At 53.9% G+C, this 71,049-nt stretch overlaps 1 protein-coding gene across 1 annotated transcript; it reads left to right on the plus strand.

Annotated features, from left to right (window-relative positions):
• Window positions 1-6,358: 6,358 nt before the first annotated feature.
• Window positions 6,359-58,060, plus strand: LOC309550675 (WD repeat-containing protein 43-like; the record flags this gene model as incomplete). Its single annotated transcript, XM_082251008.1, has 7 exons — window positions 6,359-6,415; window positions 15,094-15,228; window positions 47,483-47,604; window positions 51,587-51,710; window positions 52,091-52,266; window positions 54,196-54,298; window positions 57,992-58,060. The coding sequence occupies 7 exons, from the start codon at window positions 6,359-6,361 to the stop codon at window positions 58,058-58,060; spliced, it is 786 nt and encodes a 261-aa protein (XP_082107134.1).
• Window positions 58,061-71,049: the final 12,989 nt, after the last annotated feature.

The following is a 71,049-nucleotide window of genomic DNA, read 5'->3' on the forward strand; positions in this document are numbered from 1 at the left end:
CCCCCGCCTAGTGATGGGGGCAGCTGTGTCTCCGGCTGTCATCCCCCCCGCCCGCCCAACGATGGGGGCAGCTGTTCCTCTGGCTGTCACCCCCCCGCCCAACGATGGGGGCAGCTGTTCCTCTGGCTGTCATCCCCCCGCCCAACGATGGGGGCAGCTGTTCCTCCGGCTGCCCGCCCAATGATGGGGGCAGCTGTTCCTCCTCCAGCTGTCATACCCCCACCCCCCCCCCGCCCAACGTTGAGGGCAGCTGTTCCTCCGGCTGTCATCCAAACCCCCCCCCCGCCCAACAAACGATGGGGGCAGCTGTTCCTCCGGCTGTCATCCCCCCCCCGCCCAACGATGGGGGCAGCTGTTCCTCCGGCTGTCATCCCCCCGCCCAAGGATGGGGCAGCTGTTCTCCCTCCGGCTGTCATCCCCCCGCCTAGTGATGGGGGCAGCTGTGTCTCCGGCTGTCATCCCCCCCGCCCGCCCAACGATGGGGGCAGCTGTTCCTCTGGCTTTCACCCCCCCGCCCAACGATGGGGGCAGCTGTTCCTCTGGCTGTCATTCCCCCGCCCAACGATGGGGGCAGCTGTTCCTCCGGCTGCCCGCCCAATGATGGGGGCAGCTGTTCCTCCTCCAGCTGTCATACCCCCACCCCCCCCGCCCAACGTTGAGGGCAGCTGTTCCTCCGGCTGTCATCCAAACCCCCCCCCGCCCAACAAACGATGGGGGCAGCTGTTCCTCCGGCTGTCATCCCCCCCCCACCCTATGATGGGGGCAGTTGTTCTTCCTCCGGCTGTCACCCCCCGCCCAACGATGGGGGCAGCTGTTCTTCCTCCGGCTGTCATCCCCCCGCCTAGTGATGGGGGCAGCTGTGTCTCCGGCTGTCAAAAAAACGATGGGGGCAGCTGTTCCTCTGGCTGTCACCCCCCCGCCCAACGATGGGGGCAGCTGTTCCTCTGGCTGTCATCCCCCCGCCCAACGATGGGGGCAGCTGTTCCTCCGGCTGCCCGCCCAATGATGGGGGCAGCTGTTCCTCCTCCGGCTGTCCCCCACCCAACGATGGGGGCAGCTGTTTCTCCGGCTGTCATCCCCCCCACCCAACGATGGGGGCAGCTGTTCCTCTGGCTGTCATTCACCCCACCCTATGATGGGGGCAGCTTTTCCTCCAGCTGTCATACCCCCCCCTGCCCTATGATGGGGGCAGCTGTTCCTCCGGCTGTCATCCCCCGCCCAACGATGGGGGCAGCTGTTCCTCCTCCGGCTGTCATCCCCCCCGCTCTATGATGGGGGCAGCCATTCCTCCTCTGGCTGTCGTCCTCCCCCCTGCCCAACGATGGGGGCAGCTGTTCCACCTCCGGCTGTCATCCCCCCCGCCCAAAGATGGGGGCAGCTGTGCCTCCTCCGGCTGTCACCCCCCCGCCAAGTGATGGGGGCAGCGGTTTCTCTGGCTGTCATCCCCCCCGCCCAACGATGGGGGCAGCTGTTCCTCTGGCTGTCATTCACCCCACCCTATGATGGGGGCAGCTGTTCCTCCAGCTGTCATCCCCCCCCGCCCAACGATGGGGGCAGCTGTTCCTCCGGCTGTTACCCCCCCCTGCCCTATGATGGGGGCAGCTGTTCCTCTGGCTGTCATCCCCCCCCCCACCCTATGGTGGGGGCAGCTGTTCTTCCTCCGGCTGTCACCCCCCACCCAACGATGGGGGCAGCTGTTCTTCCTCCGGCTGTCATCCCCCCGCCTAGTGATGGGGGCAGCTGTTTCTCCGGCTGTCATCCCCCCCGCCCGCCCAACGATGGGGGCAGCTGTTCCTCTGGCTGTCACCCCCCCCGCCCAACGATGGGGGCAGCTGTTCCTTTGGCTGTCATCCCCCCGCCCAACGATGGGGGCAGCTGTTCCTCCTCCGGCTGTCATCCCCCCGCTCTATGATGGGGGCAGCTATTCCTCCTCCGGCTGTCGTCCTCCCCCCCTGCCCAACGATGGGGGCAGCTGTTCCTCCTCCGGCTGTCATCCCCCCCGCCCAAAGATGGAGGCAGCTGTTTCTCCGGCTGTCATCCCCCCCACCCAACGATGGGGGCAGCTGTTCCTCTGGCTGTCATTCACCCCACCCTATGATGGGGGCAGCTGTTCCTCTGGCTGTCATTCACCCCACCCTATGATGGGGGCAGCTTTTCCTCCAGCTGTCATACCCCCCCTGCCCTATGATGGGGGCAGCTGTTCCTCCGGCTGTCATCCCCCGCCCTATGATGGAGGCAGCTGTTTCTCCGGCTGTCATCCCCCCCCACCCAACGATGGGGGCAGCTGTTCCTCTGGCTGTCATTCACCCCACCCTATGATGGGGGCAGTTTTTCCTCCAGCTGTCATACCCCCCCCTGCCCTATGATGGGGGCAGCTGTTCCTCCGGCTGTCATCCCCCGCCCAACGATGGGGGCAGCTGTTCCTCCTCCGGCTGTCATCCCCCCGCTCTATGATGGGGGCAGCTATTCCTCCTCCGGCTGTCGTCCTCCCCCCTGCCCAACGATGGGGGCAGCTGTTCCTCCTCCGGCTGTCATCCCCCCCCGCCCAAAGATGGGGGCAGCTGTTCCTCCTCCGGCTGTCACCCCCCGCCTAGTGATGGGGGCAGCTATTTCTCTGGCTGTCATCCCCCCCCCGCCCAACGATGGGGGCAGCTGTCCCTCCTCCGGCTTTCACCCCCCGCCCAACGATGGGGGCAGCTGTTCCTCCTCCGGCTGTCACCCGCCCCTCCCCCCCCCGCCTAGTGATGGGGGCAGCTGTTTCTCCGGCTGTCATCCCCCCGCCCAACAATGGGGGCAGTTTTTCCTCCGGCTGTCATCCCCCCCGCCCGCCCAACGATGGGGGCAGCTGTTCTTCTGGCGGTCTCCCCCCCCCCCCAACGATGGGGGCAGCTGTTCCTCCTCCGGCTGTCATCCCCCCCGCCCAAAGATGGGGGCAGCTGTGCCTCCTCCGGCTGTCACCCCCCCGCCAAGTGATGGGGGCAGCGGTTTCTCTGGCTGTCATCCCCCCCGCCCAACGATGGGGGCAGCTGTTCCTCTGGCTTTCATTCACCCCACCCTATGATGGGGGCAGCTGTTCCTCCAGCTGTCATCCCCCCCCCACCCAACGATGGGGGCAGCTGTTCCTCCGGCTGTTACCCCCCCCTGCCCTATGATGGGGGCAGCTGTTCCTCCGGCTGTCATCCCCCCCCACCCTATGGTGGGGGCAGCTGTTCTTCCTCCGGCTGTCACCCCCCACCCAACGATGGGGGCAGCTGTTCTTCCTCCGGCTTTCATCCCCCCGCCTAGTGATGGGGGCAGCTGTTTCTCCGGCTGTCATCCCCCCCGCCCGCCCAACGATGGGGGCAGCTGTTCCTCTGGCTGTCACCCCCCCGCCCAACGATGGGGGCAGCTGTTCCTTTGGCTGTCATCCCCCCGCCCAACGATGGGGGCAGCTGTTCCTCCTCCGGCTGTCATCCCCCCGCTCTATGATGGGGGCAGCTATTCCTCCTCCGGCTGTCGTCCTCCCCCCTGCCCAACGATGGGGGCAGCTGTTCCTCCTCCGGCTGTCATCCCCCCCCCCGCCCAAAGATGGGGGCAGCTGTTCCTCCTCCGGCTGTCACCCCCCGCCTAGTGATGGGGGCAGCTATTTCTCTGGCTGTCATCCCCCCCCCGCCCAACGATGGGGGCAGCTGTCCCTCCTCCGGCTTTCACCCCCCGCCCAACGATGGGGGCAGCTGTTCCTCCTCCGGCTGTCACCCCCCCCCCCCGCCTAGTGATGGGGGCAGCTGTTTCTCCGGCTGTCATCCCCCCACCCAACAATGGGGGCAGTTTTTCCTCCGGCTGTCATCCCCCCCGCCCGCCCAACGATGGGGGCAGCTGTTCTTCTGGCGGTCTCCCCCCCGCCCAACGATGGGGGCAGCTGTGTAGGCCTGCACGATATTGGGGAAAAAAATATATTGCGATATTATTTTTTCAACGATATATATTGCGATATTGAGAGACCCGTCAATCCAGGCTAAAGTAAACAATTACCTTACAAGGGACACCTGGGACAGCCAGGTTTAATGTTACTGTAGGGATGGGATGAGTTTTGCAGCAGCCCTTCTTTTGATTGTATATATTATATACTGCACTGGGAGATGCAGGGGCTGCAGACATGGTACAGGAGATGGAGGGCTGTGGGCATAGTACAGGAGATGGAGGGCTGTGGGCATAGTGCAGGAAATGGAGGGCTGTGGGCATAGTACAGGAGATGGAGGGCTGTGGGCATAGTACAGGAGATGGAGGGCTGTGGGCATAGTACAGGAGATGGAGGGCTGTGGGCATAGTACAGGAGATGGAGGGCTGTGGGCATAGTACAGGAGATGCGGGCATAGTACAGGAGATGGAGGGCTGTGGGCATAGTACAGGAGATGGAGGGCTGTGGGCATAGTACAGTAGATGGGAGGGCTGTGGGCATAGTACAGGAGATGGATGGCTGCAGACATAGTACAGGAGATGGAGGGCTGTGGGCATAGTACAGGAGATGCAGGCATAGTATAGGAGATGGAGGGCTGTGGGCATAGTACAGGAGATGGAGGGCTGTGGGCATAGTACAGGAGATGCGGGCATAGTACAGGAGATGGAGGGCTGTGGGCATAGTACAGGAGATGGAGGGCTGCAGACATAGTACAGGAGATGGAGGGCTGTGGGCATAGTACAGGAGATGGAGGGCTGTGGGCATAGTGCAGGAGATGGAGGGCTGTGGGCATAGTGCAGGAGATGGAGGGCTGTGGGCATAGTGCAGGAGATGCAGGCATTGTACAAGAGATGCAGGGCTGTGGACATAGTGCAGGAGATGGAGGGCTGTGGGCATAGTGCAGGAGATGGAGGGCTGTGGGCATAGTGCAGGAGATGGAGGGCTGTGGGCATAGTGCAGGAGATGCAGTGCTGCAGGCATGGTACAGAAAAATCTCCTGTACCATGGCCCACAGCACTGTAGGAGCTCATAGTGTAGACTTGGCCTCTCCCCTCCCGATTTTCTGCTACCCACACTCTGCCCAGCTGTACCCCGGCTCTCTCCCTCTCTGCCCTCCTCCCTTGGACACAGCCCCATCCCGTCTTGGACCTGGGAAGACTTCAGGGAAAATCTTTCTGGCACGTACATGCCCAGCATGTTTTTGGCCGTGCTGTGTAATAGCTAGGAGCGGGGCCGGCTACTTTATTTCATGGTGTGGGGGTCAGCACAGCAGGCATCACTCGGACACTCCGCGCTTCCCGGCTCTTCTCTCCGGTGTCCGCACTCCTCTTCAGGGCGGAGAGCTCGCCTCCTATTGGCTGCAAGTAATGCTCATCCCAGAGAGCTCGGACTGCCACTGGAGGATACATTCATACGGGCGGGGGCGGCCGCGATTTCAAAGGGGAAGAAAAACTTTGCGGCCACATCTCTCGGTATCCCAGTCCGGCCCTGCGCCGTAAGTAGCGGCACAGGGAACCAATCAGGTGTGCAGGCAGGCGTGATTGGTTAGCTGTGCAGCTGCTCACGGCGCGCTGCTCACCGCTGAAGTGTGGGACGGCTGTGAGACCTCCTCGGAGTCCCGACTTCTCCCTGCCTATGGAAAATATTGTGACCTCGGCGATATGAATATCACCCACATCTGCAGAAAGATAGTCGATATATCGACTATCGTTCAGCCCTACAGCTGTGCCTCCTCCGGCTGTCATTCCCCCCCCCCCGCCCAATGATGGGGGCAGCTGTTCCTCCTCCGGCTGTCACCCCCCCCCGCCCAACGATGGGGGCAGCTGTTCCTCCGGCTGTCACCCCCCCCCCCCGCCTAGCGATTGGGGGCAGCTGTTCCTCCGGCTGTCATCCCCCCCCCCGCCCTATGATGGGGCAGCTGTTCCTCCGGCTGTCACCCCCCCGCCCAACGATGGGGGCAGCTGTTCCTCCTCCGGCTGTCATCCCCCCCCCCCCGCCTAGCGATGGGGCAGCTTTTTCTCCGGCTGTCATCCCCCCCACCCAACAATGGTGGGCAGCTGTTCCTCCGGCTGTCATCCCCCCCCGCCCAACAAACAATGGGGGCAGCTGTTCCTCCGGCGTTCATCCCCCCCCCCCCGCCCAACGATGGGGGCAGCTGTTCCTCCTCCGGCTTTCATCCCCCCGCCCTATGATGGGGGCAGCTGTTTTTCCGGCTGTCACCCCCGCCCAACGATGGGGGCAGCTGTCCCTCCTCCGGCTTTCACCCCCCGCCCAACGATGGGGGCAGCTGTTCCTCCTCCGGCTGTCACCCCCCCCCCCCCCGCCTAGTGATGGGGGCAGCTGTTTCTCCGGCTGTCATCCCCCCGCCCAACAATGGGGGCAGTTTTTCCTCCGGCTGTCATCCCCCCCGCCCGCCCAACGATGGGGGCAGCTGTTCTTCTGGCGGTCTCCCCCCCGCCCAACGATGGGGGCAGCTGTGTAGGCCGGCACGATATTGGGGAAAAAAATATATTGCGATATTATTTTTTCAACTATATATATTGCGATATTGAGAGACCCGTCAATCCAGGCTAAAGTAAACAATTACCTTACAAGGGACACCTGGGACAGCCAGGGTTAATGTTACTGTAGGGATGGGATGAGTTTTGCAGCAGCCCTTCTTCTGATTGTATATATTATATACTGCACTGGGAGATGCAGGGGCTGCAGACATGGTACAGGAGATGGAGGGCTGTGGGCATAGTGCAGGAAATGGAGGGCTGTGGGCATAGTACAGGAGATGGAGGGCTGTGGGCATAGTACAGGAGATGGAGGGCTGTGGGCATAGTACAGGAGATGGAGGGCTGTGGGCATAGTACAGGAGATGGAGGGCTGTGGGCATAGTACAGGAGATGCGGGCATAGTACAGGAGATGGAGGGCTGTGGGCATAGTACAGGAGATGGAGGGCTGTGGGCATAGTACAGGAGATGGAGGGCTGTGGGCATAGTACAGGAGATGGAGGGCTGTGGGCATAGTACAGGAGATGGAGGGCTGTGGGCATAGTACAGTAGATGGGAGGGCTGTGGGCATAGTACAGGAGATGGATGGCTGCAGACATAGTACAGGAGATGGAGGGCTGTGGGCATAGTACAGGAGATGCAGGCATAGTATAGGAGATGGAGGGCTGTGGGCATAGTACAGGAGATGGAGGGCTGTGGGCATAGTACAGGAGATGCGGGCATAGTACAGGAGATGGAGGGCTGTGGGCATAGTAGAGGAGATGGAGGGCTGCAGACATAGTACAGGAGATGGAGGGCTGTGGGCATAGTACAGGAGATGGAGGGCTGTGGGCATAGTGCAGGAGATGGAGGGCTGTGGGCATAGTGCAGGAGATGGAGGGCTGTGGGCATAGTGCAGGAGATGCAGGCATTGTACAAGAGATGCAGGGCTGTGGACATAGTGCAGGAGATGGAGGGCTGTGGGCATAGTGCAGGAGATGGAGGGCTGTGGGCATAGTGCAGGAGATGCAGTGCTGCAGGCATGGTACAGAAAAATCTCCTGTACCATGGCCCACAGCACTGTAGGAGCTCATAGTGTAGACTTGGCCTCTCCCCTCCCGATTTTCTGCTGCCCACACTCTGCCCAGCTGTACCCCGGCTCTCTCCCTCTCTGCCCTCCTCCCTTGGACACAGCCCCATCCCGTCTTGGACCTGGGAAGACTTCAGGGAAAATCTTTCTGGCACGTACATGCCCAGCATGTTTTTGGCCGTGCTGTGTAATAGCTAGGAGCGGGGCCGGCTACTTTATTTCATGGTGTGGGGGTCAGCACAGCAGGCATCACTCGGACACTCCGCGCTTCCCGGCTCTTCTCTCCGGTGTCCGCACTCCTCTTAAGGGCGGAGAGCTCGCCTCCTATTGGCTGCAAGTAATGCTCATCCCAGAGAGCTCGGACTGCCACTGGAGGATACATTCATACGGGCAGGGGCGGCCGCGATTTCAAAGGGGAAGAAAAACTTTGCGGCCACATCTCTCGGTATCCCAGTCCGGCCCTGCGCCGTAAGTAGCGGCACAGGGAACCAATCAGGTGTGCAGGCAGGCGTGATTGGTTAGCTGTGCAGCTGCTCACGGCGCGCTGCTCACCGCTGAAGTGTGGGACGGCTGTGAGTCCTCCTCGGAGTCCCGACTTCTCCCTGCCTATGGAAAATATTGTGACCTCGGCGATATGAATATCACCCACATCTGCAGAAAGATAGTCGATATATCGACTATCGTTCAGCCCTACAGCTGTGCCTCCTCCGGCTGTCATTCCCCCCCCCCCCCCCGCCCAATGATGGGGGCAGCTGTTCCTCCTCCGGCTGTCACCCCCCCCGCCCAACGATGGGGGCAGCTGTTCCTCCGGCTGTCACCCCCCCCCGCCTAGCGATTGGGGGCAGCTGTTCCTCCGGCTGTCATCCCCCCCCCCGCCCTATGATGGGGCAGCTGTTCCTCCGGCTGTCACCCCCCCGCCCAACGATGGGGGCAGCTGTTCCTCCTCCGGCTGTCATCCCCCCCCCCCCGCCTAGCGATGGGGCAGCTTTTTCTCCGGCTGTCATCCCCCCCACCCAACAATGGTGGGCAGCTGTTCCTCCGGCTGTCATCCCCCCCCGCCCAACAAACAATGGGGGCAGCTGTTCCTCCGGCGTTCATCCCCCCCCCCCGCCCAACGATGGGGGCAGCTGTTCCTCCTCCGGCTTTCATCCCCCCCGCCCTATGATGGGGGCAGCTGTTTTTCCGGCTGTCACCCCCGCCCAACGATGGGGGCAGCTGTCCCTCCTCCGGCTTTCACCCCCCGCCCAACGATGGGGGCAGCTGTTCCTCCTCCGGCTGTCACCCCCCCCGCCTAGTGATGGGGGCAGCTGTTTCTCCGGCTGTCATCCCCCCGCCCAACAATGGGGGCAGTTTTTACTCCGGCTGTCATCCCCCCCGCCCGCCCAACGATGGGGGCAGCTGTTCTTCTGGCGGTCTCCCCCCCGCCCAACGATGGGGGCAGCTGTGTAGGCCTGAACGATATTGGGGAAAAAAATATATTGCGATATTATTTTTTCAACGATATATATTGCGATATTGAGAGACCCGTCAATCCAGGCTAAAGTAAACAATTACCTTACAAGGGACACCTGGGACAGCCAGGTTTAATGTTACTGTAGGGATGGGATGAGTTTTGCAGCAGCCCTTCTTCTGATTGTATATATTATATACTGCACTGGGAGATGCAGGGGCTGCAGACATGGTACAGGAGATGGAGGGCTGTGGGCATAGTGCAGGAAATGGAGGGCTGTGGGCATAGTACAGGAGATGGAGGGCTGTGGGCATAGTACAGGAGATGGAGGGCTGTGGGCATAGTACAGCAGATGGAGGGCTGTGGGCATAGTACAGGAGATGGAGGGCTGTGGGCATAGTACAGGAGATGGAGGGCTGTGGGCGTAGTACAGGAGATGCGGGCATAGTACAGGAGATGGAGGGCTGTGGGCATAGTACAGGAGATGGAGGGCTGTGGGCATAGTACAGGAGATGGAGGGCTGTGGGCATAGTACAGGAGATGGAGGGCTGTGGGCGTAGTACAGGAGATGCGGGCATAGTACAGGAGATGGAGGGCTGTGGGCATAGTACAGGAGATGGAGGGCTGTGGGCATAGTACAGGAGATGGAGGGCTGTGGGCATAGTACAGGAGATGGAGGGCTGTGGGCATAGTACAGGAGATGGAGGGCTGTGGGCATAGTACAGTAGATGGGAGGGCTGTGGGCATAGTACAGGAGATGGAGGGCTGTGGGCATAGTACAGTAGATGGGAGGGCTGTGGGCATAGTACAGGAGATGGATGGCTGCAGACATAGTACAGGAGATGGAGGGCTGTGGGCATAGTACAGGAGATGCAGGCATAGTATAGGAGATGGAGGGCTGTGGGCATAGTACAGGAGATGCGGGCATAGTACAGGAGATGGAGGGCTGTGGGCATAGTACAGGAGATGGAGGGCTGCAGACATAGTACAGGAGATGGAGGGCTGTGGGCATAGTGCAGGAGATGGAGGGCTGTGGGCATAGTGCAGGAGATGGAGGGCTGTGGGCATAGTGCAGGAGATGGAGGGCTGTGGGCATAGTGCAGGAGATGCAGGCATTGTACAAGAGATGCAGGGCTGTGGACATAGTGCAGGAGATGGAGGGCTGTGGGCATAGTGCAGGAGATGGAGGGCTGTGGGCATAGTGCAGGAGATGCAGGCATTGTACAAGAGATGCAGGGCTGTGGACATAGTGCAGGAGATGGAGGGCTGTGGGCATAGTGCAGGAGATGGAGGGCTGTGGGCATAGTGCAGGAGATGCAGTGCTGCAGGCATGGTACAGAAAAATCTCCTGTACCATGGCCCACAGCACTGTAGGAGCTCATAGTGTAGACTTGGCCTCTCCCCTCCCGATTCTCTGCTGCCCACACTCTGCCCAGCTGTACCCCGGCTCTCTCCCTCTCTGCCCTCCTCCCTTGGACACAGCCCCATCCCGTCTTGGACCTGGGAAGACTTCAGGGAAAATCTTTCTGGCACGTACGTGCCCAGCATGTTTTTGGCCGTGCTGTGTAATAGCTAGGAGCGGGGCCGGCTACTTTATTTCATGGTGTGGGGGTCAGCACAGCAGGCATCACTCGGACACTCCGCACTTCCCGGCTCTTCTCTCCGGTGTCCGCACTCCTCTTCAGGGCGGAGAGCTCGCCTCCTATTGGCTGCAAGTAATGCTCATCCCAGAGAGCTCGGACTGCCACTGGAGGATACATTCATACGGGCGGGGGCGGCCGCGATTTCAAAGGGGAAGAAAAACTTTGCGGCCACATCTCTCGGTATCCCAGTCCGGCCCTGCGCCGTAAGTAGCGGCACAGGGAACCAATCAGGTGTGCAGGCAGGCGTGATTGGTTAGCTGTGCAGCTGCTCACGGCGCGCTGCTCACCGCTGAAGTGTGGGACGGCTGTGAGTCCTCCTCGGAGTCCCGACTTCTCCCTGCCTATGGAAAATATTGTGACCTCGGCGATATGAATATCACCCACATCTGCAGAAAGATAGTCGATATATCGACTATCGTTCAGCCCTACAGCTGTGCCTCCTCCGGCTGTCAATTCCCCCCCCCCCCCGCCCAATGATGGGGGCAGCTGTTCCTCCTCCGGCTGTCACCCCCCCCCGCCCAACGATGGGGGCAGCTGTTCCTCCGGCTGTCACCCCCCCCCGCCTAGCGATTGGGGGCAGCTGTTTCTCCGGCTGTCATCCCCCCCCCCCGCCCTATGATGGGGCAGCTGTTCCTCCGGCTGTCACCCCCCCACCCAACGATGGGGGCAGCTGTTCCTCCTCCGGCTGTCATCCCCCCCCCCGCCTAGCGATGGGGCAGCTTTTTCTCCGGCTGTCATCCCCCCCACCCAACAATGGTGGGCAGCTGTTCCTCCGGCTGTCATCCCCCCCCGCCCAACAAACAATGGGGGCAGCTGTTCCTCCGGCGTTCATCCCCCCCCCCCCCCGCCCAACGATGGGGGCAGCTGTTCCTCCTCCGGCTTTCATCCCCCCCGCCCTATGATGGGGGCAGCTGTTTTTCCGGCTGTCACCCCCGCCCAACGATGGGGGCAGCTGTTCCTCCTCCGGCTGTCACCCCCCCCCCCATAGATGGGGGCAGCTGTTTCTCCGGCTGTCATCCCCCCGCCCAACAATGGGGGCAGCTGTTCCTCTGGCTGTCACCCCCCCGCCCAACGATGGGGGCAGCTCTTTCTCCGGCTGTCATCCCCCCGCCCAACAATGGGGGGCAGCTGTTCCTCCGGCTGTCATCCACCCCCCCGCCCAACGATGGGGGCAGCTGTTCTTCCGGCTGTCACCCTCCCCCCCCCGCCCAACAAACGATGGGGGCAGCTGTTCCTCTGGCTGTCATCCCCCCGCCCTATGATGGGGGCAGCTGTTCCTCTGGCTGTCATCCCCCCCTCCCAACGATGGGGGCAGCTGTTCCTCTGGCTGTCACCCCCCCCTCCCAACGATGGGGGCAGCTGTTCTTCTTGCTGTCACCCCCCCGCCCAACGATGGGGGCAGCTGTTTCTCCGGCATTCATCCCCCCCCCGCCCAACAATGGGTGGCAGCTGTTCCTCCGGCTGTCACCCCCCCCGCCCAACGATAGGGGCAGCTGTTTATCCGGCTGTCATCCCCCCCGCCCAACAATGGGGGTCAGCTGTTCCTCCGGCTGTCATTCCCCCCCCCGCCCAACAAACAATGGGGGCAGCTGTTTCTCCGGCTGTCATTTCCCCCCCCCCGCCCTATGATGGGGGCAGCTGTTCCTCCGGCGGTCACCCCCCCCCGCCCAACGATGGGGGCAGCTGTTCCTCCTCCGGCTGTCATCCCCCCTCCCCCGCCCAACAAACAATGGGGGCAGCTGTTCCTCCGGATGTCATCCCCCCCCCCCCCCGCCCTATGATGGGGGCAGCTGTTCCTCCGGCTGTCACCTCCGCCCAACGATGGGGGCAGCTGTTCCTCCTCCGGCTGTCATCCCCCCTCCCATAGATGGGGGCAGCTGTTTCTCCGGCTGTCATCCCCCCCGCCCAACAATGGGGGCAGCTGTTCCTCTGGCTGTCACCCCCCCGCCCAACGATGGGGGCAGCTGTTTCTCCGGCTGTCATCCCCCCGCCAAACAATGGGGGGCAGCTGTTCCTCCGGCTGTCATCCACCCCCCCGCCCAACGATGGGGGCAGCTGTTCCTCCGGCTGTCATTCCCCCCCCCGCCCAACAAACAATGGGGGCAGCTGTTTCTCCGGCTGTCATTTCCCCCCCCCCGCCCTATGATGGGGGCAGCTGTTCCTCCGGCGGTCACCCCCCCCGCCCAACGATGGGGGCAGCTGTTCCTCCTCCGGCTGTCATCCCCCCTCCCCTGCCCAACAAACAATGGGGGCAGCTGTTCCTCCGGATGTCATCCCCCCCCCCCACCCTATGATGGGGGCAGCTGTTCCTCCGGCTGTCACCTCCGCCCAACGATGGGGGCAGCTGTTCCTCCTCCGGCTGTCATCCCCCCTCCCATAGATGGGGGCAGCTGTTTCTCCGGCTGTCATCCCCCCGCCCAACAATGGGGGCAGCTGTTCCTCTGGCTGTCACCCCCCCGCCCAACGATGGGGGCAGCTGTTTCTCCGGCTGTCATCCCCCCGCCAAACAATGGGGGGCAGCTGTTCCTCCGGCTGTCATCCACCCCCCCGCCCAACGATGGGGGCAGCTGTTCGTCCGGCTGTCACCCCCCGCCCAACAAACGATGGGGGCAGCTGTTCCTCTGGCTGTCATCCCCCCGCTCCGCCCTATGATGGGGGCAGCTGTTCCTCTGGCTGTCATCCACCCCACCCTATGATGGGGCAGCTGTTCCTCCTCCGACTGTCGCCCCCTCCCCCCTGCCCAACGTTGAGGGCAGCTGTTCCCCCGGCGGTCATCACCCCCCCCGCCCTATGATGGGGGCAGCTGTTCCTCCAGGTGTCACCCCCCGCCCAAAGATGGGGGCAGCTGTTCCTCCTCCGGCTGTTCCCCCCCCCCCCCCCGCCTATAGATGGGGGCAGCTGTTTCTCTGGCTGTCATCCCCGCCCGCCCAACAATGAGGGCAGCTGTTCCTCTGGCTGTCACCCCCCTGCAAACGATGGGGGCAGCTGTTCCTCTGGCTGTCACCCCTCCTGCCAAACGATGGGGGCAGCTGTTCCTCTGGCTGTCACCCCCCCTCCCAACGATTGGGGCAGCTGTTCCTCTGGCTGTCACCCCCCCCGCCCAACGATGGGGGCAGCTGTTCCTCTGGCTGTCACCCCCCCGCCCAACGATGGGGGCAGCGGTTCCTCTGGCTGTCACCCCCCCCCCGCCCAACGCTGGGGGCAGCTGTTTCTCCGGCTGTCATCCCCCGCCAAACGATGGGGGCAGCTGTTTGTCCGGCTTTCACCCCCCCCCGCCCAACGATGGGGGCAGCTGTTATTCCGGCTGTCACCCCCCCGCCCAACAATAGGGGGCAGCTGTTCCTCCGGCTGTCATCCACCCCGCCCAATGATGGGGGCAGCTGTTCCTCCGGCTGTCACCCCCCCGCCCAACGATGGGGGCAGCTGTTCCTCCGGCTGACACCGCCCAACGATGGGGGCAGCTGTTCCTTCGGCTGTCACCCCCCCCCGCCCAACGATGGGGGTAGCTGTTCCTCCGGCTGTCACCCCCCCCGCGCCCAACGATGGGGGCAGCTGTTCCTCTGGCTGTCACCCCCCCCCCGCCCAATGATGGGGGGCATCTGTTCCTCCGGTTGTCCCCCCCCCCGCTCAACGATGAGGGCAGCTGTTCCTCTGGCTGCCCACCCAATGATGGGGCAGCTGTCCCTCCTCCTGCTGTCATCCCCCTCCGCCCGCCCAACGATGGGGGCAGCTGTTTCTCCGGCAGTCTTCCCCCCCCCCGCCCAACGATAGGGGCAGCTGTTCCTCCGGCTGTCATTACCCCCCCTCCGCCCAACGATGGGGGCAGCTTTTCCTCCGGCTGCTCACCCCCCCTGCCCAATGACGGGGGCACTGTTCTTTCTGACTGCCCTTAATGCTGGGCCGCTGTTTCCCTTGGCTGGCCTCCCTCCCCCCGCTGCCCAATGACAGGAGGGGCCACTGTTCCTTCGAGCTGCCCCCCCTGCCCTATGATGGGGTGCTGTTCTTCCCTCCAGCTGCCCATCCCCCTGCCCAATGATGGGGGGGGGGGGGCGCTCTTCCATCCAGCTGACCCCCCTTCCCCCCTTTTGCTGGCCATGGTCTGGCCCCCTCTAAAGTCTGAAGGACAGTAAACTGGCCCCTTTTTTTTTTAGTAAGTTTGGAGCCCCCTGGTTTAAACCAACACATATTACAATCGACCGGTGCGCTGATGTTGCTGGAAGCTGTACAGACCTCCTTCTGATGTATACATAGTAATGAAAGAATGGGTTGCCCATTCTGGGGGGGAGGGGTGTAATGCTGCATTCATATAAGTAAAAGCCTAGGCATTGGGTCATGTGATCTCTGCAGAAAAGGGGAGGGTCTTTCACACTGGCTGAGATCACATAACAGGTAGAGGACGAAGAGTCTCCTCTTCTCTTTATACATTGAATATGGGGTGATTGTCTGTCTGTATACACATCTCGGGGGATGACACTAATTAGTCCATTTTTTTCAGGAAAGTCATCAGAAAAAGAAGCGGAAATCTGAAGCAGCGAATAAAGACGGACAATACGACCTCCTCGCCATCGGCGCGGCAATCGGCACCATATTATTGTACAGCGTTGTCAAAGGGGAACTACAAAGAAAACTGGTGAGTTTTCTGTCCTTGCCTTTTCTTAAAGTGTTACTCTGCCCAGAACTGAGATCTTCAGCGAATGAAAAGACAGCCGCTGGGCCCTCGCCACTATCGGCGCCGCGCTCAACGCCCACCCAGGAGTTAATATTGAATGCATTGCAGCTTACTGGGTGGTTTCATTTAGTTTGTTTTTAGCCTGAAAAAAATTTCAGTAACTACAGAAAATACCTGTTGATCCTGCCAGAAATGGCGTCCTTCCTGAAAACGGGAGCAATGGAATCCTCAAATCTCCTTCCATATAATGGAGGGGAAGGCTGGGCTGAGTTACAACTGCTGCCCCCTCCATACAGCCCCCCCCCCCCCGGGGCAGGATGTGTTACTGGCAGGACTACCTGGTGGCAGTAAATGTGGGTGGGGTCAGCCTGGACCCCCGCTATCTACCTGCTCAGGGCCGCTGCACCGTGTGGTCTCTGCCTGTTCCTGAGATAGTGAGATCATGGTGGACAATACTGAGTCGACCGGTCTGTGTGTGCAATGCCGATTTCGTAGGAAGGAGAGGCCATCATTTATTTGCTAATCTACTTAACCACTTAAGCCCCGGAAGATTTTACCCCCATTCCGACCAGGGGGTATTTTGCGATTCGGCACTGCGTGACTTTAACGGACAATTGCGCGGTCGTGCGACGCTGTATCTAAACGAATTTGGCGTCCTTTTTTTCCCACAAACAGAGCTTTCTTTTGGTGGTATTTGATCACCTGTGCGATTTTTTGATCACGCGCTATAAACAAAAAAAGAGCGTCAATTTTGCAAAAATAGCAATATTTTTCACATTTTTTTATATGAAATTCCCCCCAAAAAAAATGTAAAAATCTAAATTTTTTAACATTTTCGGCCAATTTGTTTTATGCTACCTATGTTTGGTAAAAAAAATCGCAAAAAGCGTATTTTGATTGGTTTGCGCAAAAGTTATCGCGTTTACTAACAAAGGGAAAGATTTTTGTCATTTTTTTTGTTTTTTTTTTAACGCGTAATGGCGGCGATCTGCGATTTTTTTTTTGGCGGTACTGCGACATTGCGGCGGACAGATCGGACCCTTGACTGACATTTTTGACACTTTTGGGGTAACCAGTGACATTTCTACAGTAATCAGTGCTATATATATGCACTGTTCCTGTAAAAATACACTGGTAGTGAAGGGGTTAACTTTATTTGGGAGGGAGGGGCTGTGTGTGTCCCTAGGGGCGTGCTTTCTACTGTGATTGGCTGTGGCTTGAGCTGTAAGGACACTGATCAACGGATCTACAAAGTAGATCCATGTGATCAGTGTCTTTACAGCGAGGAGAATGACAGGTGGCTTGTTTACACAAGCTGCCTGACATTCTCCCTCTCCCCCGCCGATCGCCGAGTGGCCGGCGGACATCGGGTCCGCTGGTCACACGCGCGGGGGGGTCCGTGACCACGCGGGAGCGGGAGCGCGCCTCTGGCGGCGCGCGCTCGCTCCCTAGACCCTCACAAGCAAGCAACGTAGCCCTACGTTAGTTTGCCTGTGAGGGGCTGACCGCCGACGTAGATAGTCGTGCGGCGGTCGGCAAGTGGTTAAAGGACTCTTAAAAAACTTTTTTTTCTCTTACGTCCTCCGACAGTCGCCGCCTCCTCTAAGTCATCACTATTGGGTATTGTCCTCTGCTCCGCAGGAGTAGCTAGGCATATAGACTTAGTTAAAAACAAAAGGAATTTGCATATACACACCCATGGGGGCTGTCCCATCTGGTCAATACCCCCCTGCAGTGATCACTCCCAACTCAGTTTTAATCTGCCTAGCGTCAGGAGTAGTTAGGATTCCCTGTGCTGGGGCTTCAGTCTCAGCCTATCTAATCTTTTATTTGATTTTCTTTGAAAATGTCAGTTTCTCTTACGTCCTCCGACAGTCGCCGCCTCTTCATATTCGTCACTAATGGGGTATTGACCTTTGCTCCGTAGGAGTAGCTAGGCAACAGAATATATTAATATCAAAGCTTTTAGCATATCCCACCCCCAGGGGGTGGTCCCCTCAGTCAATACCTCCCTGCTTCCTGCATTTCCAACTCAGTTTCTAATGCCTAGCTTAGGAGTAGGCTGGCTGTTCCTGTGCTGGGGCTCTCGGTCTCAGCTTCTTTTCTCTTTTTGATTTTATTTGGAGTTTTTTTCTCTTTCTTTTACTTAGCTGTTTATTTTCAGCATTAGTTAGCTTCTTCTGATGAAGATGATCGTGCGGCGCTGGGTCTCAGTCTGGCCACCCTGGATCCCAGGGCTCAGGGCCAGGGGTTTCCCAGCCTGCCATCGAGCGTTCAGCTTAGGTTTTACCCTGGCACATTGAACGACCCATCCCTGTTCGCTGCAGAGATGCTATCGGTGAGGTGGCTACCTCACTGGACGCCATTGCGGTTTCGCACCGCAGTTCCACTGCGTCATGCTTGCAACACTCCCTGTCCTCAGTGCAGCGGTTTGGTCGCTGGAGCAGGCTCCCCACGCCATCCGGACTGGTAAGTGTAACTCTATGTGGGGACCTGTCTATTTGGGTGTCAGTCTGGGACTGTGTGACCCTGCATGTCTGTGTGGCTGCTGTGCTCCCTGTCAGTTCCTGTGTGGACTTGCTGCCTGTGTGTGGGCTGTGAGGGGGGGGCTCTCCCGCTCTGCTGGGTGTCAGCATGAAGCGGTCCTAGAGCTGCACGATTCTGGCAAAAATGAGAATCACGATTTTTTTGTTTGGAATAAAGATCACGATTCACTCACGATTCTCAGCACCACGTATATTTATACATTTTTTTTTTTTTTTTAGGGATTACATTTTCTGCACATAACACTACCTTTTCAGCATTTTTACTTGTGAATTATCAATATAATAATAATTTATGAAATTATTATTTTCATTATATTATTTATTGTAATATATATATATATATATATATATATAAAAAAATACAATAAATAATATAATGAAAATAATAATTTCATAAATTATTATTATATTGATAATTCACAAGTAAAAATGCTGAAAAGGTAGTGTTATGTGCAGAAAATGTAATCCCTAAAAAAATAAATAAATGTATATTATAATGAAATGAAATATATATATATATATATATATATATATATATATATATATATATATATATATATATATAAATTCATTCATTACAATATACATTTAATTATTTATTTTTTAGGGTTTTCCCCTCTCTCCCCCCCTCCTCTGTCCTTGATTACCTCATGGAAAGCTCATCATGCCATAATTTTCTCAGACCCGTGAACAAATAGGACCTTGTCACTTCTGGGGACAGAGCAGGCGGGGCTGAGGTGGGACAGAAGACACCGTCGCGTCATCTGCAGACTTGAATTGAGGAGGCGTGACGGAGGTGCGGCCTGCCGCGTCATCTGCAGAGTGCTCAATGGAGAAGGCGTGACGGAGGTGCGGCCTGCCTCATCATCTGCAGAGCGCTGAATGGAGGAGGCGTGACGGAGGTGCGGCCTGCCTCGTCATCTGCAGAGCGCTGAATAGAGGAAGCGTGACAGAGGTGCGGCCCGCCGCGTCATAGAGGAGGCGTGACGGAGGTGCGGGCGTGAAATAACCCCACCCCCAGAATCGCCGATATTCGTGATGGAGATCGCATAGGGGGGTGGATCGAGATCGCGATCCCAGAACGATTAATCGTGCAGCTCTAGCCGGTCCTGTGTGGTTATGCACGGCGTTTTGGCGCCAAGCGCCTCCATTTTGGCGGCGATCGATCAGGCCACGTGTCGGCGCCATTTTCTGTTTGCCCAAGGAATCCTCAGCCGAGCGGCCATGTTTGTGTAGCCTTGCATAGGCTTCATAGGGGCGGTCAGTCTTGCATCACTTCCTTTTGCTCTGGGACAGCGATCGGTGGCAGCAGCCTGTGTGATCTCTCCAGGTTTTTATCTTCCCTTTTTTCCTGTATTCCTTGCCCAGTTTCTGGTCCCTGTGGGGGTCGGTGTGTTCAGTGGGTGTGGTGGGCTACGCTCGCCGCAATCTTAAAGGGGCAGTACCCTTTTCTTACTAAATTGCTGGGGCATGGATTCTCAGGATTGCAAGTTTCCTCCCTCCTTGGTGGGGGGCCAAGGGGCTGCTGCTTCCCCCGAGGGGGCTGATCTGGCCACTATTGTGGCAAACTTAGCTGCTCAGGTGCAGATGCTGGTGGCTGATCGATCCACAAAACGGCCCAGAGTGTCTATTTCCTCTGATTCAGAGGGCGATGGGGCTGCTATGGCTGGAGTACCCTTCTCAGGGTCCCACTCATCCCTAGACCTTGTGGGGTCTGACGGGGAGGCTGAGGTGGAGGGGGTTGATAATTCTCCCCCTGGCTCATCTGAAGAGCTTGCACTCATGGATGAGTTGGTTGCTTCTATCAAGCAAACGCTGCATTTACAGGATGAACCATGTCCTCTTGTTTTGCTGTCCTCTTATGGGACGCAAAGAAAGCGCAAAACATCGCAGGTTTTTCCTTGCTCTACGGAATTTCAGCGCGCTGTTGATGAGCACTGGCGCAATTTAAAGAAGCCTTTCGCTGTGCCGAGTAGGTGCAAGCTGCATTATCCATTTACACCCGCCACTGATGAGCGATGGTGTGTGCCGCCTCAAGTGGATCACGCGGTGGCGATTTTGAATAAGTCCACTGCGATTCCTGCTGAGGATACCCCGGTGTTCCGGGACCCGACAGACAGGAGATTGGAGTCTCTGGCCCGTCATGCTTATACGGTTGCTGGTTCTATGCTGAAGCCTATTTTTCTTCCATTATGGCAGCCCAAGCTATTGCGGATTGGACACAGGTGCTCAGGCGCACCCTGGTGGCTGACTCTGCCCCGCCGACAACTTTGGCTATGGTGGATCAAATTCATCAGGGTGTCATGTATTTGTGTGATGCGGACTTAGATATGGTCCCTTTGGCTGCGCGCCTTTCTAGTGTGGCGGTATTGAACTGTCGCCTGATATGGCTGAAATGTTGGTCTGTTGACCAATCTTCTCGCAAGACTTTGGCTAATTTGCCCTACGCGGGATCTCGCCTTTTTGGCGACTCCTTGGATACTCTGATAAAGGGAATTTCTGGGGGTAAGAGCACTCTCTTACCCCACATGCACAAGAATAAGTTTGTTCGTGGTAAGAAGAATACATAGTTTAGGCCCTCTCAGGGGTCCTTTCGTGCCTTTCGATTGCACTATAAGGGCAAGCCCTTCAAGGGACAAGGCTCCCAGAAGAAGCCGTGGGCGGGTAAGCAGAAGTCCGGCCAGTCCGGGTCTGCTGCCCATAACAACACGACCTGAAGGGGCACCCTCACCCGATTCTGGGGTGGGGGGACGTTTGCTCGGTTTTCTTCAACCCTGGCTGGACCGCATTCGGGACAGGTGGGTTCAGGAAATCGTTCGATCTGGATACAAGATCGAGTTTCTCTCGGCCGGTGGGCAGATTTTTCCCCTCAAACCTTCAGCTGACTCCGGAGCGGTTGCAGGATCTGCACCTGGCGGTGCGGGACCTGCGGGCCCAGGGAGTGGTGGTCCCGGTGCCTCATCGGGACAGATTTCGGGGGTTCTACTCCAATCTGTTCACTGTGCACAGAAAGGAGGGCAAGGTACGTCCGATTCTGGACTTGAAAGCTCTGAACCGCTTTGTGCGGGTTCGCAAGTTCCGCATGGAATCCGTGCGCTCGGTGGTGGCTGCCCTGGTTCCGGGGGAATTAATGGCCTCCATCGACTTGAAGGATGCGTACCTTCACATCCCCATTTTCGAGGGTCACCAGAGGTACCTTCGATTCGCCATTGCGGAGAATCATTACCAATTCGTAGCGTTGACCTTTGGTCTCGCTTCGGCTCCGCGGGTTTTCACCAAGGTGCTTGCGCCGGTTCTGGCTTTATTGAGAGCCCAGGGCATTTCTGTCCTGGGGTATCTGGATGATATCCTGATTCGGTCCGCGACCAGTCAGGGCCTGGTGAACGACCTGTCCATCACGATGCAGACTCTGCAGGAATTCGGTTGGACGATAAATTTTCCAAAATCAACGTTGTGTCCGTCGGTTCGTCTTCCCTACCTGGGGATGATACTGGACTCTGTTCAAGCGAAGGTCTTCCTGCCGGAAGACAAACTTCGGACACTTCAGTGCGAAGTCAGGTCCCTCAGGGACAATCAGTGCTCGTCCCTCCGGACGTGTATGAGGTGTCTGGGATTGATGGTCTCGACTTTCGAGGCGATTCCCTTCGCCCAGTTTCACACACGGGAGCTTCAGGCGGAGGTCCTGGCCAAGTGGGACGGGCGTCCGCAGTCTCTGGATCTGCGGCTGTCGTTTAGCCACCTCACCCGCAGGGGTCTTTTGTGGTGGCTCCAGTCCCCGGCGGTGTCGGGGGGCAAGTCCTTTCGTCCTTTGTCATGGACGGTGATCACCACGGATGCCAGCCTGTCGGGCTGGGGTGGTGTTCTGGGCGTTCTGTCCGCCCAGGGAACTTGGTCTGAGGAGGAATCCTCCCTTCCGATCAACATTCTGGAATTGCGAGCGATAAATCTGTCTTCTGCGTTGGACGGACAGGCTTCAGGGCCGTCCGGTTCGGGTACAGACGGACAATGCCACAGCGGTGGCCTACATCAACCACCAAGGGGGCACCAGGAGTGCCCGGGCGGCTCGGGAAGTAGCCGACATTCTGTCTTGGGCCGAGACGTACGTCCCGGCGATATCTGCAGTTCACATTCCGGGGGTGGAGAACTGGCAGGCGGATTATCTGAGCCGCCAGACCCTGGACCAGGGAGAATGGTCCCTCCACCCGGATGTCTTCCAGATGTTGTGCGCGAAGTGGGGGTCCCCAGATGTGGATCTGTTCGCGTCTCGTCTAAACAACATGGTGGAAAGGTTCGTGGCAAGAACGCGCGATCCTCGGGCAGACGCCTCAGACGCGTTAGTGGCGCCCTGGCATCAGTATCGTCTGATGTATGCCTTTCCACCGATTCAGCTGCTGTCCAGGCTCCTTCGCAGGTTAGCCTCGGAACCGCACACTGTGATTCTGGTGGCACCGGACTGGCCTCGCCGGTCTTGGTACGCAGACCTCGTGAATCTGGCGGACGACGCTCCGTGGCATCTGCCACTTCGGGAAGATCTCCTGTCTCAAGGACCGATATTCCATCCTTCTTTACAGTCACTGGCTTTGACGGCCTGGCTGTTGAAAGCCAGGTCCTGAAGGATAGGGGTCTCTCCCCTGAGGTCATTCCCACTTTGATCAGGGCTAGAAAAGCCTCCTCAGGAAAAATTTACTACCGTACTTGGAAAGCATACTTTGCCTGGTGTGAGTCCAGGGGATATTCCCCTCGCTCGTACTCGGTGTCGAGAGTGTTGGCTTTCCTTCAAACGGGCGTGGACCAGCGTTTGGCGTTGGCCACGATTAAGGGTCAGATTTCTGCGCTGGCCGTTCTCTTTCAACGCCCTGTGGCATCTAACTCTTTGGTTAGCACCTTTGTTCAAGGGGTGCGACATCTGGTCCCTCCTAGGAGGGAGCCTTTGCCTCCATGGGATTTGAACCTTGTTCTGTCCGCGTTGCAACATGCTCCTTTTGAAAAGATCAGGGAGATCTCATTGTCTCTGTTGTCCAAGAAGGTTGCCTTTTTGGTGGCTATAACTTCGGCTCGCAGAGTGTCGGAGCTGGCGGCCTTGTCCTGCAAATCTCCGTATTTGGTGATTCACTTGGATAAGGTGGTCTTGCGACCTAACCCGTCTTTTCTTCCGAAGAGGATCTCGGAATTTCACCTCAATGAGGATATTGTCCTGCCTTCGCTTTGCGCGAAGCCTAAGCATCCGAAGGAGGTGGTGTTGCATTCCCTGGATGTTGTTAGGGCAATCAGGGTTTACCTGTCATCAACTACATCCTTTCGCAAGTCGGATTCTCTCTTTGTCCTTCCTGAGGGACCTTGGAAGGGCATGGCGGCGTCGGCTGCGACCATCGCCAAATGGATCAGACAGACCATTGTGCAAGCCTATGCTTTGAAGGGGAAGGTTCCTCCTTTCCCTGTGAAGGCGCACTCTACCAGGTCTCTGAGTACGTCTTGGGCCTATCGTCATCAGGCCTCTGTGGCCCAGGTGTGTAAGGCGGCGACTTGGTCGTCCGTTCACACCTCCAAATTTTACAAAGTGGATGTTCAGGCATCGGCAGATGCTTCCTTTGGCCGTAAAGTTCTTAGTGCGGCAGTGCCTTAGGGTCCCTTGTTTTGGGCCCTTGGCTGTTGGGGTGTTTTTACCCCTAGGTTACTTGTTCTTTCCTGGGTTGTTGCTCCTTTTGAGCACGTTTTTTCCTGTTGCCCAGTTGGTTCTCTTACTTTGGTAAGGTTCCTTTCTCTGATGTGGGTACTGCGTTGCCTTGGGCGCGGCTGCTTTTTTCCCACCCCTCATGTCTACACTGCTATGGGACGTCCCCATTAGTGACGAATATGAAGAGGCGGCGACTGTCGGAGGACGTAAGAGAAAACTGAATTTCTCTTACGTCCTCCGACAGTCGCCGCCTCTTCATATTCGTCACATATGGGGTATTAGACTTTGCTCCGAAGGAGTAGCTAGGCAACAGAATATGTTAACAATAAAGCTTTAACATATCCCACCCTCAAGGGGTGGTCCCCTCAGTCAATACCCTCCTACTTCCTGCAACCATATCTCAGTTTTAATGTCTAGCTTGTCAGGAGTGGCTGGCTCTCTCTGTGCTGGGACTTTCTGTCCCAGACTCTTTCTTCTTTTTAATATTTTGTTTGAGTTTTTCTCTCTACCTTTCATTAGCTGTTATTTTGTCAGCGTTAGTTAGTTCTTCGGACGAAGAGGATCATGCGGACTGGGTCTCGGGCTGATCCCCCCTGGTCGCAGGTCGTGGGTCAGTGGCTTCCCAGTCTGCCATCGAGCGTTCAGCCAGGTAACGCTCCTGGCATAGTGAACGACCCATCCCTGTTCGGTGCAGGGATGATTGGTGAGGTGGCTACCTCACCGGACGCTGTGCGGTTTCTTAACCTCCATTGTGTGCGTCTTGAATTGCGACTCTCCCTGCCTCATGTGCAGCGGCTTGTTCGCCTGTGCGGGTTCCCCACGCCATGTGAGGTAAGTGTATTTATGTGGGGACCTGTCTGTCTGGGGGGGTATCAGTCTGGGACTGTGTAACCTGCCTCTATTCACGCTGCTTGTCTCCCTGTCTCTCGGCTGCATGCTGTGGGCTGCAAGGGGGGGGGGGGGAGCTGTATGACACTGTGTGTGTCAGGCTGGGCAGTGTGAGAAGCTGTGTGCTGTGGGGCATGTTTTTTTCTTGGCATGTTTGGGCATATACAGCGATCGCTGCGGCGATCTAACATGTATCCTTATATTGGGATGTAATGTGTGTGTTTTAATGCACTGTGGAGCGGCGTTTTCGGCGCCAAACGACGCCATTTTGCCGGCGCCCGCTCCGGCCGCATGGTTTACATGCATGGCGGCCATTTTCTTGTAGCCTCCATAGGCTTACATAGAGCGCCCTGGCAGCATCACTTCCTCTTTCCAGGAACATCGATCGAGGCAGCAGCAGCAGCGAGGGTCTCCTCAGGTTTTATCCTTCTGTTCTTGCTATCCATTGCCTGTGTTCAGTTTGCATATTCCCTGTGGGGGTCTCATTGTGCTTGAGTGTGGTGCGGTGGGCTGCGCTTGCCGCGCTTGCTAAAAAGGGGCAGTTAACCCTTGGTTGTCTGGCATTACAGGGGCAATGGATTCTCAGGAGGGCAAATTTCCTACAGTATTGGTGGAAAGCCAGGGGACCGCTGTTTCCCCCCCAGGGGGGGATTTAGCCACTATTGTGGCTGGCCTTGCTGCCCAGGTGCAAATGCTGGTGGCTGCTCAATCTACTAAACGGCCCAGAGTTGCTCTGTCCTCTGATTCTGAGGGTGAAGGTGATGGGGCTGTTCTGGCAGGGACCTCCTTATCGGGGTCCCGCTCCTCTCTTGATCTAGTGGGGTCTGAGGTGGAGGCTGAAGTTGAGGGGGTCGATAATTCTCCCCCTGGCTCGCCTGAAGAGCTTGCAATCATGGATGAGTTGATTGCTTCCATTAAGCAAACGCTGCGTTTGCAGGACGAAGTGTGTCCCCCCGCTGCCTTGGCGGCTTATGGGACGCAGAGAAAACGCAGGACGCCGCAGGTTTTTCCCTGCAATGCTGATTTTCAGCGCGCTGTTAAGGATCAATGGCGCGATCTGCGCAAGCCTTTTGCGGTACCTAGTAAATTCAAGCTGCGTTATCCTTTCTCGCCTGCCACTGATGAACGGTGGTGTGTGCCTCCGCCAGTGGATCATGCAATTGCGGTTTTGAACATAGCCACTGCGATTCCTGCAGAGGGTTCCCCTGTTTTCCGTGATGCCACGGATAGGAGACTGGAGTCTCTTGCCCGTCATACTTATTCTGTTACGGGTTCTATGCTTAAGGCTCTGTTTGCTTCTCTCATGGCGGCCCAGGCGATCGCAGGTTGGACGCAGATGCTTAGGCGCGTCCTAGTGGCCGATTCGGCCTCGGCGGCGACCCTGGATATGGTGGATCAGATCCACCAGGGTGTCATGTATCTGTGTGATGCGGACCTGGACCTGATTCCGTTGGCTGCACGTGTGCACAGCGTGGCGGTGTTGTCTCGCCGCCTGGTTTGGTTGAAATGTTGGTCGTGGACCAATCTTCACGTAAGACCTTAGCCAATCTGCCTTATGATGGGTCTCGCCTTTTTGGGGAGTCCCTGGATGTGTTGATTAAGGGGATCACCGGGGGTAAGAGCACTCTCTTGCCCCATTTCCCCAAGGCTAAGGGGGCTTCTGGGAAGAAGCATGCAAATTTTCGGCCCCCTCAGGGGTCCTTTCGTGCCTTTCGGCCGCACTACAAGGGCAAACCGTTCAAAGGCCAAGGCTCTCAGAAGAAGCCCTGGTCTGGGAAACAGAAGTCCGGCCAATCCGGACCTGCAGCCCATAACAGTTCGGCCTGAAGGGGCGCCCTCACCCAGTTTTGGGGTGGGGGGACGCTTGCTCGGTTTTCTTCAGCCCTGGTTGGCCCGTGTGCGGGACAGATGGGTTCTGGAAATCGTTCGATCTGGTTACAAGATCGAGTTTCTCTCTCGGCCGGAGAGCAGATTTTTTCCCTCAAATCTTCAACTGTCTCCAGAGCGCCTGCGGGATCTGCACCTGGCGGTGCGGGACCTGAGGGCTCAGGGAGTGGTGGTTCCGGTGCCTCATCGGGACAGGTTTTGGGGGTTTTATTCCAATCTGTTCACCGTGCCCAGAAAGGAGGGCAAGGTTCGTCCGATTCTGGACTTGAAGGCTCTGAACCGCTCTGTGCGGGTTCGCAAGTTCCGCATGGAATCCCTGCGGTCGGTGGTGGCTGCCCTGGTTCCGGGGGAATTCATGGCCTCCATCGATTTGAAGGATGCGTACCTTCACATCCCCATATTCGAGGGTCATCAGAGGTACCTTCGATTTGCCATTGCGGAGGATCACTACCAGTTCGTGGCGTTGCCCTTTGGTCTCGCCTCGGCTCCGCGGGTCTTCACCAAGGTGCTTGCACCGGTTCTGGCATTATTGAGGGCCCAGGGCATTTCTGTCCTGGGGTATCTGGACGACATTCTGGTTCGGTCTGCGACCAGACAGGGTCTGGAGGAGGACCTGTCTGTCACAATGCAAACTCTGCAGGAGTTTGGTTGGACGATAAATGTTCCAAAGTCGACACTGAGTCCGTCGGTTCGTCTCCCCTATCTGGGAATGATACTGGACTCGGTGCAGGCGAAGGTCTTCCTGCCGGAAGACAAACTCAGGACTCTTCAGGAGGAAGTCAGGTTCCTCAGGGACGTTCCGACCTCGTCTCTGCGGACGTGTATGAGATGTCTGGGATTGATGGTCTCGGCCTTCGAGGCGATTCCTGTCGCGCAGTTTCACACGCGGGGTCTCCAAGCGGAGATCCTGTCCAGGTGGGACGGGCGACCTCAATCTCTGGATCTTCAGATCTCGTTGAGTCATCGCACCAGGGAAAACCTTCTGTGGTGGCTCCAGTCCCCGTTGGTGTCCGGGGGCAAGTCGTTTCGTCCGATCTCGTGGACGGTAATCACCACGGATGCCAGCCTATCGGGCTGGGGTGGAGTTCTGGGCGTTCTGTCCGCCCAGGGGACTTGGTCGGAGGGGGAGTCTTCCCTTCCGATCAACATTCTGGAATTGCGTGCGATAAGGCTCTGTCTTCATCGCTGGACGGACCGGCTGCAGGGTTGCCCGGTTCGGGTGCAGACGGACAATGCCACGGCGGTGGCCTACATCAACCACCAAGGGGGCACCAGGAGTGCCCGAGCGGCTCGAGAAGTGGCCGACATTCTGTCTTGGGCCGAGACTCATGTCCCGGCGATAACGGCGGTTCACATTCCGGGAGTGGAGAACTGGCAGGCGGACTATCTGAGTCGCCAGACCCTGGATCAGGGGGAATGGTCTCTCCACCCGGCTGTCTTCCAGATGTTGTGCGCGAAGTGGGGTCTTCCAGATGTGGACCTGTTCGCGTCTCGCCTCAACAACAAGGTGAAGAGGTTCGTGGCAAGGACGCGCGACCCTCGGGCAGACGCGTCGGACGCGTTAGTGGCCCCGTGGCATCAGTACAGGCTGATGTACGCGTTTCCACCGATTCAGTTGCTGTCCAGGTTCCTTCGCAGGTTACACTCGGAACGCAGCACGGTGATTCTTGTGGCACCGGACTGGCCTCGCCGGTCCTGGTACGCAGACCTCGTGAATCTGGCGGTCGACGCCCCTTGGCGTCTGCCTCTTCGAGACGATCTACTGTCTCAAGGACCGATTTACCATCCTGCTTTACAGTCGCTGGCTTTGACGGCCTGGCTGTTGAGACCGAGGTCCTGAAGGAGAAGGGTCTCTCTCCAGAGGTCGTTCATACTTTGATCAACGCGAGGAAGTCTTCCTCGGGGAAGGTTTATTACCGTACTTGGAAGGGCTATTTTGCCTGGTGTGAGTCCAGGGGGTTTTCACCCCGCACGTACTCGGTTTCCCGTGTGCTGTCTTTCCTTCAGACGGGTGTCGATCAGCGTTTGGCGCTGGCTACGATAAAGGGTCAGGTGTCTGCGCTGGCCGTTCTGTTTCAACGTCCCGTGGCTTCCAACTCCTTGGTTGGCACTTTTATTCAGGGTGTGCGGCATCTGGTTCCTCCTAGGAGGGATCCTTTGCCCCCTTGGGACTTGAATCTCGTTCTATCTGTGTTACAACGTGCTCCTTTTGAACAGATCAGGGAGATCCCGTTGTCTATGTTGTCCAAAAAGGTCGCCTTTTTGGTGGCGATCACTTCGGCTCGCAGAGTATCGGAACTGGCGGCTTTGTCCTGCAAGTCTCCGTACCTGGTTGTTCATTTGGATAAGGTGGTCTTGCGACCTAATCCTTCTTTTCTGCCGAAACGAGTTTCGGAATTCCATCTTAATGAGGATATTGTTTTGCCTTCGTTGTGCACGAAGCCTAAACATCCAAAGGAGGTGAGATTGCACTCTCTGGATGTTGTTCGGGCGATAAGGGTTTACCTTAAATCGACTGAGTCTTTTCGTAAGACGGACTCCTTGTTTGTTCTTCCAGAGGGTCCTCGGAAGGGCATGGCGGCTTCGGCCTCTACCATCGCCAAATGGATCAGGCAGACCATTGAACAGGCCTATGCTTTGCAAGGGAAGGTTCCCCCTGTGCCTGTGAAGGCGCACTCTACTAGATCTCTGAGTACGTCTTGGGCCTGTCGTCATGGGGCTTCTGTAGCCCAGGTGTGTAAGGCGGCGACTTGGTCGACCGTGCACACTTTCACGAAATTCTACAAAGTAGATGTTCAGGCATCGGCGGATGCTTCCTTTGGCCGCAAGGTCCTTAGTGCGGCTGTTCCCTAGGGTCCCTTGTTGGGGACTCCTGGCTGTTGGGATATCTTTTGTATCCCCTGGTTTTTTTGTCTTTTCCTGGGTTGTTGCTCCTGTTGAGCACTTATTTTTGCTGTTGCCCAGCTGGTTTCCTTCCTTTGGTAAGGTTCCTTTCTTTGATGTGGAGACTGCGTTGCCTTTCGGCGCGGATGCGTTTCCCACCCCTCATGTTTGCACTGCTTTGGGACGTCCCCATATGTGACGAATATGAAGAGGCGGCGACTGTCGGAGGACGTAAGAGAAAACGGAATTTTTGTAAAATCTTACCTGTAAAATTCCTTTCTCTGAGTCCTCCGACAGTCGCCGCCCCCGCCCCTCTTTTGGGGTTTGATTGTATACTCTACTGCTATTCCACTAAAACTGAGATATGGTTGCAGGAAGTAGGAGGGTATTGACTGAGGGGACCACCCCTTGAGGGTGGGATATGTTAAAGCTTTATTGTTAACATATTCTGTTGCCTAGCTACTCCTTCGGAGCAAAGTCTAATACCCCATATGTGACGAATATGAAGAGGCGGCGACTGTCGGAGGACTCAGAGAAAGGAATTTTACAGGTAAGATTTTACAAAAATTCCGTTTTTTGTAAAATCTTACCTGTAAAATTCCTTTCTCTGAGTCCTCCGACAGTCGCCGCCCCCGCCCCTCTTTTGGGGTTTGTTTATGTACTCTACTGCTATGCTACTGAAACTGAGTTGGAAATGCAGGAAGCAGGGAGGTATTGACTGAGGGGACCACCCCCTGGGGGTGGGATATGCTAAAAGCTTTGATATTAATATATTCTGTTGCCTAGCTACTCCTACGGAGTAAAGGTCAATAACCCCCATTAGTGACGAATATGAAGAGGCGGCGACTGTCGGAGGACTCAGAGAAAGGAATTTTACAGGTAAGATTTTACAAAAATTCAGTTTTTTTCTTACTTTACTAGCTGTTTATTTTGTCAGCTTTAGTTTTAGTCGATTCTGCGGATGACGATGGATTCATGCGGAGCTGGGATTCGGACTGACCGCCCTGGATCTCCAGGGCAGAGGGTCAGATGGACCCCCAGCCCGCCATCGAGCGTTCGGCCATGGTATACCTGGCACTATGAACGACCCATCCCTGTTCGCAGCAGGGATGCAGCCGTGAGGTGGCTACCTCACAGGATACATCTGCGATGCTGCAGTGTCATGTCCCTGGCTAATGGCATTCCCTGTCAGATGAGGACAAAGGCTTTCCATTCTGAGAGGCTCCCCCACGCCATCTGGTACAGGTAAGTACTTTGGTGTGGGGCCTCTGTGTGGGGTGGCAGTCCTGTGTTGCTGTGTGTTCCCCATGTCTGTGCCTGTGTGACTCCCTGGTGCGGTCCCTGCGGGGATCGCTTGTACATGCGCTGCGGCGCTGTGTTGTCTTTGGGGGTTCCCTTCCCTGTGTGACTTCGGTGTTTGGGGGTGCAGACTGTGTGGCGACCGCAGCGGGGTAAAACCGCGCAGTCCGCCATTTTTATTATGGGCATGCATGTTTGGCTTCACTATGGGCTATGCTACATGCTGTTTTGGCGTCATCCGCCGCCATTTTGCGGTTGCCGAACGATAGTTTCGGCTGCATGTATGGCGGCCATTTTGGCGGAGCCTCCAATGCATTCCTATGGGGCAGCCATTTTCCCTGGGTCATGCAGCTAAGTTCAGCCTACTTCAGCAGCACTTCCTTTTCCTCTGATACTGGACAGCGTTGGCAACACTCTGCGGGGCTCTGCAGGTTATTGCTCTCAATAACTTTCTGTGTTATCGTTTCTGGCTCAGTTTTGTCTTCTCCTGTTTGGGGGTCCTTGTCAGTGTAGCTGGGGCGGTGGGCTGCGCACTCCGCGTCGCTCTTAAAGAGACAGTACTCTTTTATCCATTATCCATGTCCTCTGATTCAGATGGTGATATGGCTGCTGCGAGCGTGCCCTTTTCAGGGTCCCACTCATCCTTAGACCCTCTGGGGTCTGAGGGGGAGGCAGAGATGGAAGGGGTTGATACCTCCTCTTCGGGGTCCCCTGCTGAGCGGGCGACCATGGATGAATTGATTGTTTCTGTTAAGGAAACACTACATTTGGAGGATGAGCCCAGTATTCCGGGCGTTGTGTCCTCATTTGGGACGCACAGGACCCGCAAGTCGGCGCAGGTTTTTCCCTGCCCAGCTGAATTTCATTACACTGTTAATGAAATGTGGTGCACTTTTAAACGTCCATTCCTGGTGCCTAGTCGGTTCAAATTGCTTTATCCATTTGCACCGGCTACGGAATCACAGTGGTGTGTGCCTCCACAGGTGGATCACACTGTGGCCGTGTTGAACAAGGCTACTTTGATTTCTACGGAGGATTCCCCGGTTTTCCGGGATCCCACGGACCGGAGGTTGGAGTCTCTAGCCCGCCATTCCTATACGGTGGCGGGCTCGTTGCTCAAGCCCATTTTCGCATCCGTTTTGGTGGCTCAGGCGGTGGCTGATTGGACTAAGGTGCTTAGGAGCAACCTCGTGTCTGATGATGTTCCGTGTGCCCGGCTGGATATGGTGGATCAAATCCACCAAGGAATCGTGTATCTGTGTGATGCGGCCTTGAATGAGGCCCCCTTAGTTGCACGCCTGTCTAGTGTCTCGGTGCTTAACCGGCGACTGATATGGCTGAAGAGCTGGTCGGCTTACCAGTCCTCGCGGAAAACTGTTGCTGATTTTCCCGATGCTGGTTTTCGCCCTTTTGGCGAAGCGTTGGATACCTTGGTGAAGGGTGTCACGGGGGGCAAGAGCACCATGCTGCCCCAGAACCCGAAGAACAAGTCCTTTCGAGGAAAACGGGGTTCTGCGCCTAGATCCACTCAGGGGTCCTTTCGTGCCTTTCGGAACCAATCCAAGGGCAAGCCCTTCAAGGCTCAGGGCGGTCAGAAGAAGCCCTGGGTGGGTAAGCAGAAGTCAGGCAATGCCGGCTTGGCGGGTCAGTCCGCCTCTGCCTGAAGGGGCGCCCTCCCCCGTTTCAAGGGTGGGGGGATGTTTGCGCGGTTTCCTCCAACCTTGGCTGCTCTGGATATCGGACAGGTGGGTTCAGGAAATCATTCAATCAGGGTACAAGATCGAATTCCTTTCCCGGCCGGCGGACAGATTCTTTCCCTCAAATCTTCGTTTGCCTCCTGGGCGGCTGCAGGCCCTGCACCGAGCGGTTCAGGACTTTCTTGCTCAGGGGGTGATTGTCCCTGTGCCTCATCGGGACAGGTTTCGGGGGTTTTATTCAAATCTGTTCACTGTGCCCAGAAAGGAGGGCAAAGTGCGTCCTATTCTGGACCTAAAAGCGCTGAACTGCTTTGTGCGCGTTCGGAAATTCCGTATGGAGTCTCTCCGCTCGGTAGTGGCTTCCTTGTGCCCAGGGGAATTCCTGGCCTCGATAGATCTCAAGGATGCATACCTGCACATCCCCATTTTCGAGGGTCATCAGCCGTACCTTCGTTTTGCTATCGCAGAGGATCACTACCAGTTTGTGGCGTTACCTTTCGGTCTCGCTTCGGCTACAAGGGTGTTTACCAAAGTACTGGCGCCGGTTCTGGGCCTGTTAAGGGCACAGGGCATTGCGGTCTTGGGTTACCTGGACGATCTACTTTTGAGATCGCGTGTCAGCCAGGACATAGTGCGCGATCTGTCCACCACGGTACAGACGCTCCAGGAGTTCGGATGGACCATAAATGTTCAGAAATCGGCGTTGTCTCCATCGGTTCGTCTTCCCTATCTGGGAATGATTCTGGACTCCTCTCAGGCAAAGGTGTTCCGGACCTTGCAGGACGCGCTCACTCAGGGCCTGTATGCGGTGCCTGGGTTTGATGGTTTCGGCCTTCGAGGAGATTCCCTTTGCTCAGTTTCGCACGCGGGCTCTCCAGGCGGAGATCCTGGCCAGGTGGGACAGACTGCCTCAGTCCCTGGATCTGAATGTCTCCTTGAGTCATCAGACCAGATTGGCTCTTCTGTGGTGGCTCCAGTCCCCGTCGGTGGCGGAGGGCAAGTTTTTCCGTCCTTTGGTGTGGACGGTGATTACCACGGATGCCAGCCTGTCGGGCTGGGGTGGGGTCCTGGGCAACCTGTCTGCCCAGGGCACTTGGTCGGAGGAGGAATCCTCCCTCCCGATCAATGTGCTGGAATTGCGAGCGATAAAACTCTGTCTCTTCCAGTGGTCGGACCGTCTTCAGGGTCGTCCTGTCCGGGTACAGATGGACAATGCTACTGTGGTGGCTTACATCAACCACCAAGGGGCACCAGGAGTGCTTGGGCTGCCCGGCAGGTGACGGACATTCTGTCTTGGGCCGAGACTCATGTCCCGGCGATCTCGGCAGTTCACATTCCGGGTGTGGAGAATTGGCAGGCTGATTATCTGAGCCGCCAGACCCTGGATCAGGGGGAATGGTCCCTACACCCGGAGGTCTTCCAAATGCTGTGTGCGAAGTGGGGATCCCCGGATGTGGATCTGTTCGCATCTCGGCTAAACCGAAAGTTGGAAAGGTTCGTGGCAAGAACGCGCGATCCGTTGGCGGACGCCTCGAATGCGTTAGTGGCCCCTTGGCATCAGTATCATCTGATGTATGCCTTTCCTCCGATTCAGTTGCTGTCCAGGTTCCTCCGCAGGTTAACCTCGGAACCGCACCTGGTGATTCTGGTGGTGCCAGACTGGCCTCGCCGGTCCTGGTATGCCGACGTTGTTCACCTGGCAGTGGCGCCTCCGTGGCGGCTGCCAATGCGGGAACATCTACTGTCTCAGGGACCGATCTTCCATCCTGCTTTACAGTCGCTGGCTTTAACGGCCTGGCTGTTGAGACGCAGGTCCTGAGGGACAAGGGTCTCTCCCCTGAGGTTATCCCTACTCTAATCAATGCTAAGAAAACCTCTGGTAAAATCTATTACCGTACCTGGAAAGCTTATTTCTCTTACGTCCTCCGACAGTCGCCGCCTCTTCATATGGGGTATTAGACTTTGCTCCGAAGGAGTAGCTAGGCAACAGAATATGTTAACAATAAAGCTTTAACATATCCCACCCTCAAGGGGTGGTCCCCTCAGTCAATACCCTCCTACTTCCTGCAACCATATCTCAGTTTTAATGTCTAGCTTGTCAGGAGTGGCTGGCTCTCTCTGTGCTGGGACTTTTTGTCCCAGACTCTTTCTTCTTTTTAATATTTTGTTTGAGTTTTTTTCTCTACCTTTACTTAGCTGTTATTTTGGTCAGCATTAGTTAGTTCTTCGGACGAAGAGGATCATGCGGACTGGGTCTCGGGCTGATCCCCCTGATCGCAGGTCGTGGGTCAGTGGCTTCCCAGTCTGCCATCGAGCGTTCAGCCAGGTAACGCTCCTGGCACAGTGAACGACCCATCCCTGTTCGGTGCAGGGATGTTTGGTGAGGTGGCTACCTCACCGGACGCTGTGCGGTTTCTTAACCGCCATTGTGTGCGTCTTGAATTGCGACTCTCCCTGCCTCATGTGCAGCGGCTTGTTCGCCTGTGCGGGTTCCCCACGCCATGTGAGGTAAGTGTATCTATGTGGGGACCTGTCTGTCTGGGGGGGGTCTCAGTCTGGGACTGTGTAACCTGCCTTTATTCACACTGCTTGTCTCCCTATCTCTCGGCTGCATGCTGTGGGCTGCAAGGGGGGGGGGGAGCTGTGTGACACTGTGTGTGTCAGGCTGGGCAGTGTGGGAAGCTGTGTGCTGTGGGGCATGTTTTTATGGCATGTTGGGGCATATACAGCGATCGCTGCGGCGATCTAACATGTATCCATATAATGGGATAAGCTTGTGTGTTTTTATGCACTGTGGAGCGGCGATTTCGGTGCCAAACGACGCCATTTTACCGGCGCCCGCTCCGGCCGCATGGTTTACATGCACGGCGGCCATTTTCTTGTAGCCTCCATAGGCTTACATAGAGCGCCCTGGCAGCATCACTTCCTCTTTCCTGGAACACCGATCGAGGCAGCAGCAGCGGCGGGGTCTCCTCAGGTTTTATCCTTCTATTCCTGTTTGCCATTGCCTGTATTCAGTCTGTATATTCCCTGTGGGGGTCTCATTGTGCCTGAGTGTGGTGCGGTGGGCTGCGCTTGCCGCGCTTGCTGAAAGGGGGCAGTTAACCCTTGGTTGTCTGGCATACAGGGGCAATGGATTCTCAGGAGGGCAAGTTTCCCACAGTATTGGTGGAAAGCCAGGGGACCGCTGTTTCCCCCCCAGGGGGGGATTTAGCCACTATTGTGGCTGGCCTTGCTGCCCAGGTGCAAATGCTGGTGGCTGCTCAATCTACTAAACGGCCCAGAGTTGCTCTGTCCTCTGATTCTGAGGGTGAAGGTGATGGGGCTGTTCTAGCAGGGACCCCTTTATCGGGGTCCCGCTCCTCTCTTGATCTAGTGGGGTCTGAGGTGGAGGCTGAAGTTGAGGGGGTCGATAATTCTCCCCCTGGCTCGCCTGAAGAGCTTGCAATCATGGATGAGTTGATTGCTTCCATTAAGCAGACGCTGCGTTTGCAGGACGAAGTGTGTCCTCCCGCTGCCTTGGCGGCTTATGGGACGCAGAGAAAACGCAGGACGCCGCAGGTTTTTCCCTGCAATGCTGATTTTCAGCGCGCTGTTAAGGATCAATGGCGCGATCTGCGCAAACCTTTTGCGGTACCAAGTAAATTCAAGCTGCGTTATCCTTTCTCGCCTGCCACTGATGAACGGTGGTGTGTGCCTCCACCAGTGGATCATGCAATTGCGGTTTTGAACAAAGCCACTGCGATTCCTGCAGAGGGTTCCCCTGTTTTCCGTGATGCCACGGATAGGAGACTGGAGTCTCTTGCCCGTCATACTTATTCTGTTACGGGTTCTATGCTTAAGGCTCTGTTTGCTTCTCTCATGGCGGCCCAGGCGATCGCAAGTTGGACGCAGATGCTTAGGCGCGTCCTAGTGGCCGATTCGGCCTCGGCGGCGACCCTGGATATGGTGGATCAGATCCACCAGGGTGTCATGTATCTGTGTGATGCGGACCTGGACCTGATTCCGTTGGCTGCACGTGTGCACAGCGTGGCGGTGTTGTCTCGCCGCCTGGTTTGGTTGAAATGTTGGTCGGTGGACCAATCTTCACGTAAAACCTTAGCCAATCTGCCTTATGATGGGTCTCGCCTTTTTGGGGAGTCCCTGGATGTGTTGATTAAGGGGATCACCGGGGGTAAGAGCACTCTCTTGCCCCATTTCCCCAAGGCTAAGGGGGCTTCTGGGAAGAAGCATGCGAATTTTCGGCCCCCTCAGGGGTCCTTTCGTGCCTTTCGGCCGCACTACAAGGGCAAACCGTTCAAAGGCCAAGGCTCTCAGAAGAAGCCCTGGTCTGGGAAACAGAAGTCCGGCCAATCCGGACCTGCGGCCCATAACAGTTCGGCATGAAGGGGCGCCCTCACCCAGTTTTGGGGTGGGGGGACGCTTGCTCGGTTTTCTTCAGCCCTGGTTGGCCCGTGTGCGGGACAGATGGGTTCTGGAAATCGTTCAATCTGGTTACAAGATCGAGTTTCTCTCTCGGCCGGAGAGCAGATTTTTTCCCTCAAATCTACAACTGTCTCCAGAGCGCCTGCGGGATCTGCACCTGGCGGTGCGGGACCTGAGGGCTCAGAGAGTGGTGGTTCCGGTGCCTCATCGGGACAGATTTCGGGGGTTTTATTCCAATCTGTTCACCGTGCCCAGAAAGGAGGGCAAGGTTCGTCCGATTCTGGACTTGAAAGCTCTGAACCGCTCTGTGCGGGTTCGCAAGTTCCGCATGGAGGCCCTGCGCTCGGTGGTGGCTGCCCTGGTTCCGGGGGAATTCATGGCCTCCATCGATTTGAAGGATGCGTACCTTCACATCCCCATATTCGAGGGGCATCAGAGATACCTTCGATTTGCCATTGCGGAGGATCACTACCAGTTCGTGGCGTTGCCCTTTGGGCTCGCCTCGGCTCCGCGGGTCTTCACCAAGGTGCTTGCACCGGTTCTGGCATTATTGAGGGCCCAGGGCATTTCTGTCCTGGGGTATCTGGACGACATTCTGATTCGGTCTGCGACCAGTCAGGGAAGGACCTGTCTGTCACAATGCAAACTCTGCAGGAGTTCGGTTGGACGATAAATGTTCCAAAGTCGACACTGAGTCCGTCGGTTCGTCTTCCCTATCTGGGAATGATACTGGACTCGGTGCAGGCGAAGGTCTTCCTGCCGGAAGACAAGCTCAGGACTCTTCAGGAGGAAGTCAGGTCCCTCAGGGACGTTCCACACTCGTCTCTGCGGACGTGTATGAGATGTCTGGGATTGATGGTCTCGGCCTTCGAGGCGATTCCTTTCGCTCAGTTTCACACGCGGGGTCTCCAGGCGGAGATCCTGTCCAAGTGGGACGGGCGACCTCAATCTCTGGATCTTCAGATCTCGTTGAGTCATCGCACCAGGGAAAACCTTCTGTGGTGGCTCCAGTCCCCGTTGGTGTCCGGGGGCAAGTCGTTTCGTCCGATCTCGTGGACGATAATCACTACGGATGCCAGCCTGTCGGGCTGGGGTGGTGTTCTGGGCGTTCTGTCCGCCCAGGGGACCTGGTCGGAGGGGGAGTCTTCCCTCCCGATCAACATTCTGGAATTACGTGCGATAAGGCTCTGTCTTCATCGCTGGACGGACCGGCTGCAGGGCTGCCCGGTTCGGGTGCAGACGGACAATGCCACGGCGGTGGCATACATCAACCACCAAGGGGGCACCAGGAGTGCCCGAGCGGCTCGAGAAGTGGCCGACATTCTGTCTTGGGCCGAGACTCATGTCCCGGCGATAACGGCGGTTCACATTCCGGGAGTGGAGAACTGGCAGGCGGACTATCTGAGTCGCCAGACCCTGGATCAGGGGGAATGGTCTCTCCATCCGGCTGTCTTCCAGATGTTGTGCGCGAAGTGGGGTCTTCCAGATGTGGACCTGTTCGCGTCTCGCCTCAACTACAAGGTGCAGAGGTTCGTGGCAAGGACGCGCGACCCTCGGGCAGACGCGTCGGACGCGTTAGTGGCCCCGTGGCATCAGTACAGGCTGATGTACGCTTTTCCACCGATTCAGTTGCTGTCCAGGTTCCTTCGCATGTTACACTCGGAACGCAGCACGGTGATTCTTGTGGCACCGGACTGGCCTCGCCGGTCCTGGTACGCAGACCTCGTGAATCTGGCGGTCGACGCCCCCTGGCGTCTGCCTCTTCGAGACGATCTACTGTCTCAAGGACCGATTTACCATCCTGCTTTACAGTCGCTGGCTTTGACGGCCTGGCTGTTGAGACCGAGGTCCTGAAGGAGAAGGGTCTCTCTCCAGAGGTCGTTCATACCTTGATCAACGCGAGGAAGTCTTCCTCGGGAAAGGTTTATTACCGTACTTGGAAGGCCTATTTTGCCTGGTGTGAGTCCAGGGGGTTTTCACCCCGCACGTACTCGGTTTCCCGTGTGCTGTCTTTCCTTCAGACGGGTGTCGATCAGCGTTTGGCGCTGGCCACGATAAAGGGTCAGGTGTCTGCGCTGGCCGTTCTGTTTCAACGTCCCGTGGCTTCCAACTCCTTGGTTGGCACTTTTATTCAGGGTGTGCGACATCTGGTTCCTCCTAGGAGGGATCCTTTGCCCCCCTGGGACTTGAATCTAGTTCTTTCTGTGTTACAACGTGCTCCTTTTGAACAGATCAGGGAGATTTCGTTGTCTCTGTTGTCCAAAAAGGTCGCCTTTTTGGTGGCGATCACTTCGGCTCGCAGAGTGTCGGAACTGGCGGCTTTGTCCTGCAAGTCTCCGTACCTGGTTGTTCATTTGGATAAGGTGGTCTTGCGACCTAATCCTTCTTTTCTGCCGAAACGAGTTTCGGAATTCCATCTTAACGAGGATATTGTTTTGCCTTCGTTGTGCACGAAGCCTAAACATCCAAAGGAGGTGAGATTGCACTCTCTGGATGTTGTTCGGGCGATTAGGGTTTACCTTAAATCGACTGAGTCTTTTCGTAAGACGGACTCCTTGTTTGTTCTTCCAGAGGGTCCTCGGAAGGGCATGGCGGCTTCGGCCTCTACCATCGCCAAATGGATCAGGCAGACCATTGAACAGGCCTATGCCTTGCAGGGGAAGGTTCCCCCTGTGCCTGTGAAGGCGCACTCTACTAGATCACTGAGTACGTCCTGGGCCTGCCGTCATGGGGCTTCTGTAGCCCAGGTGTGTAAGGCGGCGACCTGGTCGACCGTGCACACTTTCACAAAATTCTACAAAGTAGATGTTCAGGCATCGGCGGATGCTTCCTTTGGCCGCAAGGTTCTTAGTGCGGCTGTTCCATAGGGTCCCTTGTTGGGGACTCCTGGCTGTTGGGATATCTTTGTATTCCCTGTTTTTTTTGTCTTTTCCTGGGTTGTTGCTCCTGTTGAGCACTTATTTTTGCTGTTGCCCAGCTGGTTTCCTTCCTTTGGTAAGGTTCCTTTCTTTGATGTGGAGACTGCGTTGCCTTTCGGCGCGGATGCGTTTCCCACCCCTCATGTTTGCACTGCTTTGGGACGTCCCCATATGTGACGAATATGAAGAGGCGGCGACTGTCGGAGGACGTAAGAGAAAATGGAATTTTTGTAAAATCTTACCTGTAAAATTCCTTTCTCTGAGTCCTCCGACAGTCGCCGCCCCCGCCCCTCTTTTGGGGTTGAATGTATACTCTACTGCTATTCCACTAAAACTGAGATATGGTTGCAGGAAGTAGGAGGGTATTGACTGAGGGGACCACCCCTTGAGGGTGGGATATGTTAAAGCTTTATTGTTAACATATTCTGTTGCCTAGCTACTCCTTCGGAGCAAAGTCTAATACCCCATATGAAGAGGCGGCGACTGTCGGAGGACTCAGAGAAAGGAATTTTACAGGTAAGATTTTACAAAAACTCCGTTTTTGCCTGGTGTGAGTCCAGGGGGTTCTCCCCACGCTCTTACTCGGTGTCGAGAGTGTTTGCTTTCCTCCAGTCTGGAGTGGACCAGCGCCTGGCGTTGGCCACGATAAAGGGCCAGGTGTCTGCACTGGCTATCCTTTTCCAACGCCCTGTGGCGTCTCATTCCTTGATTCGCACCTTCATTCAAGGTGTGCGACATTTGGCTCCTCCCAGGAAGGAGCCTTTACCTCCATGGGACTTGAACTTGGTTCTGTCCGTGTTACAGCGTGCTCCCTTTGAAAACATCAGGGAGATATCGTTGTCTCTGCTGTCTAAGAAGGTTGCTTTTTTTAGTGGCGATCACTTCGGCTCGCAGAGTGTCAGAGCTGGCGGCGTTGTCTTGCCGCTCTCCTTACTTGATTATTCACAAGGATAAAGTGGTTTTGAGACCACCCCCGTCCTTTCTTCCCAAGGTGATCAATGAGTTCCACCTTAATGAGGACATTGTCCTGCCTTTGCTTTGTACGAAGCCTAAGCATCCGAAGGATATTGCTTTGCATTCCTTGGATGTTGTCAGGGTGATCAGGGTTTACCTGTCGTCCACTAAATCCTTTCGGAAGACGGATTCCCTGTTTGTCCTTCCTGAGGGACCTCAGAAGGGCATAGCTGCGTCCGCAGCAACTATTGCCAAGTGGATCAGACAGACCATTGAGCAGGCTTATGCTTTGAAGGAACGGGTTCCACCCTTCTCTGTTAAGGCGCACTCTACCAGATCTTTGAGTGCATCCTGGGCCTATTGGCATCGGGCCTCAGTGGCCCAGGTGTGCAAGGCTGCGACTTGGTCGTCGGTGCACACTTTCTCAAAATTCTACATAGTCGATGTTCTGGCATCAGCTGATGCTTCCTTTGGCCGCAAGGTTCTCAGTGCGGCAGTGCCATGACGGACCCTTGTTTTTTTTCTGGGTCCCTGGCTGTTGGTATTTGCTTTCCTGGGCTGTTGCTCCTGTTGAGCATTGTTTTTTTCTGTTGCCCAGAGGTTCTCTTACTGTGCGTGTAAGATTCCTTTCTCTGATGTGGGTATTGCGTTGCCTTTTCTACAGGTTGCGTCTCCCACCCCTCATGTCTATACTGCTTTGGGACATCCCAACAGTGATGACTTAGAGGAGACGGCGACTGTCGGAGGACGTAAGAGAAAATGGAATTTCTCTTACGTCCTCCGACAGTCGCCGCCTCTTCATATTCGTCACATATGGGGTATTAGACTTTGCTCCGAAGGAGTAGCTAGGCAACAGAATATGTTAACAATAAAACTTTTAACATATCCCACCCTCAAGGGGTGGTCCCCTCAGTCAATACCCTCCTACTTCCTGCAACCATATCTCAGTTTTTAATGTCTAGCTTGTCAGGAGTGGCTGGCTTTTTCTGTGCTGGGGCTTTCTGCCCCAGACTCTTTCTTCTTTTTAAAATTTTGTTTGAGTTTTCTCTCTACCTTTACTTAGCTGTTATTTTTGTCAGCATTAGTTAGTTCTTCGGATGAAGAGGATCATGCGGACTGGGTCGCAGGTCGTGGGTCAGTGGCTTCCCAGTCTGCCATCGAGCGTTCAGCCAGGTAACGCTCCTGGCACAGTGAACGACCCATCCCTGTTCGGTGCAGGGATGATTGGTGAGGTGGCTACCTCACTGGACGCTGTGCGGTTTCTTAACCCCCATTTTGTGCGTCTTGAATGCGACTCTCCCTGCCTCATGTGCAGCGGCTTGTTCGCCTGTGCGGGTCCCCCACGCCATGTGAGGTAAGTGTATTTATGTGGGGACCTGTCTGTCTGGGGGGGTGTCAGTCTGGGACTGTGTAACCTGCCTTTAATCACACTGCTTGTCTCCCTATCTCTCGGCTGCATGCTGTGGGCTGCAAGGGGGAGGGGGGAGATGTGTGACACTGTCTGTGTCAGGCTGATCAGTGTGTGAAGCTGTGTGCTGTGGGGCATGTTTTTTGGCATGTTTGGGCACTATACAGCGATCGCTGCGGCAATCTGACATGTATTCTGATACTGGAATGTAATGTGTGTTTTTTACTGCACTGTGGAGCGGCGGTTTCGGCGCCAAAAGGCGCCATTTTGCCTACACCCGCTCCGGCCGCATGTTTTACATGCATGGCGGCCATTTTCTTGTAGCCTCCATAGGCTTACATAGAGCGCCCTGGCAGCATCACTTCCTCTTTCCAGGAACACCGATCGGGGCAGCAGCAGCGGCGAGGGTCTCCTCAGGTTTTACCCTTCTGTTCTTGCTATCCATTGCCTGTGTTCAGTTTGCATATTCCCTGTGGGGGTCTTATTGTGCTTGAGTGTGGTGCGGTGGGCTGCGCTTGCCGCGCTTGCTTAAAAGGGGCAGTTAACCCTTTGTTGTCTGGCATTACAGGGGCAATGGATTCTCAGGAGGGAAAATTTCCTACAGCCTTGGTGGAAAGCCAGGGGACCGCTGTCTCCCCCCCAGGGGGGGATTTGGCCACTATTGTGGCTGGCCTTGCTGCTCAGGTGCAGATGCTGGTGGCTGCTCAATCTACTAAAAGGCCCAGAGTTGCTCTTTCCTCTGATTCTGAGGGTGAAGGTGATAGGGCTGTTATGGCGGGGGCCTCCTTATCGGGGTCCCGCTCCTCTCTTGATCTAATAGGGTCTGAGGTGGAGGCTGAAGTTGAGGGGGTTGATAATTCTCCCCCTGGCTCGCCTGAAGAGCTTGCAATCATGGATGAGTTGATTGCTTCCATAAAGCAAACGCTGCGTTTGCAGGATGAGGTGTGTCCCCCCGCCGCCTTGGCGGCTTATGGGACGCAGAGAAAACGCAGGACGCCGCAGGTTTTTCCCTGCAATGATGATTTTCAGCGCGCTGTTAAGGAACAATGGCGCAATCTACGCAAACCTTTTGCTGTACCAAGTAGATTCAAGCTGCGTTATCCTTTTTCACCTTCCACTGATGAAAGGTGGTGTGTGCCACCCCCAGTGGATCACGCAATTGCGGTTTTAAACAAAGCCACTGCGATTCCTGCAGAGGATTCCCCTGTTTTCCGTGATGCCACGGATAGGAGACTGGAGTCTCTTACCCGTCATACTTATTCTGTTACGGGTTCTATGCTTAAGGCTCTGTTTGCTTCTCTCATGGCGGCCCAGGCGATCGCAAGTTGGACGCAGATGCTTAGGCGCGTCCTAGTGGCCGATTCGGCCTCACCGGCGACCCTGGATATGGTGGATCAAATCCACCAGGGTGTCATGTATCTGTGTGATGCGGACCTGGACCTGGTTCCGTTGGCTGCACGTGTGCACAGTGTGGCGGTGTTGTCTCGCCGCCTGATTTGGTTAAAATGTTGGTCGGTGGACCAGTCTTCGCGTAAGACCTTAGCCAATCTACCTTATGATGGGTCTCGCCTTTTTGGGGAGTCCCTGGATGTGTTGATTAAGGGGATCACCGGGGGTAAGAGCACTCTCTTGCCCCATTTCCCCAAAGCTAAGGGGGCTTCTGGGAAGAAGCATGCTAATTTTCGGCCCCCTCAGGGGTCCTTTCGTGCCTTTCGGCCGCACTACAAGGGCAAGCCGTTCAAAGGTCAAGGCTCTCAGAAGAAGCCCTGGTCTGGTAAACAGAAGTCCGGCCAATCCGGATCTGCAGCCCATAACAGTGCGGCCTGAAGGGGCGCCCTCACCCAGTTTTGGGGTGGGGGGACGCTTGCTCGGTTTTCTTCAGCCCTGGTTGGCCCGTGTGCGGGACAGATGGGTTCAGGAAATCGTTCGATCTGGTTACAAGATCGAGTTTCTCTCTCGGCCGGAGAGCAGATTTTTTCCCTCAAATCTTCAACTGTCTCCAGAGCGTTTGCGGGACCTGCACCTGGCGGTGCGGGACCTGAGGGCTCAGGGAGTGGTGGTTCCGGTGCCTCATTGGGACAGATTTCGGGGGTTTTATTCCAATCTGTTCACCGTGCCCAGGAAGGAGGGCAAGGTTCGTCCAATTCTGGACTTGAAGGCTCTGAACCGCTCTGTGCGGGTTCGCAAGTTCCGCATGGAATCCCTGCGGTCGGTGGTGGCTGCCCTGCTTCCGGGGGAATTCATGGCCTCCATCGATTTGAAGGATGCGTACCTTCACATCCCCATTTTCGAAGGTCACCAGAGGTACCTTCGATTCGCCATTGCGGAGGATCACTACCAGTTCGTGGCGTTGCCTTTTGGTCTCGCCTCGGCTCCGCGGGTCTTCACCAAGGTGCTTGCACCGGTTCTGGCATTGTTGAGGGCCCAGGGCATTTCTGTCCTGGGGTATCTAGATGACATCCTGGTTCGGTCTGGAGGAGGACCTGTCTGTCACGATGCAAACTCTACAGGAGTTTGGTTGGACGATAAATTTTCCAAAGTCGACGCTGAGTCCGTCGGTTCGTCTTCCCTACCTGGGAATGATTCTGGACTCGGTACAAGCGAAGGTCTTCCTGCCGGAAGACAAACTCAGAACTCTTCAGGAGGAAGTCAGGTCCCTCAGGGACGTTCCGCACTCGTCTTTAAGGACGTGCATGAGATGTCTTGGGTTGATGGTCTCGGCCTTCGAGGCGATTCCCTTCGCCCAGTTTCACACGCGGGGTCTCCAAGCGGAGATCCTGTCCAAGTGGGATGGGCGACCTCATTCTCTGGATTTTCAGATCTCGTTGAGGCATCGCACCAGAAGAGACCTTCTGTGGTGGCTCCAGTCCCCGATGGTGTCCGGGGGCATGTCGTTTCGTCCTATCTCGTGGACGGTGATCACCACGGATGCCAGCCTGTTGGGCTGGGGTGGTGTTCTGGGCGTTCTGTCTGCCCAGGGGACTTGGTCGGAGGGAGAGTCTTCCCTTCCGATCAACATTCTGGAATTACGTGCGATAAATCTCTGTCTTCATCGCTGGATGGACCGGCTGCAGGCCTGCCCGGTTCGGGTGCGGACGGACAATGCCACGGCGGTGGCCTACATCAACCACCAAGGGGGCACCAGGAGTGCCCGGGCGGCTCGAGAAGTGGCCGACATTCTGTCTTGGGCCGAGACTCATGTCCCGGCGATAACGGCAGTTCACATTCCGGGGGTGGAGAACTGGCAGGCGGACTATCTGAGTCGCCAGACCCTGGATCAGGGGGAATGGTCTCTTCACCCGGCTGTCTTCCAGATGTTGTGCGCGAAGTGGGGTCTTCCAGATGTGGACCTGTTCGCGTCTCGTCTCAACAACAAGGTGAGAAGTTTCGTGGCAAGGACGCGCGACCCTCGGGCAGACGCGTCGGACGCGCTAGTGGCCCCGTGGCATCAGTACAGGCTGATGTACGCGTTCCCACCGATTCAGTTGCTGTCCAGGTTCCTTCGCAGGTTGCACTCGGAACGCAGCACGGTGATTCTTGTGGCACCGGACTGGCCTCGCCGGTCCTGGTACGCAGATCGAGACGATCTACTGTCTCAGGGACCGATTTACCATCCTGCTTTACAGTCGCTGGCTTTGACGGCCTGGCTGTTGAGACAGAGGTCCTGAAGGAGAAGGGTCTCTCTCCAGAGGTCGTTCATACTTTGATCAACGCGAGGAAGTCTTCCTCGGGGAAGGTTTATTACCGTACTTGGAAGGCCTATTTTGCCTGGTGTGAGTCCAGGGGGTTTTCACCCCGCACGTACTCGGTTTCCCGTGTGCTGTCTTTTCTTCAGACGGGTGTTGATCAGCGTTTGGCGCTGGCTACGATAAAGGGTCAGGTGTCTGCGCTGGCCGTTCTGTTTCAACGTCCCGTGGCTTCCAACTCCTTGGTTGGCACTTTTATTCAGGGTGTGCGGCATCTGGTTCCTCCTAGGAGGGATCCTTTGCCCCCTTGGGACTTGAATCTCGTTCTATCTGTGTTACAACGTGCTCCTTTTGAACAGATCAGGGAGATCTCGTTGTCTATGTTGTCCAAAAAGGTCGCCTTTTTGGTGGCGATCACTTCGGTTCGCAGAGTGTCGGAGCTGGCGGCTTTGTCCTGCAAGTCTCCGTACCTGGTTATTCATTTGGATAAGGTGGTCTTGCGACCTAATCCTTCTTTTCTTCCGAAACGAGTTTCGGAATTCCATCTTAATGAGGATATTGTCTTGCCTTCGCTGTGCGCGAAGTCTAAACATCCAAAGGAGGTGAGATTGTGTTCTCTGGATGTTGTTCGGGCGATAAGGGTTTACCTTAAATCGACTGAGTCTTTTCGTAAGACGGACTCCTTGTTTGTTCTTCCAGAGGGTCCTCGGAAGGGCATGGCGGCTTCGGCCTCTACCATCGCCAAATGGATCAGGCAGACCATTGAACAGGCCTGTGCTTTGCAGGGTAAGGCTCCTCCTGTCCCTGTGAAGGCGCACTCTACTAGATCTTTGAGTACGTCTTGGGCCTGTCGTCATGGGGCTTCTGTAGCCCAGGTGTGTAAGGCGGCGACCTGGTCGACCGTGCACACTTTCACAAAATTCTACAAAGTAGATGTTCAGGCATCGGCGGATGCTTCCTTTGGCCGCAAGGTTCTTAGTGCGGCTGTTCCATAGGGTCCCTTGTTGGGGACTCCTGGCTGTTGGGATAGTTTTTTGTATCCCCTGGTTTTTTGTCTTTTCCTGGGTTGTTGCTCCTGTTGAGCACTTGTTTTTTACTGTTGCCCAGCTGGTTTCCTTCCTTTGGTAAGGTTCCTTTCTTTGATGCGGAGACTGCGTTGCCTTTTCGGCGCGGATGCGTTTCCCACCCCTCATGTTTGCACTGCTTTGGGACGTCCCCATATGTGACGAATATGAAGAGGCGGCGACTGTCGGAGGACGTAAGAGAAAACGGAATTTTTGTAAAATCTTACCTCTAAAATTCCTTTCTCTGAGTCCTCCGACAGTCGCCGCCCCCGCCCCTCTTTTGGGGTTTGGTTGTATACTCTACTGCTATTCCACTAAAACTGAGATATGGTTGCAGGAAGTAGGAGGGTATTGACTGAGGGGACCACCCCTTGAGGGTGGGATATGTTAAAAGCTTTATTGTTAACATATTCTGTTGCCTAGCTACTCCTTCGGAGCAAAGTCTAATACCCCATATGTGACGAATATGAAGAGGCGGCGACTGTCGGAGGACTCAGAGAAAGGAATTTTACAGGTAAGATTTTACAAAAATTCCGTTTTTTGTAAAATCTTACATGTAAAATTCCTTTCTCTGAGTCCTCAGACAGTCGCCGCCCCCGCCCCTCTTTTGGGGTTCTTATTACCTACTGCTATGCTACCAAACTCAGTTGGGAGTGATCACTGCAGGGGGGTATTGACCAGATGGGACAGCCCCCAGGGGTGTGTATATGCAAATACATTTTGTTTTTAACTAAGTCTATATGCCTAGCTACTCCTGCGGAGAAGAGGACAATACCCAACAGTGATGACTTAGAGGAGGCGGCGACTGTCGGAGGACTCAGAGAAAGAAAGGAATTTTACAGGTAAGATTTTACAAAAATTCAGTTTTTTTTTTTCTCCCTCCCAGGTTAGCGGCCATGATAACAGAGTAAACTGCGTCCGGTGGCATCAGGGCGGCGGTCGTCTGTACAGCTGTTCAGAAGACAAACACATCATAGAATGGAACACACAGACCTGCAAAGTGAAATGGTGAGTGGATGATCCGGCGTCTCCCATCCCAGCAACCAAAATCTCATTCCTAGTCTGAAGATGGATTGGCCACATTTATTTTCTATTTCCACATGGGGATCCTGCCAATAATACGCCTAGGGTGACAACACTCGCTATACTGTATCTATGGGGGGGGCAGCATTGTCATCTTAGGACATAATTTACTTTTCTCAAATATAAGGAGTATAGCCCATAGAGAGAGCTGGAACAATGTACAGTATGTCACAAAAGTAAGTACACCCCTCACATTCTATCTTTTCATGTGACAACACTGAAGAAATGAGACTTTGCTACAATGTAAAGTAGTGAGTGTACAGCTTGTATAACAGTGTAAATTTACTGTCCCCTCAAAATAACTCAACACACAGCCATTAATGTCTAAAATGTGAGGGGTGTACTTACTTTTGTGAGATGCTGTAAAATGAGTGCGGGGGTTTATCAGCTCATTATTTTCACTAAAGATAAAATAAAATGCTTCCAATTGTATATTTACCAGAGCAGAAGGAAGTGAGTGGATGTTCATTATTGGGGTTTACATGTTTTTCCATCAGTCTGTTTGTATCGGTGTCTCTGAGTGATCAGACACTATTGGGGACCCCCCCTACTCCACTACGTTGTATAACTATGTACACCCCCCCCCCCCCAATACCCGGAGGAGTGAGGAGATTGGATGGAGCGCTGTGATGACATGGAATGGTTTCCCTTATTTCTGATTTAGAAATGGTAATTCTCTCTTGGCTGTCTGAGCACCTTCCCCTCCCCCGTCCCTGAGCACCTTCCCCTCCCCCGTCCCTGAGCACCTTCCCCTCCCCCGTCCCTGAGCACCTTCCCCTCACCCGTCCCTGAGCACCTTCCCCTCACCCGTCCCTGAGCACCTTCCCCTCACCCGTCCCTGAGCACCTTCCCCTCACCCGTCCCTGAGCACCTCCCCCCTCACCCGTCCCTGAGCACCTCCCCCCTCACCCGTCCCTGAAATATAACAGTGACCCTTCCTTCCTTCCACATAGTGACCCTTCCTTCCTTCCACATAGTGACCCTTCCTTCCTTCCACATAGAGATCCTTCCTTCCTTCCTTCCTTCCACATAGAGATCCTTCCTTCCTTCCACATAGAGATCCTTCCTTCCTTCCTTCCACATAGAGATCCTTCCTTCCTTCCATCCACATAGAGATCCTTCCTTCCTTCCATCCACATAGAGATCCTTCCTTCCTTCCTTCCTATAACATAGTGACCCTTCCAGGGTTCGTACGGTCATGAAAATCCTGGAAAAGTCATGGGATTTTGACATGACACTTTCCAGGACTGGAATAGTTATGGAAAATGAGTAAAACCCACTAAGTTTTGGAAAAGTCGTGGAATTTGTTCATTGAATTTTGTGCACCTATTTTATTTAGAAAATGTATTGTATTGTACTGTATTCTGTGGACTATTTTCTCTGTTTCGGGTTTAGGCGGATTAATCAGCCGCAGTGCACCGCACAGCTGAAGCCTGATCACTGGTCTCTTCAGTATGAATAGACCGTGACAGGCTGGGAACTCTGCGGCGGATTGATCCGCTGAAACCTGAAACTGAGAAGTGCACTTACTGTCCCGCTCTCAGGGACGTACCAGCAGGGCGGGGGAGGCGCGCGCACTGGGGGTGTCAGCCGGGCCACTGGGATCGCCGCACTGGGTGGGGATGTCAGCCGGGTCACTCGCATCGCTGCACTGGGGGGTGTCAGCCCAGTGTCTGAAGGGCCGCCTGCATCGCTGCACTGGGGGGTGTCTGAAGGGCCGCTCGCATCGCTGCACTGGGGGGTGTCTGAAGGGCCGCCCGCATCGCTGCACTGGGGGGATGTCAGGCTAGTGTCCGCCGGGCTGCCCGCATCGCCGCACTGATCGGTTTCAGGCCGGTGTCCGCATCTCAGTGTGAAGAACTTCCTAGAAGGCAGCTGCAGCGGCAGGAAGAAGGTCAGTGCCTGAGGAGTCTCGTTTTCTGTGCTGGATGGGATGGGGCAGCTGCATAGAGATGAATTGAACTTTCCATATTTATTCCTCATGCCTCATGCCGCTGAATACTTGTTACTCCTCCTCTCAGAAGCTGCACTAGGAATATTCAAAGTTCAATTCATCTATATGCAGCTGCCCCATCCCCCTCCTATACAACTTCCTTTGCTGGCCCCCCTGAGTGCTCTTTAGCCCCCCCGTGCTCCTTAGCCCCCCCGTGCTCCTTAGCCCCCTCAGAGCTCTTTAGCCTCCTCACTGCTCTTTAGCCCCCCCCCCCCCCGGTGCTCTTCAGCTCCCCACAGTGCTTTTCATCTCCCCCCCCATGCTCTCTGGCTCCCCCAGTGCTCTCCACCCCCCTGTGCTCCCTGGCTCCCCCCTCAGCTATTTCCAGTTCCCCCCCAGACAGTGCTCTCCAGCCCCCTGTGCTCCCTGGCTCCCCCCTCAGCTATTTCCAGTTCCCCCCAGACAGTGCTCTCCAGTTCCCCTGGTTTTCCCTGCTTCCACCCCCCTGCACCTTCCAACCCCCCTGCAATGCTTTCCAAACCCCCCCTTAATTCTCTTCAGTCCCCCCCCCCCCCTCCGTGCCCTTTAGCTCCTCCAGTGCTCTCTGCTACCCCTGTGCTCTCCGGCCTCCCTAGTGCTCTTCTATCTTTTATCATGTCCGCAGTTCTTGACCATCTCTTGCATCATGTCCACACTCTCTGACCATCTCTTGCATCATGTCTGCAGTCTCTGACCATCTCTTGCATCATTTCTGCAGTCTCTGACCATCTCTTGTATCATGTCCGCAGTCTCTGACCATCTCTTGTATCATGTCCGCAGTCTCTGACCATCTCTTGTATCATGTCCGCAGTCTCTGACCATCTCTTGTATCATGTCCGCAGTCTCTGACCATCTCTTGTATCATGTCCGTAGTCTCTGACCATCTCTTGTATCATGTCCGCAGTCTCTGACCATCTCTTGTATCATGTCTGCAGTCTCTGACCATCTCTTGTATCATGTCCGCAGTCTCTGACCATCTGTTGTATCATGTCCGCAGTCTCTGACCATCTCTTGTATCATGTCCGCAGTCTCTGACCATCTCTTGTATCATGTCCGCAGTCTCTGACCATCTGTTGTATCATGTCTGCAGTCTCTGACCATCTCTTGTATCATGTCCGCAGTCTCTGACCATCTCTTGTATCATGTCCGCAGTCTCTGACCATCTCTTGTATCATGTCTGCAGTCTCTGACCATCTCTTGTATCATGTCCGCAGTCTCTGACCATCTTCTGTATCATGTCTGCAGCCTTTGACCACCTCCTGTATCATATCCACAGCCCCACACTTTTTTTCCCAGGACTTGACCCCTGAGTATAGACAAGAGTAAGTGCCACATTTGTGCATCTGTGCCATCCATGCCAGTCCACCTGCACCTCCATCATGACTGTGGCTTGGGCCTAAAGAGTAAGCGCCACATTTTGTGCATCTGACTGTGCCATCCATACCAGTCCGGGAGCACCTCCATCATGACTGCCTAAACTGAAGCTTTTTCCCCATGTATACTACAAAGATTGTGATTTATTTTAGTAAAAATATGCTGGGTGTGACATGGATTTTCTTCTTATTTAACATGTACACATAGAGATTTCATGAAACTTTAGGTCATGAATATTTACGTGAAGTCATGGAAAAGTAATGGAAAAGTCATGGAATTTTATTGGTAAAAATGTGTATGAACCCTGCCCTTCCTTTCTTCCTTCCTCATAGTGACCCTTCCTTCCTTCCTTCCTTCCTTCCTCATAGTGACCCTTCCTTCCTTCCTTCCTTCCTCATAGTGACCCTTCCTTCCTTTCTTCCTTCCTCATAGTGACCCTTCCTTCCTTCCTTCCTTCCTCATAGTGACCCTTCCTTCCTTCCTCATAGTGACCCTTCCTTCCTGTAATATAACGCTGTAAATATTTTTCTTACTGTAACTTTCATTTTCCTCCCTCTGTAGTAAATGGAAAGGAGACAATGGCGGCGGGGTCAGCTGTTTGTGTATAAGTCCAGATGGAAAAATGTTGCTGTCTGCGGGACGGACGATCAAACTGTGGGACCTGGAAACCAAAAACCTCACCAGGGTAAGTTGCACCGACCTGAATCCAGAGAAGGAGGAGGGGAGCTAAAAGGCTGAACCTCAGAAGGGCTTTGACTCATTGGTTCCCTGTTTCTGGCCCAGTGGTGGCACTCACCTCGGGTGACTTGGTAGATGGATTCCTGGTTGGTTGCACCACCTGGTCTGTCTTCTCCCCTCCATCGATCGTGTATTGGTAAATGTGATCTAAAATCAAGACGCTCCTCTTGGTAAATGTGGGGGATGGTATGCGCTGTCTACCTGCTCAGGGCTGCTCCATAGTGCCGTCCCTGCCTGTTCCTGAGACAGCCAGATCACCGTGGAGAATACTGAGTTGGTTTATCTTTGTGATTCACCAACTTCCAAGCTCCACTACATTCTTCAAAGACCCCCCAAACTGCATCCTCTAAAAGACCATCACCCCCTCCTCTCCTCCCCGGGCACTCATCGGCAGTTACATCCCTCATCTTCATACGACCTCCAGGGGAGTCTCACTCATCCAGTGACACCATGGGCCTGTATTTCCTGTCCGGGGCAGTACACGATCGGTTAATCAGTGTGTGGTAAGCTGACTGGATTATCTCTGTTTGGAGGGGAGAAGTTTACATTTTTCAATTGAAAGTGTGCATTGCAGGGTGTGGACCTGTTAGTGATCAGCGCTGGGACATAAGTCTTCAATGGCTGATTGTTACATGAGCAGTTACATGCAACTGGCCACAATTAGATGGGGGTGCTCTCAGCCTCCGGTTTTCAGCCGTGCTTCCTCCCACATCTAATCACTGGGAACCCCTCCTCCGCTGTGCTTCCACCCACATCTAATCACTGGAAACGCCTCCTCCGCTGTGCTTCCTCCCACATCTAATCACTGGAAACGCCTTCGCTGTGCTTCCTCCCACATCTTATCACTGGAAGCCCCTCCTCCGCTGGGCTTCCTCCCACATCTAATCACTGGGAACCCCTCCGCTGTGCTTCCTCCCACATCTAATCACTGGGAACCCCTCCTCCGTTGTGCTTCCTCCCACATCTAATCACTGTGAACCCCTCCGCTGTGCTTCCTCCCACATCTAATCACTGGAAACCCCTCCGCTGTGCTTCCTCCCACATCTAATCACTGGGAACCCCTCCTCCGTTGTGCTTCCTCCCACATCTAATCACTGTGAACCCCTCCGCTGTGCTTCCTCCCACATCTAATCACTGGAAACCCCTCCGCTGTGCTTCCTCCCACATCTTATCACTGGGAACCCCTCCGCTGGGCTTCCTCCCACATCTAATCACTGGGAACCCCTCCTCCGCTGTGCTTCCTCCCACATCTAATCACTGGGAACCCCTCCTCCGTTGTGCTTCCTCCCACATCTAATCACTGTGAACCCCTCCGCTGTGCTTCCTCCCACATCTAATCACTGGGAACCCCTCCGCTGGGCTTCCTCCCACATCTAATCACTGGGAACCCCTCCGCTGGGCTTCCTCCCACATCTAATCACTGGGAACCCCTCCTCCGCTGTGCTTCCTCCCACATCTAATCACTGTGAACCCCTCCGCTGTGCTTCCTCCCACATCTAATCACTGGAAACCCCTCCGCTGGGCTTCCTCCCACATCTAATCACTGGGAACCCCTCCGCTGGGCTTCCTCCCACATCTAATCACTGGGAACCCCTCCGCTGGGCTTCCTCCCACATCTAATCACTGGAAACTCCTCCGCTTGGCTTCTTGCATGTGATCACAAGTATGATTGGGGCCTTCAGGTAAAAGTCAAAATGATTCAAGTTGTTTACACTTCAATAAAAAAAAAAAAAAACTGAAGTCCAGATCAGGGTGGGCCCTGTCAGTGCAGATGGAGAGGTTGTAGAAGTTTAGATCAGGGTGGGCCCAGTCAGTGCGGATGGAGAGGTTGTAGAAGTTTAGATCAGGGTGGGCCCAGTCAGTGCGGATGGAGAGGTTGTAGAAGTTTAGATCAGGGTGGGCCCAGTCAGTGCAGATGGAGGGGTTGTAGAAGGTTTAGATCGGGGTGGGCCCAGTCAGTGCAGATGGAGGGTTTGTAGAAGGTGTAGATCGGGGTGGGCCCAGTCAGTGCAGATGGGGGGGGTTGTAGAAGTTTAGATCAGTGTGGGCCCAGTCAGTGCAGATGGAGGGGTTGTAGAAGTTTAGATCGGGGTGGGCCCAGTCGGTGCAGATGGAGGGGTTGTAGGATTGGTATGGCGGTGGGTTTAGTATTGGTGTGTGCGGTAATCTCCACAAATGTGGTTTCAATTCTCTGAATCCAGTGAAGACATTTCCTTGGCTGTGTCTGAGTGCCACCAGTCACCCTCCGCTGTCCCCCTCCATATCTGCTTGTAAGAGGGTCACCACCAGGTAGCATGGGAGGGGGGGGGGGGGTCACAATGCAACTTTCACTACTTCTGATGTGCAGGTGTCACCTGAAGGTGACGTATTCTTGTAATAAGACGGTTTGGATTTCTTGTGTTCGGCCTATAAACATGCGCTGTGTGTTCTAGGCAGGTCCGGACTGAGAAGAAAGAGAAGAATGCGGTTCTGTCCTTCACACTCTCCGAATCTCCGGTGGCTGTAGACCTGGCGCCCTCCCTCAGCAAAGACGAGGTAAGACACCCTGATTCTTCACTTCCTGGGGGGATCCCTGCTATCCGCCTTCTGGAGGCTTACACTGCTGTCTCTGCTTGTCCTCAATATGGTTAGACAGAGGAAGGAGGTGGGCTGCAGCAGAGGTGGGGAATAGTCCAGCTGGTCTCCACATGCCATATCCAATGTCCACAGCCCCAAGAACCGGTTTATACAACTGATTAAACCACTTCCATACATGTATAGACACCCATTAACCTGAGGAATGTAGGACATATTAACTATATAGGCCCGGTTGTCTACTTCACTAAGAGGATTGGTAATCCTAAACCGGGTGGCCGGCTTGGTCTGTTTAGACTTCCCCCCCAAAATCTTTGACCTTTCAAGACCGGACCATGTGACAAAAGGAACCCAATTCAATATGGCGTTCACAAGAAGCATTGGGCCTTTAGGGTGGACTGACCTCATCTGATGGTTTGTTGGGTCTCTTGGGTCATGCAGTGGTGTATTTAGGTTTTGTGCTGCCCTAGGCCTGACTAAACTCGTGCACCCCCTAATTTAACTATGACCCACCCCTTCCTGTCAAGGCCACACCCCTTCCTGTTTCAAACCCGCCCTGCCATCTGTAAACCACACCCCGTCCTCTTTGGGCTCCACCTTTTCCTCTTAGACCTCCACCTCCTCCTCTGTACATTAAAAGTGGGTACAAAGTGCCTACTTGTATATTTTGTTGTTTTGTATGGGTTCATCAGTTTGCGAGAGTGCTCCTGGGGGCCCCCCATTAGGCAGCGGGGATGCCAATCCACAGGGCCGGCGGCCGTAATTGCCGTCGGGCACCCGCGATCTTTCCCCGCTGAGAGAGAACGACGGTCCGCTGTTGTAAACACTGCTGACCATTGTTCTCTCTGAAATGATCACAGAGCGCCTGTGATACTCCTATTTAGGATCACAGGTCTCTATGTTCATTTCACAAGTCTCTCCCCCATACAGTTAGAAATCACTCCCCTAGGCTCACACTTAACCCTTTGATCACCCATAATGTTAACCCCCTTCCCTGCCAGTGTCATTAGTACAGTGACAGAGCATATTATTAGCATTGATTACTGTAGTAATGTCACTGGTCCCCCCAAAAGTGTAAAAAATGTCAGCTAGGGGTTTGATCTGTGCGCCGCAAAGTCGCAGTCCCGTTAAAAATCGCAGATCGTCGCCATTACTAGTAAAAAAATAAAAATTCTCCTCTGCAGTGAAAGGTGAATTAGGGGAGCCAAGTGCCAGAAACTGGGCTCTGGGACTCCAGTGGGAATGGGGACCCCGGGGCACCCCTGCCCGAGCCTGTCCTGATCAACCCCCCTCCCTGCCCAGTATAATCTGATCTAATGACTGATCCCATTTAAAACCATCTTCATCATCAGAGTAGGTAGGTATGTCTGTAGGTAGAGATGTAGTTGGGTGGGTGTGCTCACTGGCAGTAGTGGCTGGTGCTCAAAATTTTTTTTGGGGGGGGGGGGGGCGCAAACAGAAAAATGTAATAGGCATTGCTTTGCGGCAAAAAAGCTGTAAAAAATTGCGTGACTTTGAAGTCACAAAAGTGTGAAAGGGGCCTTCAGTAATCAAGGTATATTCAATGCACAGTGACCAGCATGCCCCCTTCAAAACAGTGACCACCGGGCTCCCTTCAATGCAGTGACCAGTGTGCCCCCTTCAATGCAGTGACCAGAGTGCCCCCTTCAAAACAGTGACCACCGGGCTCCCTTCAATGCAGTGACCAGCGTGCCCCCTTCAATGCAAAGACCAGTGTGTTCCCTTTCAATGCAGAGACCAGCGTGCCCCCTTCAATGCAGAGATCATTGTGCCCGCTTTGAATGCAGAGACCAGCGTACCCCCTTTCAATGCAGAGACCAGCGTACCCCTCTTTCAATGCAGAGACCAGCGTACCCCTCTTTCAATGCAGAGACCAGCGTACCCCTCTTTCAATGCAGAGACCAGCGTGCCCCCTTCAATGCAAAGACCAGTGTGTTCCCTTTCAATGCAGAGACCTGTGTGCCCCCTTCAATGCAGGGATCATTGTGCCCCCTTTGAATGCAGAGACCAGCGTACCCCCCTTTCAATGCAGAGACCAGCGTGCCAAGCCCCCCCCCCCCAGACCAGTGCACTTACCTGTAGCAGTGGCCTCTCTTCAGTCCCCGCGTCTCCTCGAGTCCTTAGTCCTCCCGCCTTCTCCTCGGCAAATGGCATGGGGTTTGCCTTTCGGCCAATCAGGAAGCGTGTCTCGGACCCGCTTCCTGATTGGCCAGGAGGAGGATCCGTGTGACAATAGCGAATTTTCATTTTCTATTGTCACACAATGGGTGGGCTCGGGGCGCACTGCTCTGCACCTTGGGTCCACCCTTTGCTGAAGCCTATTAGAGCCTCTGGCTCTAATCAGGTGATTTAAAAAAAAAAAAAAAGCCCCATTGAACTCCATGCGTCCGGCGCCCCTCATGTAGATTAGGGGGCCGGACGCATGGATAGGGGGGCGGCGCCCCTGTGCCCCCAACACACTGGCCGCCACTGCTCACTGGCTTTACCTGCCTTGGGTCACTGCAGCAGCTTCTCCACTATGATGCCCAGGTCCTCAGCCTTGACAGCCTGAAGCAGCTCCTGGTTCTTCTTCATCCTCAGTGCTGCACCCCAGGGGAGTACGATCCTGGGTACTGGAGAGGAAGGGCAGATCCTAGCAGAACTTGATTGGTCCTCAGTCCTCACATCCCCAGCATCCTTCCCTGGAGAGGAGGAGGGCTAGGAGATGGATGGGGACACAGGGTCAGATGTGCTCTCAGGAACACCATACTCGGGAGCCAGAAGGGGCAGGGCAAGCCTGGGGGAGGAGCCAGACGTACCCGGGTGCAAGTGCCATACTCGGGAGGCAGGTCGAGGAGGGAGGGGCGGAGCCGAGGTGCCAGGGGAGGAGCCACAAAAACCTGGGGGTGAGCTTCATATCGCACCGCACCGAGGAGAAAAGGGTGGAGCAAGGCGCCATGGTGAGCCGGGGGAGGAGCCAGAATTAGCTGAGGGTAAGTTCCATACTCGGGAGTCGGGCCAGTGAGGAAGGGGTGGAGCTGAGGTGCCAGGGGAGGAGCCAGGAATACCTGGGAGCGAGCTCCATTCCCCAGGGAAGGAGGGGCGGAAGCGCCAGGGTAACCCCTAAGGAGGAGCGAATACCCCGAGCAGCAAGGAGGGGAGGGGAGAAGGATCATAACCTGCCATTAATCTCCTGATCCCACCCCCCTTCCATGAATAATATGATTGGCTGCACGGACTCACAGCTGCACTTAGGCGGGGCGGTGCCACTGCACACTCTGCGACTGCAATGAATCACATTGTTGTTTATCATGGCCGGTCCACTGCTGCTGAAAAGATGCCGATAAGTGCCATGAGCCGCTCGGGACTGTGTGTGTGGGAGGCGGCTGCGGGCGGCATTAGGCAGACACGGGAGCAGACTCAGAGGACGGATCGGGTTTTTTTTTCATGCGGGGGGCGGCTTTTTTGCCGCCCCCCCACAAAGTGCCGCCCTAGGCCTGGGCCTTGTTGGCCTAGGCCAAAATACAGCATTGGGGTCATGCTGCTTTTGCATCTGATGTGCATCTCAGAACCGTAGACTGCAGGTTCATGGTATTGGAAGATGTTCTTCTGTTCTGTGTATATCTGATCTCTTGTATTGTTCTCCTCCTGCAGCCTCTGAAGCTGGCCGTGGTGTGCCGGGACAGACAGTTGCACTTATTCCAGCACATATTGAATGGGTAAGTTACAGGCTGGAGAGGATGTAGAGACGACTCTTTGCCCAAATAGACCTTTATGTTAATAGAAAGGCGCACATGTTCTCCACATTCTCAGGTTCAGTTAAAGTCCAACTCCTAGAAAAGTGGAAAATTCCCTTTCTCTTACGTCCTCCGACAGTCGCCGCCCCTTCATATTCATCACCAATGGGTTATGTCCTCTCATCCGTAGGAGTAGCTAGGCAATAGAATATGTTAGTACAAAGACTTTTAACATATCCCACCCCCAGGGGGTGGTCCCCTCAGTACATAACCCTCCACTTCCTGTATCCAACCCAGTTTCATTTGTCTAGCTGTCAGGAGTGGCTGGATGTTTCTGTGCTGGGACACCTTGTCTCAGCTCTCTTTCCTTTCTTTGGATTTTATTTGAGTTTTTTCTCTCTTTCTTGTTAGCTGTTATTTTACCAGCGTTAGTTAGTTCTTCTGATGAAGAGGATCATGCGGGCTGCGTCTCGGGCTGACCCCCCTGGTCGCAGGTTGTGGGTCAGTGGTTTCTCAGCCCGCCATCGAGCGTTCAGTCAGGTATCGCTCCTGAGTTATCTGAACGACCCATCCCTGTTCCGTGCAGGGATGCCAGGTGAGGTGGCTACCTCACCGGACGCTGTGCGGTTTCTCAACCCACCTTCTGATGCGTCCTAGATGCGACTCTCCCTGCCTCATGTTCAGCGGTTTGTTCGCCTGTGCGGGTTCCCCACGCCATGTAAGAGGTAAGTGTGTGTATGTGGGGACCTGTCTGTCTGGAGGGTGTCAGTCTGGGACTGTGTTACCTTACCCTGTGTTCACAATGTTACTGTCTCCCTATCCCTCGTATTGCATGCTGTGGGCTGCAGGAGGGGGGGTTGTGCTGCACTCTGTGTCAGTTTGTATGTGAACGGCTGTGTGCTGTGGGGCTTGAGTTTCTCATGCTTGGGGCACATTACAGCGCCGCTGCGGCGGTTTAACATGTTTATTCCTTTTGCTGGGCAATTGGTGTGTTTTTATACTTCACCCTCATGGGGTGTGGGAGCGGCGGTTTCGGCGCCAAACGGCGCCATTTTGGCTGCGATCGCTCCGGCCGCATGTTTTACATGCATGGCGGCCATTTTCTTGTAGCCTCCATAGGCTTTAATAGAGCGCCCTGTATACCAGCACTTTCCTTTCCTTCAGAAGCACCGCAGGCAGCAGCAGCAGCAGCAGCGATCTCCAGGTTCATTTCCCTCTATTCCCTGTGTCCTGCCTTGGTTCATTGTCCCTGTGGGGGTCCCTTGTGTGGGGGGTTTTTGTGTGAAGTGGGCTACGATCGCAGCGCTCTCTTAAAGGGGCGGTCACCCATTTATTTTTCTGCTACAGGGGCATGGATTCTCAGGAAAACAAATTTCCTACAGCCTTAGTGGGAAGCCAGGGGTCTGCACTTTCCCCCCCCGGGGGGGATTTGGCTGCGATGGTGGCTAGCCTTGCGACTCAGGTGCAAAAGCTGGTGGCTGCTCAATCCACAAAAAGGCCCAGGGTGTCAATTTCCTCTGATTCAGAGGGTGATGGGGCTGCTGTGGCTGGGGTCTCCTTATCGGGGTCCCGTTCCTCCCTGGACCTTATCGGGTCAGAGATGGAGGCTGAGGTGGAGGGGGTTGATAATTCTCCCCCTGGCTCGTCTGAAGAGCTTGCACTCATGGATGAATTGGTTGCTTCTATCAAGCAAACACTGCGGTTAGAGGAGGAATCATGTCCTCCAGCTGCCTTAGCGGCTTATGGAACGCAGAAAAGGCGCAAAGCGTCGCAGGTGTACCCCTGCACTGATGATTTCCAAAACGCTGTGAAAGAACAGTGGCGTAATATACGCAAACCATTTGCTGTACCTAGTAGGTTTAAGCTACGCTATCCCTTTACGCCTGCTACTGATGAGCGCTGGTGTATTCCACCGCCGGTGGATCATGCGATAGCGGTTTTGAACAAATCCACTGCGATTCCGGCTGAAGACACCCCGGTGTTCCGGGATGCCGCGGACAAGAGAATGGAATCTCTTGCCCGTCACACCTATTCTATTATGGGTTCTATGTTAGAAGCCTTATTTGCTTCTCTTATGGCGGCCCAGACGGTCGCGAGCTGGACGCAGGTGCTTAGGCGGGTCCTGGTGGCTGATTCTGCCCCCCAGGCGACCTTGGATATGGTGGATAAAATCCACCAGGGTGTCATGTATTTGTGCGCTGCGGACCTGGATATGGTTCCGTTGGCTGCACGTGTACACAGTGTGGCGGTGTTAAATCGCCGCCTGGTTTGGTTGAAGTGTTGGTCTGTGGATCAATCTTCCCGTAAGACTTTGGCCAATCTGCCTTATGATGGTTCTCGCCTTTTTGGCGAATCCTTAGATGCACTGATTAAAGGAGTCACGGGTGGCAAGAGCACGCTCTTGCCTCAATCCCACAAGCCCAAGGCGGCTCCTGGTAAGAAGCATGCTTCCTTTCGACCCCATCAGGGGTCCTTTCGTGCCTTTCGGTCACACTATAGGGGCAAGCCGTCAAAGGGTCAAGGCTCCCACAAGAAGCCGTGGGCAGGTGAGCAAAGTCCGGCCAATCCGGTTCTGCGGCCCACAACAGTGCGGCCTGAAGGGGCGCCCTCACCCGAGTCTGGGGTGGGGGGACGCTTGCTCGGTTTCTCTCGGCCATGGCTGTCCCGGGTTCGGGACAGGTGGGTTCAGGAAATCGTTCGCTCTGGCTACAAGATCGAGTTTCTCTCTCGGCCGAAGAGCAGATTTTTTCCCTCAAATCTTTTGTTGTCCCCGGAGCGTTTGCGGGACCTGCGCCTAGCGGTGCAGGACCTGACGGCTCAGGGAGTGGTAGTCCCGGTGCCTCATCGGGACAGATTTCGGGGGTTCTATTCCAATCTGTTCACCGTGCCCAGAAAAGAGGGCAAGGTACGTCCGATTCTGGACTTGAAGGCGCTAAACCGCTTTGTGCGGGTGCGCAAGTTCCGCATGGAATCCCTGCGATCGGTGGTGGCTGCCCTGGTTCCGGGGGAATTCATGGCTTCCATCGACTTGAAGGATGCGTATCTTCACATCCCCGTCTTCGAGGGTCACCGGAGGTACCTTCGATTCGCCATAGCGGAGGATCATTACCAATTTGTGGCTTTGCCTTTCGGTCTCGCCTCGGCTCCGAGGGTGTTCACCAAAGTGCTGGCTCCGGTTCTGGCCTTGTTAAGAGCCCAGGGCATATCGGTCCTGGGATATCTGGACGATATTCTGGTTCGGTCTGCGACCAACCAAGGTCTGGTGAAGGATCTGTCCGTCACGTTGCAGACTCTGCAAGAGTTTGGTTGGACGATCAATTTCCCAAAATCAACATTGTGCCCGTCGGTCCGCCTCCCATACCTGGGAATGATTCTGGACTCTGTCCAGGCGAAGGTCTTCCTACCGGACGACAAACTCAGGACTCTTCAGGAGGGAGTCAGGTCCCTCAGGGACAATCAGTTCTCGTCCATTCGGACGTGCATGCGGTGTCTGGGATTGATGGTCTCGGCTTTCGAGGCGATTCCCTTCGCCCAGTTTCACACTCAGGGTCTCCAAGCGGAGATATTGTCCAAGTGGGACGGGCGACCGCACTCTCTGGATCTTCAGGTATCCTTGAGTTCTCAGACCAGAAGGGATCTTCTGTGGTGGCTTCTGTCCCCCTCAGTGTCGGGGGGCAAGTCTTTTCTTCCCTTTTCATGGACGGTGATCACCACGGACGCCAGCCTGTCGGGCTGGGGTGGTGTTCTGGGCGTTCTGTCCGCCCAGGGTGTTTGGTCGACGGAGGGGTCTTCCCTCCCGATCAACATTCTGGAACTGCGAGCGATACTCCTCTGTCTTCGCCGTTGGACGGACAGTCTTCACGGCTGTCCGGTCAGGGTGCAGACGGACAATGCCACGGCGGTGGCTTACATCAATCACCAAGGGGGCACCAGGGGTGCCCAGGCGGCTCGAGAAGTGGCCGCGATTCTGTCTTGGGCCGAGACGCATGTCCCGGCGATATCAGCAGTTCACATTCCGGATGTCTTCCAGATGTTGTGCGCGAAGTGGGGCCTCCCGGAGGTAGACCTGTTCGCGTCTCGTCTGAACAACAAAGTTCCACGGTTCGTGGCAAGGACGCGCGATCCTCGGGCAGACGCGTCGGACGCGTTGGTTGCCCCGTGGCATCAGTACCGACTGATGTATGCGTTTCCACCGATTCAATTGCTGTCCAGGTTCCTTCGCAGGTTGCACTCGGAACCAACTGCGGTGATTCTTGTGGCACCGGACTGGCCTCGCCGGTCCTGGTACGCAGACCTCGTAAATCTGGCAATCGACGTCCCGTGGCGTCTGCCTCTTCGAGAAGATCTTCTGTCGCAAGGACCGATCTTCCATCCTGCTTTACAGTCGCTGGCTTTGACGGCCTGGCTGTTGAAACCGAGGTCCTGAAGAACAGGGGTCTTTCCCCTGAGGTCATTCACACCTTGATCAATGCGAGGATGTCTTCCTCGGGGAAGGTTTACTACCGTACTTGGAAGGCGTATTTTGCCTGGTGCGAATCCAGGGGTTTCTCTCCTACCACTTATTCAGTGTCTAGGGTGTTGTCCTTCCTTCAGACGGGTGTTGAACTGCGTTTGGCGCTGGCTACGATCAAGGGTCAGGTGTCCGCTTTGGCCGTTCTGTTTCAACGTCCTGTGGCATCTAACGCTTTGGTTAGCACTTTTGTGCAGGGGGTACGTCATCTGATCCCTCCTAGGAGGGACCCTCTTCCCCCTTGGGACTTGAATCTAGTCCTGTCTGTATTGCAGCGTGCTCCTTTTGAAAGGATCAGGGAGATCTCGCTGTCTTTGTTATCCAAGAAGGTCGCCTTTTTGGTGGCTATCACCTCGGCTCGTCGAGTGTCGGAGCTGGCAGCCTTGTCCTGCAAATCTCCGTATCTGGTTGTGCATTTGGACAAGGTGGTCCTGCGACCTAACCCTTCTTTTCTTCCAAAAAGGGTTTCGGACTTTCATCTCAATGAGGACATTGTCCTACCTTCGCTCTGCGCGAAGCCTAAGCATCCGACGGAGGTGCTGCTTCACTCTTTGGATGTTGTCCGGGCGATTAGAGTCTACTTAAACTCGACTGAGTCTTTTCGCAAGTCGGATGCCTTGTTTGTTCTTCCGGAAGGTCCTCGGAAGGGCATGGCGGCGTCGGCTTCTACCATCGCCAAATGGATCAGACAGACCATTGAACAGGCCTATGCTTTGAAGGGGAAAGTTCCCCCTGTACCTGTGAAGGCGCACTCTACCAGATCTCTGAGTACGTCTTGGGCCTGTCGTCATGGGGCCTCTGTGGCCCAGGTGTGTAAGGCGGCGACTTGGTCGACCGTACACACTTTCACTAAATTCTACAGAGTAGATGTTCAGGCATTGGCTGATGCTTCCTTTGGCCGCAAGGTTCTTAGTGCGGCAGTTCCCTAGAACCCTTGTTACGGGTTCTTTGACTGTTTGGGACATTTGTTTTTCCCTGGGTTTTCTTGCTCCTGTTGAGCGAGTGTTTTGTTCTTATGCCCAACTGGTTTCCTTCCTTTGGTAAGGTTCCTTTCTCTGATGGGGAGACGGCGTTGCCTTGGGCGCGGCTGCGTTCTTCCCACCCCTCATGTTTACACTGCTTTGGGACATCCCATTGGTGATGAATATGAAGGGGCGGCGACTGTCGGAGGACGTAAGAGAAAACGGAATTTTTGTAAAATCTTACCTGTAAAATTCCTTTCTCTGAGTCCTCGGACAGTCGCCGCCCCCGCCCCTCTTTTGGGGTTTTGATATACTCTCTACTGCTATTCCACTGAAACTGAGTTGGATACAGGAAGTGGAGGGTTATGTACTGAGGGGACCACCCCCTGGGGGTGGGATATGTTAAAAGTCTTTGTACTAACATATTCTATTGCCTAGCTACTCCTACGGATGAGAGGACATAACCCATTGGTGATGAATATGAAGGGGCGGCGACTGTCGGAGGACTCAGAGAAAGGAATTTTACAGGTAAGATTTTACAAAAATTCAGTTTTTCTCTTACGTCCTCCGACAGTCGCCGCCCCTCATAAGTCATCACTATTGGGTATTGACTTCCGCTCCGCAGGAGTAGCTAGGCATAAGACTTAGTTAAAAGAACAAAAGCATTTAGCATAGACACACCCATGGGGGCTGTCCCACTGGTCAATACCCCCCTGCAGTAATCCATCCCAACTCAGTTTGTCTCTGCCTAGCGTCAGGAGTAGTCAGGCTTCCCTGTGCAGGGTCAGATGGATCCCCAGCCCGCCATCGAGCGTTCTGCTACGGTTCGTCCTGGCGCTATGAACAAACCATCCCTGCTCGCAGCAGGGATGCAGCCTATGAGGTGGCTACCTCACTGGACACATCTGCGTGCTGCAGTGTTCTGCGTTTTTGGCTGACGGCATTCCCTGTCATCTGAGGACAGAGGCTTTCCGTTCATAGAGGCACCCCACGCCATCCGGTACAGGTAAGTTCTTTTCTGTGTGGGGACCTCTGTCTGGGGTGGCAGTCCTGTGTTGCTGTGTGTCCCCTCATGTCTGTCCGTTTGTGGGGCTCCCTGATGCAATCTCTGCGGGGGTCTTCTTTAATACACTGCTGGCGCTGTGTGGTGTGGGGGCCCCTCTCCTGTGTCACTTTTAGTGTTTGGGAGGTGCAGACTGTGTGTGAGGCGACCGCTGCGGCTACAAACCGCGCGGTCCGCCATTTTGGTTGTGGGCAGCATGTCTGGCTTCACTGTGGGCTTTTACAATAGCTTGCTATGTAGTGGTTTTGGCGCCATCTTGTGTGTGGCAGAACGATCGTTCCGAGCACGTCGGCGGCCATCTTGCCGAAGCCTCCCATTCATTCCTATGGGCAGCCATTTTCCCCTCAGCCTTGCAGCATATAGTTCAGCCTCTGGTGACCTCACTTCCTTTTCCTCTGGAGCAGCGATCGGTGTGGTAACACTCTGTGGGGCTCTGCAGACTGTCTCTTCCATATCTTTCTGTTTTATCCTTCCTGGCTCAGGTCCCTTTTTTGGGGTCTGTGTACACAGTGCTTGTTGGTGATTTCTCTTTATATTCACCCTAGATACCTTAAATGTATACTCAAAAGTTAAGTCACTGACTTAATAGCAACATCTAGTCTGTTCTATGCAAATAAGGCAGAGCTCTGGAGAATGTTCTATCCTGCTAAAGAAAACACGTCTAAACCGTGATCAGTCTAAAACATTCTTAAGTTTATTCCATGTGCGGGGTAACTATTATACACAGAATTGAACAGGAAATACAGTTGGGAGGGGGGAGAGTGCTCTCAGAAGTTAAACAATGGGTTAATACAGAATGTTCGTTAGAAATTGCAAAATATGCCTTGTCTAGACCCTAAGACTTAGTATAACTAAAGAGGAAGTTAATGTGCGATAAAGAATGTATCTTTAGCTAAGGTGTGAAAACACTGAAAAAACATATCGGGTGATTTACTTAGGTCATTGTTCGTGTTTAACTAAAGACTTAAAGTAACCTTAACTGAAACAAGTCATTACAAGTCAGAGTTGTAAGAAAGAAATTGTGTTACACAGGTCAAGCTAGAAAATGGTTGCCAGCAACTAGAAAGAGGTCCTGTCATTCCCCTTCAATCCCCTCTAAAAAATCATAATTTCATATGCATGATTTTTCTCCTTATCATTTATACGGTGTCATCAGAGGACACCAGGCCTTTCTGGAAAGGAATAACAGGTTAGGCGACAATGTCCTTGGCTTCCTTAGTATAATCAAATAAGGACCTAAACCTGCCCACCTAAATGGTAGACTTAGCTTTCTTGGCTTTATAAAACTTTACATATTCCTGCTAATCAAAAGGGGTTTGGGTTTGTTGGATCAGAACACCTTGTCTAGCTGTTAGAAATGTGTCAACATTTTCAGCATCTCTGTTAAAGTACAAACTTACATAAGATCCCCTTCTGCTAGCTGAGTCTGGGGTCTTTGTGGTTTTAGCGATTAAACACATAATAAGCTTAAAACATGCATAAAAAAATAATAGAAAAAGTAAAATCATCACAATCATCATAGCAATGTCTTTTAACCAGGAAAACACTCCTCCAAAACCAAAACCCCCCATACTTGCAAAGGGGTCCCAGTGAAAACGGTCTTTGGGCAATATATTCATGTAGGAATTTACTCTGTATTGTGACCACAAGCTGGTCAAATATTCTTTGTATATTCTGGGAGAAATTCTGGTAATTACTCATTATAGTCTTATTTAAACTAGGACTTGATATGTCAAACAGAGAACATGATTTTTTCAATGGGACTTGGCAGGAAGTAATATTAAAAATTTACTTTTTGCAAATGGAAGGGTTAACATGTGTGTTATTTCCTAGGCTGAAACACCAGTCTGGGAAATGGCTTCTACTATCTACTGGGAAGGTGATATTATTATTACTTGATACATTGGTTTAAGTAGCAGAGGTCTCTTTAAGAAACTGGGTAATATTCAAAGGGACAGCAATAAGAGGGATGCGGGCTGTTTCTGGATGGAGTTTGCTACATATCCAACATTTCTCAAAACCTGACTTCCTAGCATAAGCATATTTAAATTTTGTTAGCAACATTCTCATCTACACCATGCTCAATATTTAATTCTCTCTTTGTTCTATTATGTGTCTCATGTGCAGGGTATGGTCTGCATATACTTCTCATGACACCCAAATCTTCAGGGTGATAGATTCAGCTAGTAACAGTCCATACAAGGGAAAACACTGAAAATGGAATCAAGATTATCAGCAGCCAGAGTTTGGCTGAGTCCGGTGCAACTGGAAAAGTCATTTTCTACAGGGTCTGGGCGGTCTGCCCCTGTCAGTACCCCCTTTTCTTGACTCTGCAGTTCAAGGTCAGGGCAGTCTGCCCCCGTTAGTACCTCCTTTCTTTGACTCTCCTGTTCAAGGTCAGGGCGGTCTGCCCTCGTTAGTACCTTCTTTCTTGCTTCTGGATCCTCTGGCTCAGGTCCTGTCCGCACCAACTTCACTCTAGTGGCATGGATCCAAGTAGGGCTGTGTTCGGTCAAAACAGCGGTCCTGGTAACTGCTACCACAGTGGTCTCTGGGCCGTAGGCGAAATCCTTTTGTTTCTTTCCTTTGGTCAGCAGCTTCATCACCACTACGTCTCCTTCTCTGAAGGGATGGGTATTTTCCTGTAAAAAGAAAAGAAAAGGTGCGAGCAACTTTTCGTTCCATTCCACTTGATTCTTATGTTTCAATTACTCTTTTCTCAATTCGTCTTTATTTGCACTATTCATTCTTTCCATTATACCTGAACTCTGCGGATAATAATCTATTTTCAAGATTTTTACTAGTTCCTGGCATATTTTTTTTTATATGAAAGTTAGAGCATTATTAGAACTAATTCAAGGCAGGCACCCCCATCCAGGAATAAACTCCTGATTGAGAATGCATGCCACCATGTGGGCATCTCCCTTTTTGTGGTCCTAAAAGCTTCCACTCATCTGCTAAACACGTCCACTATTTGACTAAAAAGAACTCTTACTTCTTCCCTGCTTTGGGCCTATATGTGAAATCTATTTGTAGATGTGTCAATGGGTTTGATGGGTATTGGAGATGCTCATGTGTGGCCTTATATGTTTGGATTGTTTGTTCCTAATACAGGTGATGCATCTAACAACATAGGCTTGCACTAAACTGTCAGTAATACCTCATATGTTCTTTCCCACCCCCTGTGTCCTATTCCATAATACTAGGCAATAAACAGTGGGGCGCTAGCTGCGAGGATACACACAAGATCTCCCCTCTTTTAGAAAAATGCTACTCTCAACTTTTTCTAAAACATTACCCAAGTCCTTAAAACTTGTTCTGTAGTAAGTGTTTGTAGCTTCAATAATGTGTGATCTTTTGGCTTGGAGCAAGAAATTAACTACAAAAACATCCTCTGCTCCCTCTATGGCTGCCTATATATCATGTTGTGGTGTAACACACCCTTTAATACCAGTAGCCCATTTTAAAACTGGGGCCTACCTAGGGCAAATGATGTAGCCATTCCTATTACCATCTCACAAGATGCTATGTTCGGAGTCACTTCAGGCATGCCTTTAGGCCTGGACTGCGACCATCTTTGGACAAAAACTATAGGGCAAAGTTTACCACCATACTCCTGGGCAAGTACACCTGTCATGGTCTTACAATTGTCCCTTGCATAAACACAAAACATTTTTCCATGATTTGGGAGGCCCAGTGCAGGCGCTACAACCATAGCATTTTTCAGATATATAAACGCAGTTAACATTTCTTGTGACATTTCTGGACCTGTGGTTTGTCTCAAAATGTTATTATAGATAGGAGTAGTCTGGATCCATAACAATTAATTGATCCTGTGGGCGGGCAAGACCCACTGTGGGCTGGCAGGACCCACTAGAGCAGCAGCTCTTATATGACTGACTCTACTATCACCCTCTGTGAGAACAAAACCAAGGTAAACAACACTTTCCTGACACCACTATCATAATTCCTGTGACACTTTGTGTCCACATACATGTACATTTCAATAAACTCACTCGCTCTGACTGGCCTCCACAGAGTGACTACATATGTTATCCACATATTGTAGCGGGACTGACCCATGAGCAGGTATCCATCCCCTCTTGCATGGTCTGGAGAACTATAGAGCGGACAATTGAATTGTCTGCTTGGCCCTAAGGCATTTCTACACCAGGTCAGTTACCTAGACTGAAAAATAAGAAACAAAGATGGCTGTGTCTCCTCGTCCAATAGGACGCTTGAAAAAAACACACTACTTAAACCAATCACTGTACAGTGGGTAGCATCGGATGGTATGGCTGTCAGTAGAGATGGCACATCAGATACCTCTTGCATGCTATAATCAGATAAAGAACTAAAAAACTTTTTGGCTTAGTGCCAATTTTCAAAAAAACGTTTTTTTTTTTCTTTTTTTCGTGCCATTCTAACAAAAATCTGGCCAGAGGTTCCCCTCTTTTAATAGAGGATACACATAAAATATAATTTAAAAACTATAATCAAATAAAAAGTTAATCTGATTTGAAACTTTTGGCTCTGTGCCAACAGGGTCCAATGGTCACACTAATTGCGGTAACTCTTTCTGTCCAAAAATAAATTCCATAGCTCTAACAGGAATAATGATATGACATTTGAACGCTTTCTTGGCAAGTAGCCAATTTTCAAAATTTTGCAGGAAGGCTCCCCTTCACATAGGGGATAATTTGCAAAATATAATTTTTCATTATCTATAATTCTATAAAAAATAACTTCAAAATATCCTGCCGACAACGGCAATTTATATTTTTTCCTAGTAAAATAGTGTTTCTATTCATTATTACTACGCTCATACAAGATGGGCACAAATGTATAAATGGCAAAACTGCTAAAAAAATTCTATAAAAATAATTGTATATGTGTAGGAATGCTGAGACCGTTTGTTCTACGACTGTTCTGAATTAGGGAACTAATGCAGAAGTGCATTTGCAGCAGTGACCCCCCCTCTTTTCCCCTCGTGTAAGGAAATGTACTAGTTTTAAATGTATCTGACACATAAACATTTTCTGCTCCTCTGACATTACGAAGAAAACTACACCTGCCTTGGAGAATGAAACCGTGGGGTGCAGGTGTGGTCTTTGTGAGGTAATATTATTATTATAGGGGGGCCTATGTTGAAAATGTCCTACTCTTTGATTTGCCTCTTCTGATAAGGCTCTTGGAAATGCGTGCTGACGGGCTGTTTTTCTTTAGACAGATCAAAAAAGCCAGCCGCATCGCTCTCTGTTATGGCTTTTTTTTTTTTTAAAAACCTTCCAAGGTTTTAGTAGCCCAATCAGAAACTTGCTGTTTTACAATTAACATTTACTGTGACTTGAAATTAACGACAAATGTCTGAATCATAAGACATTATGACATGTGCTTTGCTACTCAGTGACACTTAACTGCCCAAAACTCCCAAACAGTCTCACCCGTCTTCTGTCTATAGGCAATCGCTGTGGTCTATATCTACGTATTTAAAGACTTTCACTTCTAATCGCTCTACGTAGCTTTTTTCCCCTATTCTATTGTACTAATACGGGGCATAAATAAACCAATTCGCCCCACTTTTTCCATGTACTTTACATTACAACTAAACATTTACTAAAATATTTACTTGTATCCTAATATCTCTAAGGCTGGCCATATATGTCCGGACAACTCTTTATCGTACAATTTTCTGTTAAATCCACCACAAACCACATAAGAGGTCAAAATTAAACACATTCATTTGCATTCAATTAGGCAGACGTTTGTACTACATAGCTGAAGGTAAATTTCAAGAAAAACTGTACTGAAAATTGTAAGAAAATTGTATCATGTATGGCCAGCATCAGACCTAAACTTTCAGTATAATTTCACAAAACCATAAACAAAACATGTCTCTAAGATTTACACATTCACAAAATCACTTAAATGTATCTGGGTCCATAGACCCTCTTTATGGTTAAAAACCCTCCTGAAAAGCCATTTGGTGTATGTATATTACACCTTATACTGCCAGGTATAGTGGCTATCAAGAAGGCCTTCCTACCATTATAGACAAACAAACAATACACATAATAAACATTTATCTTGATTTGTCTGATAACCTACGATCGGTCAGTCAATTTTTACAGTAATAATGAAACTGTCGCTATCAGGAACACTGTGTTATATTAACAGTCAGCAGGCGCAATTGTTTACAAGTCATATATAATTATAGATACAGTTTCCATGTATGTCAAACCAGCAATATAATACTCCAATACAATATGACAATATTTTCAAATAAAATAACAAAATAATCACGTGATCAACAGACTTATCTACTTACCAAATAAGTATTTTTAGATCACACAAACAAATTATCTTATACTCTAAATCTTACAGTTTCTATGCGATAGAAAGATATAAGCAAGAAAAGAAAGTAGTTGTTTTCTACACAG

The sequence above is a fragment of the Pelophylax lessonae genome (genome assembly GCF_965119305.1).
Source record: "Pelophylax lessonae genome assembly, chromosome: 3".
Lineage (NCBI taxonomy): Eukaryota > Metazoa > Chordata > Amphibia > Anura > Ranidae > Pelophylax > Pelophylax lessonae.